Source organism: Numenius arquata, chromosome 3 (assembly GCF_964106895.1).
Source record: "Numenius arquata chromosome 3, bNumArq3.hap1.1, whole genome shotgun sequence".
NCBI lineage: Eukaryota > Metazoa > Chordata > Aves > Charadriiformes > Scolopacidae > Numenius > Numenius arquata.
The window spans coordinates 75,724,609-75,786,390 of NC_133578.1; the positions used below are offsets into that span (position 1 = coordinate 75,724,609).

A 61,782-nucleotide genomic window follows, 5' to 3' on the forward strand; every position below is an offset into this window, starting at 1 on the left:
AGGGAGACAGGATTTCCCTGCAGTGCTAACCTTTGCAGGCAGAGCTTGTCCTCCTGACAGTCACAGCACTCATGACCTTTGGGAGAAAGATGCTCCTTTAGACTGTCCTCCCCTTGCAGAGCCAACTGTCTCAGAACTGCACACATGGGGTGGGCAGCTCTCTGCAGAACCTCCCCACTCCTTCCAGTGACCTTCATCCACATGCTCAGCATCATTTTTTCCCACGGTCTATGGCAAACCAGGACCAAAAACAAGTTGATTTTTCCAGACTCATCAACACCTCAGCAAGCACCAGGGGTGAGAAACAGCTCAATGACTCCTTTGTCATTTGAAAAAAAGAACACATATTTGTGAAAGAGGTAGTGACCCTTACATCTGTTGGGCCAGGCACAGGCGATGTGTGTGATGGCTTTTTTATCTGTTCGTTCATTGAACCCTAAAACTGGGGATGAGATGGAAAGTAATAGCATGCTTGTTTTATATAGATATAGATAGATAGATTAGATAGATAGATAGATAGATAGATAGATAGATAGATAGATATAGAGAGAGACAGACAGACAGATAGATAGATGGGTAGGGCAAAATTACACCTTCACCCTCACTCTCTCTGGGTCTTGGATGGATAACCTGGGTGCAATCTATCACGACTTTCCCAATGTCGCAGTTCCACTGCCCCAGGTGACGGCTCCAGATAGAGTGGTTTAGAAGAGAAATCCCACCAGTCTTACTTCCTTCAACCCTATGAACATCACCATCTTCACTGCTCTCCATACCTGTTCTTCAGGCGCAGACAGACAGTCCTGCTCCCTCCCTCCTCCATGAAAGCAGCCTGGCAGAGAGCACATTCATCACTCCACCTTTAATTAATACCTGCTGCCTGAAAAGTACAGTGCTGGCTACCAGCTCTGAAGAGCCTGCAGTCCTGCCAACAGGTTTATAGCTTACAGCTATGATTTACGGGGGGACACGCACTCCCAGTTGCAGCCTTAAAAGCCACATGGAGGTTGAAGAAAGGCAACAGCACTGTCAACACAAATCACCTGGCACACTCTATGGGCCAAATTCTCTACAGAGAGCCTGAACATTGTTACTGCTCTATATCGTTTTGACAGCAGCCATTCCCTTAAGTAAAAATCCCAAAGGATCCTGGTGAAGCAAGTAACACCCTGGACTTCAGGAGGAGGTGGGAGAAATCTGACCAATTCTTCCCGTTTGAGACTGGGCTCTAGTTCTGCCAGTCTCACCCAAAAAGAATCCTTTCTTGAAGTCACGCATTTTGAAGCTGTGGGAATCAAACATCTCCTGCCTCAGAGCTTGTCTGTTGCTCCAGCCATTCCCTAGCACTTTAGGAGAATGCAGCAGTAGCAACATCAACAAAACCACAGAATTAAATTGAAGAAAAAGCAAAAGTTGATAAACAAGGAGGGAAAAAGCTTTCTTCCCAGAGGAGAAGGAGGAGTGAAGAAGCATGAGTTGACTCAGAGGAAACCTGTGTAATACAGGCTTTTTCAGCTGCGACCCTTGGGAACTCCACAGTCACATTTTATAGAGGAAGGAGCACCTTGAACAGGAATGTCCACAGCTGAACTGCAGCCTTGTCATGAGAAAAAGTTCCTTATGAGCCTCACGGGACAGGAGACTGAAGTTTGTCTTTGGGCAATGTACTGCTCAGAAGGATTGTCAGGATCACAAGGAAGATGCTCAAGGCATAGCTGGTGCCCCAAGCTCTGTTCAACCTTGCTGGATCCTGTGGGAGATTTGGGTGGCTCTCTGGATCTGACAGGGTTTAGGAGGGAACAGTTGATTTCTTTTGTCATTGCACTACATCTCAGAGGTTAGATTTAAACAGTTTTAAGGAATCTCATGATGAGCAGTGATCCATCTTTAGAAATCTCCCTCTCCTCACTGCTTTCCAGACATAAAAGGTGTCCATATGAACAGAGCAATATGAACTTTATAACAAAGTAGACATGGCTCAAGAAAGATAGGGGTCACAAGTTAAAAATGCCACATGCTTTGCCTGCAGTAACAATTAAATCCATGGACATAACCAAGAGGAGCCATGGCTGAGAACACCAAGAAGCTGAAACATGGGTCGTGGGTGAGGAACAGGAATAGAAGGGTTTCCTAAGAAAAGCTAAACTCTCAAACATTCCCTACTTACCATCCCTCTATGAGGCCACCTTAATGAGCTCTGTTTCTTGAGTAGGACGGAAAGAGGTCGAGGGAAAATTTCTAACACAGCGTGCAACTTAAGGAGAAAAATCACAGAGCAGGTGTCGTAATTGCACTTGGTTATTTAGCTATAGATGACTCCACACCAGCTCTTAGGAATAATGCTCTGGGCTGGTTTCTCAGGGCCCCACTGTGCTCAGCACAGAGGTCTTCAGCTCTCTTCAGAGCCAGAAAGATCTGGGGATGTGAGGGCTGACACTGTTCTTTGTCAATACATGGGCAGTGTGAGAACAAAACCAGGATAAAAGAGAATTATTCTTACAATGGAGCATCTGTTCCGCTTTGTTCTGCACAAACATAAGGTGGAGGAGAAAAAAGACCCCCAAACACTGGGTATTCGTGAATTTATGAATGCTTTCAAACAACTTAATTCAGGAGATCATTCATATAAAGAAGAAGCATCTTTCACTTAAATGTGACCAGCCAGGAGAGATACAGTAAAATTTACAGAGTTGCCTACTGGTTCTGAGTGTCTTCATAAGCAATTGCCCTATTTGAGGTGCCTCACAGAGGCTACTTTCTCAGCAGATGTGAGCTGAAGGGCCTTCAGGTACTACAAGTCACTGGCCTCTCTGAAAAAGATGAAGACTTTAGCAGTCATAAAAGCTGGATTCACAGAGCTAGGAAACAGCGGTAGGGAGAACGTTACTATCATAAATAAGCAACTGCACTTCACCAGTACAAAGTTAATAATGATGTACCCATTAAATACCATTTGGCTCATGATATTAGGCAGCTCCTTTCATCTCCTACGCTGAGGTGTTTTCAGAAGGAAGAAAACTCCTGCCCACCACAGCTGAGGCAAAGACTTTGGATGACTGCTCATATCTCAGACAATTAAAAAGGATTTCCCACATTTCCCTGTGCCTCTTGGGAGCAATTTTCTGCTTGGAAAGGGTATGGCAGTACACAGGTCTCCATGGCAAGAGTACAGTGGAAGAGGTCAATGAATGACACTAAGCAGGAGATCACAGTAGGGACAAGACAGTGGTCATTGCAGCCCAAAGCACCACAACACGTTCACCATCTAAATATCAAAAGTGATGAGCAACACTTCTTTTCCCCCTTTTTGACAAGAACATTCCTCAATTTCCCTCAACTCGCTTCCTGCCTTTTGCACTGGGGAAATGTCTTGGAGGTGGAGACTGAGCTAGGACTCACCTGAATGGAGTCTGGAGAGGACACGTTCCCAAGGGAAACCAAAGAGGTCTCCCACTCCTTTGCAGGCATCTGCACTTAGACACAATAAACCTGACGTAGCTATATGGAAGAAGGATCAAAGAAATTAAAAAAAATATAAAAGGGATAAAACATATTGCCAAGAGACAATAAATAAGACAATATAGAAAGCCAGAAGACGAGATATATATAACCCGACTAAAGGAAGTTTAAGCAGTCATAGTCATTAAAAAAAAGGGGGATGGGATCTGTGAAACTAAGTTCTATTCTCAATACCTTACTTAAAATAACACTGTGACTTTACCTCATTTCCCTTTCTTCTACACAGAAAATGGAAAGCAAAGGCTTCACAAGCCTTTATGATAAATTGCATGTAGTTAGAGCAGGCAAGGTATTTACAAGTTGTGGTTAATAGAAATGTTTATCAAAGACACTGTAATTACCAGACAGTTTAGGTGCCTGAAAACAGAGTTGTTAAAGAGAGGAAAAAAAAAAAAAAAAACCAGACGAGGAACTAAAAAAGAAATTCACGGGGACATATGTAAAAGCAACTGACTTTCAATCCAAACTGGTGTCTCAGATCTCTTTACACGGAGCAACAAGCCTATCATTACAGGGTAGCATGATGAAGGAAAACAAAAAATAGCTGTATTAGTGGGAATAAATAACAGCAATAAAAGGGCAGTGAGGTTGGAGAATGTCCCTGTCCGTTGTGTGAGGACCTGTTTATTGAGAAAGACACTTGAGTCGCATCCTCAGCCAAGCCAAATGGGAATTCCAATTCCTAGATAATTAAAAAGCCACCTTTGAGATGCCATCTCAGAGCAGTGCTGGGGGCTGCTTTATCAGAGACGGCAGCTGCAGGTGAGATGTACCACAGTGTGCGTCCCTGTGAGCAATAATTGCAGAAAGAGTCAACCATGGCCTTGAAAACCTTCAGGGATTGGGCAGCCACAGCTTCTCTGGGCAACCTGGGTCAGGGTCTCACCACCCTCACAGCAAAGAATTGCTTCCTAATATCTAGTCTAAATCTCCCTTTTTTTCGGTTTAAAATTGTTCCCCCTCATCCTATGGCTCCTCTCCCTGACCAAGAGTCCCTCCCCAGCTTTTCTGGAGCCTCTTTAGGGACTGGAAGGGGCTCGAAGGTCTCCCTGGAGCCTTCTCTTCTCCAGGCTGAACCCCCCCAACTCTCTCAGCCTGTCCTCACAGCAGAGGGGTTCTAGCCTTCACAGCATCTCCGTGGCCTCCTCTGGCCCTGCTCCAACAGGTCCATGTCCTTCTGATGTTGGTGGCTCCAGAGCTGGAGGCAACACTGGGAATAGGTCTCCCCAGAGTGGAGCAGAGGGGCAGATTGCTCCCCCTCACCCTGCTGGCCACGCTGCTGGGGATGCAGCCCAGGATTTGGGGCGCTTTCTGGGCTGCCAGCTCATGTTGACGGCTCACGTTGAGCTTCCTGATATGCTCGATCATTCAGCCAATGGATCCCTACAAGACAAATTAACAAGTCATGTATTTACATCATGTTTACACGGATTTCTCTTTAAAACTGTGGTCCACTTGTGCAGATTCACTCGATTCATAGACGATCTGACTCTTTTATTCCATTCCTCATGGGTGTCTTTCAAAGGTTGATTTTTTTTTAAAAAAAAAAAAAGCTGTCTTATTTAGTGGATGTTGAGCAAATCATTTGGTCTTGCCCTTCTTTGTTTGCAAATGGGCCCAATATTTACCTCACCTGGATCACACTGGTGTGAAGGGGTTAATAACTGCAAAGTGTTTTAATAACCCTTAGGCACAAATGCAACACCACCTTCTCCCCAGATAAGTCACAAAGTGAAACTGGCCAAACAGCCTAGATACTGCTACTGAAGCCAGGTTCAACATGGAAGCAGGAGTCATCTCAATTAGTGGATTTAATTGATGCTTTCATCGCCAAAAAAAATCAGTTCTCTATAAAAGCAATCTCTCTGTGGCAAATATTGGGTATTTCTGTGTTTGTAAATTAAACAGAGATTAGGGGATGTATCCTGTTCTGGAACGTGGGAAAGGTTTTAGTCCAGGCCAACTAACACCTTGCTGGTTTGAGAAAAAACAAATGGAGAATTACAAGTAACTGATTTTTATAGTTTCTTACACAAAACATTAATTGCAAACAAATCAAAACAGGGCTACACAATGCTATATGGAATAATACTATAAATAGTCCAAACTCACAAGTAGCACAATTTTATAAACATAACAAGAAGAATAATCTGTTCCTGCTGAACTCTTGTGGGTTTTACAATGTTAAGAAACACTAACAGGGGTCAGATGTTTCGGGTTAAACCACGTTAAAGCTGCTGGTGTTGAAACAGAAGGACGTGTGAATCTGTGTGTCCCCACACATGGGAATTGCAGCATCTCCAGGGCACAGCCTGGCTCTTTTATTCTGCAGCGTAACATCCCTAACATAAAATTGTATTATTACAAATATGGTAACTGCATATGCTTAATTTATAACCTTATTTTCAGGCAAACCCTATCAAAAATTTAATCTAATTTGTATTGGTTTTCTAAACCAGGCTGATTTCGTACTTTGGCTGATGCTGGCTGTTTAGATGGAAAATTCATTCTTTCTGCCCCTCTCACCTGCGCTCATTTCTTTGATCCTTCTTCCCTTGATGTCTCTTTTTTGATTATCTTAGGCTAAAAATCTTAACTTCGATAACTCTGCAAAACTTTCTCTGTCCTACTACATCCCTGCCAGCATCATTTGCCAGTAACTCCCTATTTATTCATTCTCTTTAAAATTTTTACTCAAAACTCACGCAGGAATGAGTTGAATAAATGCAGCTAAATGTCTACCATTGTCCCCAAAAAATTCTGTACAGTTAGAAGTTGTATGGGCCAGGGACTATTTCCAATAGCTTTGATGCAGTCCTCCTTCTTAGGAGGGTAAGAGAATTTGTAACATTTGCACAGCCATTTTTTCACCATTAGTCTCAGTGGCATAAATAATAATTAAAAAACAAGCCCAAAATTAAATAAACAAAAAAATAAACCCTTACAAAGACATTTAATTTACTGAGAGATATAGGCATTGCTTTTCAAAGCACATGTTTGCCACTTTGTCTTTGGAACTTTTAAAAAGGTTGCCATGGCTTCAGAAATGTGTGGCCAGAAGAAAACAGCAGAAAACATTGTCTCAGTTCCTGCAGGATTTATGTTGATCCCGCTGGCACTGCACTCAGAGCAATACCTCACCTTTGGCAAAGATCTCTCTTTTAAAAGGGCTTCCAACCTTGAGCTGAAGACCCGTGCAAGAAGATGTACCTTTTGGAGCAGATCCAGAGAGAAGCAAACCAGTCAGCAGTGGTCCAGAAAATGTGGCCAGGGAGGAAAAAGAAAAAACGCTGAGGTTATTTCGTCTTGGAAAGAGCAGATGTGAGGCTTAAGATAAGAAAAGGTTTTACAGAAGACACCTTAGCATCAAAGAACACAAAAGGCTGAGAAATGGGTGGGAGAAATCCATAAAGACAAGGGTTTTTATCAAAAAGCAGAACAGTTTGAATGCCACCTCCTGCTCATGCAGCCACAAAGCCACAGGTAGCCAAAATTAGGAGGATATTGTGGGAGAAAACAGTCCTTTCTGGCTTTTTCTCTTACAATCTTTTCCTGTGCAAGCACTGAGGGTCAATGTCAGAGGCGGCACATGAGCCAGATGGTTGCTTTTGTCCAACCAGGAATGGCCATTCTCCCCTTCCTAAGCAGCAGGTGCCCCACAACTTCCTCTGGTAGTTCTCTCCAATGCCTAATCAGTCCTACTGCTAAAAATAGCCGTTGCTTATTCATGCTCAAATCATTCAGTAATTAACAGAAAATTAATTCAAACCAGGCTGCTATGCCCCTGAGAGCATACAGCCTTGCTTTGTGCAGTGAAGAAGAATTAGCCAAGGTCCATCCAATGTGAACCATCAAAATAGGAGAAACGGACTGTCCCTGAACTCCTGACTCTTTTTCCTTCCATGCAGGGTTTGAGGACCACAAGGGAGGACCAGCATCTGTTACCTTTCCTATTACCTCTTTATCTATTCCCTGGACAGCAATTATCTTGTAGCATCCTTGATATTTTCTTGAAATCCTTGACATTATTTTATGTGGGTTTATCCTTCTCTTTTTTTTTTTCTCTTTTCTTTTTTTTTTTTTTTTATTTTTTTTTGGTTCATCTCTGGATCCTGTTCTTATAGTTCCGTAAGTCTTATCCTCATCCATGGAAATATGGCTTATGCAATTACATTGCTCATCCAACCTTCTATCTGTCCACCTGTCTGCCCATGCATCTGCCTGCCTATCAACCTGCTCAGATTCGAACAAATTCAGTGAGGAGAAAGGTCTCAAAGCTCTAGACATACTCTGTTTTGTAAAAATTGGTCAGAGAAGAAACACCAAAATGAGTGCTCCCACCAAAGGAATCTCAGCTCCTGAACCACTCTTGGAAGCAGCAGCCAGTTAGAAAATCCATACCCTGTACATCATGCTTTTTGCACAGCCAAAGAGGAAGGAGTCATGGGATATAGCCAAAAGGCAGGTAATGACACATAAACAGGGAACTGGGAGCATAGAGGACAGAGGGCACGTGTGTGTGGGAAACTAAGTGTATTGGGTCTGGTTGGGATGGAGTTAGTTTTCCCCATAGCAGTTATAGTGCTGCTGTGTATTGGTAGCTAGAAAGGTGTTGATAGCACACCCATATGTTGGTTTCTGCTCCCACAACATCAAGGCTGTCTCTCCAACATTCCCCCCTCACCAGCAGGCTGAGGGTGGGCAAGATCTTGTGAGGGTACATAGCCAGGACATCTGTCCCAAACTGACCAAAGGGATATTCCATACCATATGACGTCTGCTCAGCAATAAAAGACAAAAGAAAGGGGGGGGGGGTGTTGGGGGAGCATTCATTATTAAGACATTTGTCTTAACAAACTTCACAGGAAGTAGGGCATCTAGTGGTTGCTCTGCAACACTTCCGAAAGCTCTACTTCCCAGGAAGTGGCTGGCCATCACCTGCTGATGGGAAGTAGAGAATAAATCTCTTATTTTCCTTTACTTCCATGCACAGCATTTTCTTTTGCTTTATTAAACTACCTTTACCTTGACCTACAAGTTTTTTCCATCTTATTTTCTCCCCACACTCTCCTGCTGGGGGTGGGAGTGATAGAGCCAAGGTCAACCCACCACACTAAGCTTACCTACTTTTGCTGCTCATCAGAAAAGTGCACCCCCTTGGCTGTGCCCAGGCTGCAAAGTCTATAAATCCACGTCCTCCGGTTGGGTCCTGTTGGATCTCTGTTTTAATCCCAGGTGTATTCCTGTCTCTATCTTTTACCAGCAGAGTTTTTTGCTGAAGAGACTGAGAAGGCAGTTGTTAAGTCGTGTGTTCAGTGCAGGGCTGTGGTATCGATTACAAGATATCTATGCTTGGGGTCTGTGGCACCTCTGAAAAGGTTACAGCAAAGCAGGATGTGTGATTTGTAAAGGTCAAGTAGAGGAAGGGATCTCTGACTCCTGCCTGGGGATGTGTGAAGGATGATTTCATTCCAGTGACAAAACCAAAAATGTAACTGCTGGGAACAGCTTTGAGTCGCACCATATGAAAACCTTTTTTTTTCTTCCTTTTATGTGTGCATTTATTGTTGAGCATCTGACAAAACCTGACTGTCTGCAAGGTAGTGGCCTATTTAAGGCTGAGTATCCAAGATGCCACTGTAGTCAGTAGCGATTTAGTCAACAAATAGAGCTGGGAGGGACAATTTGTCTGACTAAATTCAAATATCAGCTTTAGGATAAGTTGGACAACACCTCAAACTCTCCACATCTCCACTGAGCACAGAGAGTGACTTGGGTGGTATGGCCAGATACAACACCCCAATTGCATGAGATGAGCTCATCTTTAGTGACTGACATGGGAAGAAACTCAGAGAATCACTGAATTAGAATGTGATACAAGCAGTTAAAAACTGGTAATCTGAGGCTGCACCAAAAGAAAACTTTGAGGATACAGCAAGGAAATCATCACTTTATTTTTTTATTATTTTTTTCCTAATCTCTATTGATTACTTTATCTACTTAGATATTTTCAGGATAGGAGGGCAATGCTTGGAGTTAAAAACAATTTCATTCCCCTGGTGCTGCTTGCCAAAGAGCCTCCTAGCAAGTATTTAAAATAGGAAATAAAGCCAGAATAAAGCCCCCTCTTTAGATCCATTCATATAACCTGCATTTAACAAACCCCCTCTCTTTTCATAATGACTCTGAGAAACTGTGGGTTGAGTTTTCAAATAAATTTTCCAGCTAAACAGTTAAAACAGCAGGAGATGACAGATATTAATCAGAATTCCCATTATCTCTCCTGGTTTGTACCACTCATCTTCTGCTGTCCTAAGCATTGGAGCATTTGATAAAGCAGCCAGGAAAAAAACTTTTTTAATGAAATGGTTTTTGTAAGAATTTGCCAATTCATCAAAATCAAATTGCTTCATGACATTTCTCTGGCCCAATTAGTTTATAATTAGTTAACACAAAGTGGAACAGTTCTAAGAAGAGGGACAAAGACAAGTACAATATGAATTCCAGTATCTGTGGGTAGAGCATCTACTCAAGCAAAAGGAAACATGACTTAATAGGACTGATCCTGTATCTTCCACATCCTAATTGCATGTCCTAACCAGCTGAGATTGGCTATTCTGGATTGATTTTGTGCTCTCTACCTGGGTTTGATTGCAAAATCCATCCTGGACTTAAAATAGGTTTATTATTTCTGCAGAACATTTCTTTGTCAACAAAATAGTATTTTCCAACCCAGAATACATTTTGTCAACAAATTCACAACCAAGTCACAAAACAGCCCTGACAAATATATTCCCTCAAGAAAGTACTTTCCCCATATGTAAGACCATGAACTGAGGTCCTGTGCCAAAGTTTTCTTTCCTAAACTGTGTTGAAATGGGGTAAACAGTACCATCCAAGAGGGCTGGTCTCAAAATGAGGGCAAGAAGGACAAAGGAGGGACCGTAAGTGGCCATGCATTGAATGCACCCACTGCCACATGGGGAGCGATTGTCCCTGCTGGGTCTATATGGGGTTTGGCACGTCCAGCCAGCAGGTCTAACCTTTTCAACCTGTAGAAGCTGTACTGGAAATCTCGGGTTTTTCCCCATTGATATTCTGTGCTTTCCTATAGAGGCCAGAGCAATTAAATCATTTTTCTAATGGAAGAAATGGACACAGACTAGGAAAAGCTAGAGTGCTTGAGGGTCCTGGTCTGAGCCCTGATGTGGCCCTGATGCGTGATCTCAGCAAAGATATGTTTTCTGCCTGTGTTTCAAACCACCTTTTGCTACATCTGTCCACAGGAAGCTGAAATATCTGCTATGCAAGGGGCTAAGAATGTGTTTTGTGATGACAAAGCAAGCACAGAACTGCTTTGTGACCATAGCACAGGCTACTGTCCCCACACTTCACCCCAACTCCAAAGCGTAGGCATAGGAAAATGAACTGCTTTTTTTTCCTGCAAACAACTCAGAGATGTGCTAGGCATCGCCAGCAGAAGCTGGCAGGAATCCCACACTCCAAGTCTTTTACAACCAAAAGAGCTTAGCAATTAGCAAAATAACAAAAAAATGTCAAATGCATTTTTGATGCTCTGAAGTTGCTGAGATTTTAAACAAACAGTCTGGACTGCTCCCACACACCGAAAGGTCTGTGCACCAGCAGCGTAGCAACAGCACCACCGTATGGGCATCTCCAACCTCTACAGCCTTCAGAATCTCGTCCATCTCCAATTTGCTCCGCAGATTAACACCATGGTGGGATTAATTTGCAGCAATGCATTGATTTCATGGTTGTCAGCAACAGCATGTGTGATGTGAACTTTTTCTCCAAGGCTGGTCAGGTTAGCTTCCGAAATCTGAAATCCCAAATGGGAATAGCTGGATGTTTGGGTCTGTGCCTGGACCCTTGTAGAAATACTCAAGGTCAAAGAGGCTTCTTGCTTATTCAACTTTTATAATGCTCGTTGGTTGTATTTGTTTGCACCCACAGATCTCAAAACACTCCCTTTGAGATGCAGGAGTCATGAGCCCTATTTGCCATAAGAGGAAGAAGAGGCACAAAGAAGCGAAGGCACATGCCAAAGCTCCCTCAGCAGCCCAGTGAGAGACCTCAAGACTTTTCTGTCTTTACTCAATTTTCTGCTCTTAATGACAGCTCTGGTCTCCGTTGCTGAACTCTGAAAGATGTGGCAGGCAGCCTAGCCTTGCCTCCATGTGCTCTGAAGCTTACTTGAACAGCAAACCTAGAAGTAAATCCTTGTAATGTGAGCTAGACCATGACATGAAACAGTGTTAAGCATCTACAGACGTAGCAGCTGGAGCCTATCTCTGCTAGCAGTCAAGGGCAGCCCTGGAGCAGCAGGGATCATGTTTCCTGCTGCTGGGCTAGCATCGTGCCTGTCCATCTCAAGACATGTGCATGGGAGAGTGGAAAACAGCTGAGAGGTTGATAAGAAATACTTTAGGCTGAGATAGGGGACATGCTGCTGCCTTTTGTCACAAGGAGAGCAAAGCACACCTGGAATCACATATATAGTTAGAAAAGGGTACACAGGACTGGCTACTCCGGCTCCTCCTGATTGCTAGCTATCCATCCATCTCTGTGGACATCTGTATATCTACTAGTTTTTAAATCTTTCTCTCCCCTTATCTATCCATCTATCTTCCTGTCTATCCAATCACACACCTCATTTAGGATCCACGATTCCCTCCTTACAGATAAGTTTGTAACGCAATTTGCCTTACTGCCACCTAGTGACTCAGTCCCATTTATTTCCCCCATCCATTCTGACTTGGGACAGTTCACTGCTCCTGAGGCTGTTTGCATTCCCAGGAACACAGCTGGGCAGCCATTAGAAATTCCCACTTCAGTGGCTAAAATTGGCTGCTAAAGTTGGCCACTAAAATCCCTTTTCTTACGTCCCACATCCCCACAGCTGGAGCAGATTCACAGACATCACCGGCTCGTTCATTGCACATGTACAAAACACCTTCCAAGAGTGGAAAAGTCAATAAAATCCCCTCTGCAGCCCATTGCAACCTCCACACACGTATTTCAGAACATCCTGAAAAGGACCTTCAAGCCACACTTACGTTGAGCAAGAAAGTCAGTGATCTCTCCTCAGGGCCTTAGACAGCAACTCCTTTTGTTCTTGCACTTAATTGTGGCTTCAATTAAGGCATCCAAGAAGATGTTACACCCCTGAGCTCAGAGGCTGGAGACTCTGCAGGATCCCCTGATAATCCAGCTCTTTCAAGGGCTAAAATTCATTCAGGAGCTTGGATGAGTGTGTGGAACTTCATCTTAGTTTCCTCTTTGCTGGGTTCTGTTGTGTTTGGGTTATTTTTCTCTTCTGCTTACAAAAGTCATCCCCATGAAAAGAAAAAAAAAAAGCAGTCTGCAATTGAAGTCTTAATATATTATCTCTGTCATCTTGCAGACTTGGCTACAGCCTCTTCAGACCACCTAGCCAAATGGTTGACACAGCCCAGGAAATGAAAGCAACTTCCTTTTGCCATCGGAGACACTCGGTATCTCTGTCTAGATTTCCCAGGCATCGTTTTGCCCCTATTGCCCTTCTTCCTCAAATTTCCAGCTCATGCCTTCCACGGTTACCCAGCCTCTCAGTGTGATCCATGACACCATGCTCTGTACCGTGATCCACCACGCCTTTCCCAGCCTGACACCGGGCAGGTGAATGGGAATACAGAAGATAATCAAGCCCTCTGTCCCTCCCTCCTCAACAGAAACGTTCAGACTTGTATCTGTCAGGAATCTGCTCTGACAACATAAAATAGTCCAAAAAAATACCCAAGTGGTTTGTAGACATTCTTGTCTTCCCAGGGGAAATAGATGGTCTTGTTCATGCAATTAGATGAACTTGGTGTTTTATAACATCAGGAAAATAAAAAATACCATGCACACACGCTCATATGGACAACTGTGTGTTAATGTATGTGTAACAATTATAACGAACCACGTTTGCCATCTTCAGGAGTCGAGCAGGAACTGCACGCAAGTGTTCAAAAAAACAGTGAGAAGCAACAACTGATGCAAGGGTATAGGAATTACTGGGTTCTCACACAGTCTCAGGCTGCAGCCAAGCTGGACTGGGGCATGGACAGACTCTCAGCTGTGTGCATCTCTTTTACAGCACCACGAGTCCTGGTCTTCACTGGCAGCCCTGTCACTGTTAGAATAAAGAATAAAAAGAAATAATAGTACTAGGAGAGTTTGACTGGCAGCAAGTCAGGCTGCTGAGGATGAAAAGAGCACTCACTCTTGCTTATCAATGAGTTGCTTGAAGGAAGAAATATTTAATTCAGGGCCTGGGTGGATTTGACAGGGGGATAAAGTTGTGCCTTCCCCTTGGCCCTGTTCTTCCCTAATACAAGGAAACAAACCCTACAAGGACAATCTTAAGGGATTAAAAAGAAAAAAATAGTCTTCAATACCTCTGAATAAGAAAAACCAGAGTCTGAGAACTCATTGCTACTTTATTTATCCAGCTATTCCATAAAAGTTATCTATAAATGAGATGTTCTGCAAATACATGACGAAGCGGAAGTCAATACGCACTGAAAGAAGAAAGAGCCCAAGGGGAAGCACTTAAGATGCCCACAGAGGAAATAGGATTTGCAAAATCATCCTCTGCACCAGATTCTCCGCTGGTGTAAATCAGGGCAGCGTAATTAGCTTCAGCAGTCAGTCCAGCTGACTGTCTACCACTCATCCCACAGCCACTGGTCAAGAGTGATGATCCACCAACACACAAGCACACCTTCCTTTCAATTTGAAAAAGGGCCTGGTGTCCTAAGAGCTAAACTGCATGAGAGCAAGTCCCTGAATCATAGAATCATAGAATGGTTAGAGTTGGAAGGGACCTTAAAGATCATTGAGTTCCAACCCCGCTGCCATGAGCAGAGACACCTCCACTAGAGCAGGTTGCTCAAAGCCGCATCCAACCTAGCCTTAAACACTTCCAGGGATGGGGCAGCCACAGGTTCTCTGGGCAACCTGTTCCAGTGTCTCACCACCCTCACAGTAAAGAATTTCTTCCTAATATGTAGTTAGCTTTTTGAGCTGCCAGTGCACGCTGCTGGCTCATGTTGAGCTTCTCATCCACAAGCACTCCCAAGTCCTTCTCATTAGGGCTGCTTTCCAGCCATACTCTGCCCAACCTGTATTTGTGCCTGGGATTGGCATGTCCCAGGTGCTGGACCCTGCACTTGGCCTGGTTGAACTTCATGAGGTTTGCACGGGCCTACCTTTTAACTCTGGCCAGGTCCCTCTGGATGGCATCCCTTCCCTCCAGCATGTCGACCGCACCACACAGCTTGGTGTCATCGGCAAACTTGCTGAAAGTTATTACTGCAAAGTCCTAAGTTCCTGAGATTTAAGAAAAACCCTAAATAAAGCAAGAAAACAAGGCAAATTGAATTTAGCAGAAAGGCCTGGTTTCTTTTATGCCAGTGTGTACTGAGAAGTGGTCAAAGGAAGTGAGGGATGGGAGAGGTCTCCAATCAACCCACCAAAGCAAACATTCGCACTTCAGGTTGGAATGTGGCAGAACTCACCCTCATCAATAATGAGAAGTGGTGTTTCTTTTACAAGCCTGAACTGTTTACAGTACCCACTGATGGGAGTTTAAGTGTAAAACCTTACCCAACCTATACTAGGGAGAGGGACTGGCAGACAAAGAGAAGCATGCCACAGCGCAGACGTGGCAGATAAAAATAACACCAAAGAAAGCCATCACAAAGCCCTTTTGGTTTCAACACACACACACAAAAAATAAATTTGAATTAGCCATTGTCTTTTCCTAGGCTGCAGACAAGACATAGGAATAAGGGCAAATAAGCACCTAGACACCTGGAAGAGGCCAATGCACAGTATTTTGACCACACACCTCACTACCACATGTCACGAGTGTCACAGACACACTCACACATACAGATGACTTGCTGGAGGTGTTTACTAAAAGAACTTTATGTCCTTGATTTAAACACAATAGCTCCACTCAAGATAGCAATGGGGGTGGAGAGCCTTGTTCACAGGATGCAACCGCAGCCTCACTGCCTCTGGGGAAGTGCATAAGGCCGGCCTTGTTCTGAAGAATTTGGGGTTTTTTCCACCCATGTGAACACTTTGCCCAAGGGTAGGAGGGAAGGTGTGGGCGTAGTGGTGGAGAGAAGCTGCTGGTAACTCTGAAAGTCGCGGTCAGATTGGAGAGGCACCTAATGCAAATATCACCACCACAAACCAACCCCTCCCTTGGTCCAGCCTCGCTCAGGTGCCTTCAGAGGGTGACCTTCTGGGCATGCCTGATTGCTTCCTCCCAGGGTATATAAACTGCACTACGAGGAAACAACCCATATTCAGCACAAGAGAGGCTATCCCAAAATGAAGGCTCTCCTTGTCCTCCTGCTAGGAGCAGTCCTGTGCTTGGACTCAGGTAAGACAGGACGGAGAATCTGTCCCACATCCCCTCCAGCAGATTTTCAGCTAAGAGAAAATACTTGTGATGGGTTTTGGCAGTGAGGGAAGAAATGCTGATGCAGTTGTCATAGGAAGATAGTGGTTTTTTGACAGGGTGTCCTGGGTTCTGCATGGAAAAAAATGCATACTCCCACTCTGCTGATGGTGTGACCCTGGTGCTGGGTGGTGCAGCTTCCAGGAAAGATAAATCCTATACAAAAATGAATTTAATTAAAATCAAAACTATTGAAGACAGACCATATAGTTATGTGTGGGTTTGTTTTTTTTAAGTGGGGTAGGAGGGTTATTTTTCTTCTTCCCAGGCTATCAAAATTGCAACATTTCTGCAAAAGTAAGTTTTATCCCAACTTGTTTTCTGACTCTTCATTTCAAAAGTGACTTCTGATTGTCAGAATTTTAATAGAAGAGAAAAAAAGATAATGCCATGGTGTGTTATTTTCTAAACTGGATGGGTGGGATTTGGACACAGTCACTTTTTTTCTTTGGCTTAAATGGCAAAAAAATGGTTTTAAACCAGCTTTTCCCTATTGCCAGAGAATAGAAGAAGCAGATCTGAGCAGAAACGTTGCTCAATCAGCAGAGGATGTCTAAGGAATAGGCTGAGCAGGGTCTCATACAGTCCTAGCCAGACCCTCTCATCTGCCAGCTTCCATCAGGGTGCTCTGAAATTTGACTTTCATTGCATTAAAAGTCAGAGAAATGTGAGAGCAGAGTGCAGTGCTACAAACAAACTGGGGTTTGGCTCCTTGCCTTTATGACTGCATCAGTCATTTATACCGGAATGGCTTGGCCAGAGGGAGACCGAGTGCTTCAAATCTCTTCTTGCTTGTTCTCTGAATAACACTAGTTTCTATTCCGTGTTCTAAAAGAGTATGTTAAGCATTAAGGTATTGACTTGAGGGAGTCACGATCCAAGCCTGTGGTCATGGGGTTAAAGTACTTATATATACATCAACTCTCACACTTACAAGCTCCAGTGATGCCCTGGGGCACAGGTAGGTAATTGGAAGAGGTAATTGCACCATGCTCTCACTCCTCTGGGGACTATTTTTCACCAGGGCTAGTCACTTGTAAGCTGCAAATACTTATTCTGCCTTTGCTTGATGCTCACAACAGCACAGCAGATGTTAACAACGCTGACTTGCATCCCCCATAGAGTGGTATGTCCTCGAGGGGGTGGGAACACGTGGTGACCTGTTTTTCAGAGGGAGACAAAAGCCGTGTTTGCACTTTGCTTTCTAAAAGGGGGTGATGGAGAGTATGTGTCACAAGTTGGTCAAACTGAGACAACAGGCTGGAAGTGACCTTGCAAACTGCCTGCTCCATCCCTTCCTCACCCCCTCTTACCTCTGGGCTTTCCTTCTTTCGTCCAACCCTGGAAATGCTTCAGCTAGGGCTCACATCTGGTCAAACACTCATGTCTACAGAGGCAGGCAAATAATATCAACCTGTCCTTCTGAGGACTTAACCCCTTCATCCCAGCTCAGGAGGTGGGAATGTCACAAAAATGTCACAAAAAGAAGCATTTGGGAAGCACTTCCCATTGACTGATGAGACCAGTCAATGGGACCAGCTGCTCCCTCACTGCACTGACTACACCTGAAACAACTTCAGCAACTGCAAAACTTGATTCTCACCTCAAATGACTGTACTGTTCTCCAGCAAAAATGGGAAAAATATTGTTTTTCCAATAACAGGGGTGCTGTCTTCCTTTGAGGACCCACAGGAACAGTTCTGTTTCCCAGTGCAAGCACTAAGTTGTGTTCCCTAGAAGGCTTCAAACAGATCTGTCTTATAATCCCTCTTGATCTCTTGCAGGTTCCTCTTTGCGATGTTACAGCTGCATGACACAGCTCAGCAACTCCAACTGCAAGAAGGAAGTGGCCTGCAAGGATAAGGAAATGTGCAAGACAGATGTGATCAGTAAGGCAAAGAGGGGGTGGGAAATGTCTTAGTCGTGATGTCGGAACCAAGCACGGTCCCAGCCTCAGGTGTCCGAGCCAGCCCCACCTACTCTAGTTACACCAGCTGGTCTGGACCAGCAAAGCTCAGTGTGCAGTAGGGAGAGAAAAGCCATCTGGGGAGAAAAGGTGATAAAAAAGCTTTCAGATGACTTTCATGTTAAGTAGAAATGACACAAGGATAATGTTTACCCCTTGGTGATAACTGGTCCCTTGGTAGTGGTGCTGGCCATCACCAAGTCTTCTCCCCGCACTGGCCAAGAAAGTGTGATTAGAAAGTCATGTTGTACCCCATAAATTCCTCAGTATTTGACAATAGATCATTCTAAAAACTGAGCATTATGGCCAATACAAGGAACAAATCTCAGGAGGGTGCCACTGCACTTGAGATTGGTAAATATTTGCAATGCCTCTCACTCGTACAAAATTGGGTTTATTTCACTTTCATAACACCAAATATTATTTGCTTGCAAGGACAATAGTTAAGTTTATGGTTTTGAAAAGTTTGGAACATGAATTAAAATGTGAAGGGCTGAGTCTGGTGAAACCTAGTCATAAAGTCAGGAGCATTCAGTGACAGAGCTGACTTTAGGTGAAGACAGTGAAAAGAATAGAACTTCACCTAAGCCCTTCTACAGCCAGCTCTGAATGCAGCCATCTGTGTGTCTCTGGGTAAACTCCTTTAACAGATTATGATTTAATTCTCCCATTCTAGATCTGGTAAAAAAAAATGTTCGCCCTGTCCAGATCTGTGGCGACAGCTCAGTTGCTCTTAGACCTGGGACACAAACCCCATCAGTGGCATGTTCAAACTCATCTTTGTGAGGCAGTTAATGCAACACCTCCACCAGGCATTGTCCTTGTTGGAAATGTGCAAATCCATGGCCATGCATTCACATGCAGGAGAGCCAACACATTGTATAACCCACTAAATTTATACACTAAATTTGCATATGTCAAAAACTTGATGCCCAGAATAGATTGTGCAAGATCAGGAGATCTCATGCAGGCTCATCCCCCTGTAGTCAGTACTGGTGAGGACCCATCTCAAATAATGTGTTGAGTTTTGGGCCCCTCACTACAAGAAAGACATTGAGATTCTGGAGCGAGTCCAGAGAAGAGCAACAAAGCTGGTGAGGGGTCTGGAGAACAAGCCTTATGAGGAGCGGCTGAGGGAGCTGAGGGTGTTCAGCCTGGAGAAAAGAAGGCTGAGGGGAGACCTTCTCGCTCTCTACAACTCCCTGAAAGGAGGTTTTAGGGAGTTGGGGGTCAGTCTCTTCTCCCAAGTAACAGGCAATAGGACATGGGGAAACAGCCTCAAGTTGCACCAAGGGGGGGTTTAGGACGGATATTAGGTAAAATCTCTTCACGGAAAGGGTTATCAAGCATTGGAACAAGCTGCTCAGGAAAGTGGTTGAGTCACCATCCCTGCAGGTGTTTAAATGGTGTGTAGATGTGGCGCTGAGGGACATGGTTTAGTGGTGGCATTGGCAGTGTTAGGTCAACGCTTGGGCTTGATGATCTTAAAGGTCCCTTCCAACCTAGACGATTCTGATTCTATAATCTACTTGTAACCAGCAGTTACTGAGTATTGATCAGCCATAGAAAAATAGGCTGTGCCTCTCAGAAACAAATCAAACAATAAGTCTATCATCTGTGAAATGGGAACTGCCATGTTTACCTAACTTCCCTGGGTGTTGAAAGGCTCCGTGCAACAAAAAGGGATGGGAACAAAGATTACCCCATATGCTTGCTCCTCATCCACTAGTATCTTAGGCATCCCAGCAGAGGTGTTAATGGCTCCTTTCATTATTAATTACATTATTAGAATTTCTGTAGTTAGTGCTGTTTTAGAAATCCCTAAGAATTATGCTGTGGAATACACTGCCTTAAGCAAACAGTTGGGGATTGAAATCCTTTGCCCCCTCCGGTGACAAACTGATGTGTCAAAGAAATAAACTGCTACAGTAAAACCTGTAGCTGTTTGGAAACACTTTTTTTTTTTTTTAGTTTTTCTAAGGAGTGACCTCAGATAAGAATAGCATCTCGTTATTCATTTCCATAAGGCTTGGCTTGGCCTGCATTGAGTCCTTGTAGTAACAGTCCTGCTTTCCTTCCAGGGGTCGCAGGGCTCTTCAACATCATCAATAAGGGTTGTGATGCATCATGCGAACCAGTCTATCAGGACTTCAGCGTGGGCAACAGGAATATCTCCTGCTGCAACACCGACCTCTGCAATGTCAACGCAGCAGGCAGCCTGAGGTCCAGCTACGGGATAGCAGCAGGGATCGCAGCCAGCCTGCTCTGGCCCTTCCTGAACAACAGACTGTGAGGAGCAAAGAGGACTCCTGTGACCCCAGAAATTCTTGGAGCACCCCTCTTACAGGAATTGTAACCAGGAGCAATGCAGAGTGTTGGACACACAGCATCCTTGGAGCTGATGGCAGACCTTTGCCGTATGATAGCTTCTTCACTACTGTTACTGTGTTTCCATAGTGCTACCAGATAAGAAAATATGTGTGCATGCTACCTGAATAACACCCAAAATATACTGATTTCTGAATCAAGCGTGAGTTTGTTACCTGTTTATCACTTAGTCATGTGTTCCTGAACCCAGCAGTAACCGCAGTGGGTGTGTTACATGTCTGGCCAGTGTTCAGTCTTGGTCATTGCTGTGTATATGATGATATGTGCCAAGAGGTGCCATGGCAGAGCAGAATAGAGGTGGCATCTGTACCTCCAAAGCTTGAGGGGCTCTGGCTTATGACAAACTCTGGAGGGCACATACCCCAAGAAAACCCATGAAGTGCAATCACACCTCCAGGGGAACTTGTTGTGACCTGGAAACCCTGGGACCTCGCACTTTGTTAAAGCAGTGCTCACGTTCATGTGGGCAGGACTGCACATTCAAGTACCTGGAGCACCATGGTGGGCAGTAAACATTGGAGTGAAGTGGAAAGGGTGTCCCCATGGTGTCCTGGTGAAATGATCCAATTCTGCAATTACCAGTCTCCATCCTGGCCATAGCAACATCTCTTGAAGGTTCCTATCTCCCGTAGGTAGGTTCTCAAGCTTTCTTCTTCAAGTTCCTCTTTTATCCATTCCCCATGGCACAGCCTGGGACACAGGTCCTGTCATAATGTCAAAAAGGTGTTTATATTAAAGGTTCTGTGGGGTTGCCTAGCAGAGGAGGGACAGTGGAGAAAGTAAACATCAGAGCTTGCATTTTTCCCTCTGGGTACCCTGATTATGGAGGTGAGCACACAGCTGTGGACACACACCCACTTCCACCCCCATTTTGAGGAGGGCAGATGAGCAGGGTGAGACTGGTGTTTCCTGAAGAATTGCTGAGGTCATGAGGATACCCACAGAGCCCTTTATTCCCTTCCTTATAATAGGAATTTCCCTTGTTCATCCACTAATCTTTCCCCATTCCTGGGACTCCCTGTTGAAGCCAGAGTGACGTTCTCCACTCATCACATGTAGAAGATGAAGATCTGATGAAGGAGCAGCTTAGTGCAACTTCTGGCACTGATACAATCATGTTTTGCCCTTTACTGGTGTAATGAATGCAGCAACCATGCAAGCTTCAAATATGTGGAAAACCATTTTAAGCCCTCTCTGTTATTGATACCGATGAGTTGTCTGTGTGCAAGGCAGACTCCATAATTTTAACACCTCTTTTATACACTTATAGCCCCTCTATATAGTTATAGATTCTAAATTATAGTTTGCCTTCTCCAGATATTTTATTTTATGGATATAAATTTGAGTTCCCACTTTGCATTGGGAGATCCTGTATAACGTTTGGAACCAGCAGCAGAGAAAGGACCATACAAAAGCTGCCTGAAAGAAACTCTCAAATAAGACCTCCAAACAACACATATGTGAAGAGATCTGAAAACCAAAGTAGGAAACATTCTGGAGAAGGCTACTGTGTCACATGTACCTCCTCCCAATACACAACAAAGGAAGACAAGGCTGGTATCCGCAGGGTGTACAGATGGGCCTGGGAGTGCCCTGGGTGGGAGTAACAAGACAGGCTGGACCTATGAAGTCGAGGAGCTGTGAAGCCAGGACAGCAGTGGGTGGAAGACTAAAAGGGGAGGGAGACTGGCCAAGAGCCCCATTTTCCTCTCTCATACTCTAAGAACTTGGAGCTCTAAAGGATGTGCAGGGCTGAAATAACATAAAAGCATTCACCTAGTGGAGATGTCATCTGGGGGACCTATAGCCATGTGACAAGAGCCAGCATCAAATTTTGGATGAAGCCAGATGTCAGAAGATAATGACACTGTCTGCTGTTGTGAAAGAGAAAAGTACATAAATCCTTGGGACAGAAGGCATTAACAAGCTGTTAATTGTAGGAAGCAGGGAAGGGGTTTCCCAAAGGAAAATCCAGAATGAATCACCTTCCTCATATGAATCAAGTCTTGTTATTGGTGGAGGAAGGATATGGGACAGGTGAGATAATTTATTCTGGCTTTTGCAAACCTCCTGAGTCTTAGTGACTGAAAAGGGGGCTCATCTAGCTGTACATGTCCCAGCCAGGCTGTTTTCTGCATGGTTGCCCAGCTCCATGAGCTCCCCAGTCCAGGAGCTCATCTTCTTGCACTGTAAGAAGGTCTCTGACACACTATTGCACTGTTCCCACTTTCTGAAACAATTCCCAGGCTGCCAGGCATATCCACATCCAGTGGCCTTTCTCCATGAGCAATTTGGCTACAATGGCCCTTTCTGGAGACTAGGAGTTCAGCTGTATGGACATGGCCAAAGTCAAGTCCCCAGGGTCATTGGGTGAGACACAGCCTCTTCCAGCTTCTGGAGAGGTCAAACATATTCAACCCCAAAAATGAGAGATATGTCCAAAGTCCAGCAGGAATGGAGGCTGTTTGCCCATGTTATAGTGCATCAGTCCCATGTGGCAATGACATCTACTTGCTGGAGCACAGCATTTAGGAGTTTCTTGCTGGAGCCAAGAGGGGACTTTCTCATGCTCTGGTGGTTGAGACCCGATGTCTAGACCCTTACAGGCTGAAGGAGCAATTCCTCCTCCCAGTTTCTTCTCTGTACATAGAATCATAGAATCATAAAATGATTCAGGTTGGAAGGGACCTTAAAGATCATCTAGTTCCACCCACCCTGCCATGGGCAGGGACACCTCCCACTAGACCAGGTTGCTCAAAGCCCCATCCAGCCTGGTTTTGAATACTCTGGAAGGATATTCTGGAAGGAGTTCACAGTTGATCGCTGAGTGATTCTACTCTGGATTTATTTGGAGATATATCCTCTTTGTGGATATATCTGGAGTTTTTGCATGTAGTGCTGGAGGGTGGGAGGGATTAGACAGTTTAGAGAAGGTGTAACTGGGAGAGTCCATGACTGGGATGGACACAGTAAAGAGCAGGGTAGGAAGCCCCTGTGGACACAATGAGGTGCTAGCCAGTGGAACTCTCTGCTGCTTGGTGGGTGCCTGGCATGGCACTTGCAACAGCACTTCACATTTAGGTTACAGACAGACAGCCTCAAAAACAACCCTTTAAATTCTGGGAAGGGTTAGGAGGTGGCAAACTGGGGCGGAAAAATGACTCAGCCGCAGGTCAGAACCTGGGCTGGGCTAGGGCAGGACTAGGAAGAGGACTGTTTTCCCAGGTGCTGCGACGGCATTTTGACAGAAAGGCTGGCTTCCCCTCCTGCCTTGTAAACCCCTAAGAAACAAAAACAGGACTCAGTCCCTCCTGCTCTATTCTGCACCCTTCATCAGCAGCGTCCTCAGTTGGTTCAGAAGATCTGGCATCACGCAACTACTCAAGCTCTGGCTGAAGTTTGGTTTACTCTCTGGGTGGTAAGAAAAAGGGCTGAGAGCTGTTTCCTGGGTGAGGCACAAGCACAACATTTATTTGAACAACAAGGCTGCTTCTTTTTTTGCCCAAGCAAGTTGTTTCTTGACATTGCTGGCTGAGCAGCTTTATCACTTCTTCTCCTATCTTTTCCACGCTTATCGAAAGGCCTAGAATTGAGGACAGTCTCTTTAAACAACTCAATCCGTCATGACGACTGAGATGCAAGAGATTTCTATTCCTCCAGGATCAAACTACTGTTCATTTATTTGAATAATATATAGCTGGACAATAAAATGGATGGTGTCTTGTTTTCAAGGGCAGCAGCTGCACTTTTCCAAAGGCTGCAGTTGCATTATGGACTGAATGTAAACATACGATTCTGCAGTGAGGCTACCTTTTACGGATGGGAAAAGTAGAATCATAGAATCATAGAACTGTTGAAGTTGGAAGGCATCTTTCAGATCATCTAGTCCAACCATCAACCTAACACTGACAAAAACCATCACTAAACCATATCTCTAAGCACCACGTCTACCTGTCTCTTAAATACCACCAGGGACGGTGACTCCACCACTTCCTTGGGCAGCCTCTTCCAATGTCTGATAACCCTTTCAGTGTAAAAATTTAGAGTGACCACTTTGGCATGATTTTTATGGCAGGAAATGTTACAGACATGTTCAGAGTAAAAGAAAAGTGTTCTAATAGTATTGTTATGATGCTGTATTTGCTACTGGTAGTATTTGCTAGTATTTATTACCTCTGCAGATAGAGATTAGGGCGTACATTATGGCCCAGTAGAAGTTACATCCAGTGCCTGTACCTGGTCTGAAAAATGTCACCAAGGTCCCGTGAATTCAACCCAATTTGCAGCAGCTGGTTAATAACATTTGATCACGCTGGAGAAAGTCTCTGGGGCAGAGAGGCCAGATGAGCTGGTGTTTATGGACCAGCAGTTCCTTGCTGTGCCCCACATTTCCTTCATGGCCTGGGGCAAGTCACACAGCGTCTCCATACCTCTGCCTTGTACAGATGTTATCAGGTCCAGTATATCAAAGATGCTCAGATAGCAACTTTAATGGGGTCAGGGGAGAGACTTACGCTAAAAATAAGCTCAAATAGAGTCAGCTAGCATAACAGAGCTAGGGAATGATTACCCACTACCAATCCACCCCGCACAGCCACATTCCTGCTCTGAATTATCCACACACTGTTGTGCAATGAGGCTTTTAGTGATCCAGATAAGACTGGGAGACAAAGCCTGCAGTTTTCTCTGTTCTGCCAGTTATTAAGCCACTGGACAGTCACTAAAAGCAATCAAAAGACCTGCCCTTTGATTGCAGAACATCCCTAAAGTAACTGTACCCACCACTCACCCCAGGCAAGGCTGACTGGACAAGGTTGATGAAGCCAAGTTGACCCCATGCCATCTTGACTGATCCCACTCCCATTCCGCCACTTGATAGCTGTGTGTGACAGAGAGAACCCTCAATAGCCCCTTTCTGCCCTTCCCTTGAGTGCTGTTAATGCCTTTCTAAGCTAAATCACAGGGCTCCTTGCAAACCAGATGCTGCACCCACAACTAGTCGGTTGATGCTTTCGATCCACAGCTCCTAGTGCAACCCTGAACTCCTCCCTATATGGCTTCTCTGATTCCTCAGCCACAAGCCCATATTATGGGGGGCATCACCTTATAAAGCTCATTAAAATAGCTCTTCCTATGTGCCTCTACCAGGAGTTGTATACACCAGCTGTGTTCACCACCCACACTGAAACAGCCTCTACACCCTTCATGGGCACATGTTCACCTCTGCCAGTGCTTCCCCACTTGAAACACATAGACACACTGTGCCCCATCCCTGAACCCTTTCACAGCTCTGCTGGTGGCCCTCCATGGCTAGGGTAGTTTGACTGCCTCCATACACCTCCCCTGCAACAGAGTTGACAGTTATGGGGCTGAGTCAGGAAAGGAAAATGTTTTGCTCCTTCATCTCTTGTTATTTTCAGTAAAGATTCAGTCTGGCATTGAGGGAACTTGTGGAATGAGAACTTCACCCATGGCAGGTGAGTGAAAGTGGAGTGACGGGCAGGGAAGGGACTTGTTTTCATCAGGGGTCACTACATATTGAGTTATTTCCAGGGACCCACCTGTCTTCCTGGGTGGCTGTGTGGTGCCACACACATGGGTGCCTTCTGTCCAAACTAGTTGTGTCTTCTGCTCTGGACTGGCATTCAGCTGCATCCTTTAAACTTGCCATCTGCAATGTAGCAAGGGGAAAACGTTTTATCTCACAGAAAAATTCAAGAGAAAATGATATAATCTCTGTCTATAACACGCAAAGTTTCTGTTGTGAAGAGAAAGGTGTTCATCCTGCTTAAAATACCGATGTTCGGGCAGAGACAAGTGTTTTTGACACCTATTCAACTGTAGTAATTAAAAAGAGAGGAAGGTGTGGCTAAGGTTTCAAATAGTCAGTTGAGATGTGATAATTGGAATACAGCTGACCTATTCTGTTCCTCTACACGTGAAATGAGCTTTAGAAAAATAAAGGAAGGTTGGACTTGACATAAGAATTTGACTATTCAAAGTTTAAGTGGGAATAATTAAAAGAAAACAGTTAAGAAAACAACCTTGTCTGCTCTTTGTCTTGCTTGCTGTAGAGGCAGAGAATGGCAATCTCTTGCCAAGACTGCAGTGCTCACGTGCAGTCGCTGCTTCTGTACTGGTCCCAGTTGTCTTGTGATAAAATGGCAGAGTATTTCACAACAGTTCTTACACCCATGTACTATCAAAGACAGCTGTTTCCCTGCCCTTCTTAATCCCATGCAACTAGTTTCTCTCCTCTGTTGTTTTTGCAGCTCTTCTAGCAGGTGCTCCTCAAATGCAGCAGCTCTACCCTGCTTTTCCTCATCCTTCCCCCAGGAGGACAGAGAAAAAAAAGCATTTACCTTTGCCATGGAAACTTACTGGTGTGATGTCTTCCAGTGTCCATGGGAAACAAGGAGTCTGAAGCCAGTTACGAGCATGTCCATGTCAGAAGTGCTATAAGAGCTGCCCCCCAACCTTGAATCTGCTCAAGAAGTGACGATCTGAATAGCTGGCATTTGACACAAAGACGATGAGAGAGAACAATCCTGGCATGAAGAAATACCCAGCAAACAAAAGGTATTCATCTCAGAGAATAGGGGCTCTCACAAGATGAATGGAGAATTGTCCCAAATTCCCCACTCTGGAAGTTTGAGGATAACCCTTACTCATCCTGCTGATGTAGAAAGAGCTGCTTTCCCAAAGTCAGGGAAGTTGTGAATGTACAAGCCAAGAACCCTACAGAAGCCCAAAGCAGCAGAGAAACCTCGTTTCCATCCTTGGCACCCATGAATACAGAGTCTACGAGCACTGCACCTGGAGGGAAGGGTGAACATGTGTGGGCACGAGAGGTAGAGCATTTGTTTTGCTGGCTGCCACCAGGGATTGGCATTAAAGGCAGCAAAGAACAGAAACACTTTTCTGAGTCTCACTGTCATTCCCTCCCTGTATTCAAAATGGCCTGTGAGGACAAAACAAAAATGCTCTTTATCCCTCTTATCTACTCCTCCTTCCTGGTTCACCCAAGGCCTATGTTCATCACAAGCACAAGGACGGGGCAACCAAACCAACAGCCTTCATTCATCCAGACTATGCCCTGCTCCAACCTCTCTTTCATCTCTTCTCTTCTCTTCTCTTCTCTTCTCTTCTCTTCTCTTCTCTTCTCTTCTCTTCTCTTCTCTTCTCTTCTCTTCTCTTCTCTTCTCTTCTCTTCTCTCTCATCCACATTCCAGCTACACCATTTCAACAACAGCTTCCATGGCTTGGATTTGTGTATGGAGGGCAGTCTCATCTGTCGCTTCCCTTAACATCTATGAGAGCTGAGGTCACCACGTGGCCTTTTGCACAGACAGGATGGCTCTCCGCTTCCAAAGTTCTTTGAGATACTCAGATGGGCAGAAAGGGCACATGTAAGTATGTATAAGTGTGACAGTCAAAAGAAAAGAGGATAAGAATCAAAAAAGTTGTTTATTCACATAGAAACATATTTACTTAGCACTGAGACTTTACTGGAGTGCACACAAGCAACTTCTGATGGAAGGTTAATCACAGGGCAAAACAGCTACCCCAGGAAAACTTGCTTACCTACTATAAAAACTTCAGCAGTCTTATTTCTGCATAGAGCTTAATAAGAAGATGTTAAATCTATGCTAAGAAAAAAGCATAAGTTCTTGCAGGGCTTTTATCAGTGACATCTGTACTCACAAAGGTCAAGAAATCACTGATGTTTGGATTGCCAAAGGAAATTCAAATGGAGTCATTACCTAGGCCTACACCAAAAGATGTTGTCCCCTTGCAATGATCTTTTTACATTATTGTATGAGTTCTGAGGCCCATTTAGAGATAAATCAAGCCCAGAATCATGAAACCATTATACTACATGCTAAGATCCTGCTTAACAAGCACTGGAGGTGGGATATACCCACCCACCATACCCCTCAGAAATGCAGGGTGGGTAAGGGATAAGAAAAGTATTTTCTTCAAAATCACGCAATTCAAAATACAACTTACTACTTTTCTAACCTTCCAGAGATGTGGCAAGTTCCAGGCCCAGAGGTTACAGCTATGTTAGCAAAGGAAGCCAGGCCAGCGGACTCCATTCTGGGAGGACAAATAGTCTGACCCAACAGCTGGAGTAAATCTCTATTGCTACAGCACCAATCTGCATAAAGTAACTGGTTTGTCATTAATTAATAACAGCTTCTAGGTGCTGAGTATTCTTATGAAGAAAACCCCTCTTCTAAATGGACCCAGAAGTTCTCAAACTGAACCATTCCTTCCAAGCCTAGATCCATCCAAACTTTTAGCAAAGTGCCTTCAGCCAGCCCCTACCTCAACCCCAGTGAAGGTCTACAAAATGGTCATTACTGTTGCAAGGTCCTCAGATCTAGAATTGCACATTTGTATTCTCCTTGCTCAGCAGGCTTAGTTAATATCCAGGCTGGACCGTCTTGCTTACCTTTAAAGGTAGACTTCCAAAGTTGTATGACTCTTGTGATGAGAGAGTCTGGGGGCAACCACAGATGGCACTTTATGCCCTTGTTTTCCAATGACCATGTTCTGGAGAAATATCTCATCCCCAGAAACCTTTCTGTAGAAAGTGGAAAATATGTAAAGAACAGAATTAGAGGACCTGGTGTGTGGGAAGGATGTTTATTCCCTAGATGTGGAACAGTCCAGCTGCCTATTTTCCTGCACATATTCCACCGTGTTTTCTGTAAAGAAACACAAAATGCAAAGGGTGGAGCAGAAATACACAGAAAGAAAATCTACTTCAAGGTATACTTCAAGGTAAATTCTCTGCCATCACCACCCTGGTGATTCACCACAAAATAAAAAAACAGTGGACACCTTTGCATCACAGAAGTTACACCGAAACATTTGCTTTCATGCTTCTGGCTTCGGGATTAAAATGTTGACATAAACAAGCCCAAAGTCCTCACGCTGAAGTGGGGCATAGGGCTGCCTCTTTCCTGTTGAATGTGTGATAAGAAGCAGACAACATCCTGAAGACAATCAAGGATGTAGGAGGCAAAGTGGCTATGCGTACACTCTCAGAAGAGGGTTGATGAAGGAGGTCTGTGCTGGTCTACCTCACATAATGCGGCCATCTGTCCAAGAAGAGCCTAAGACGAGAAGGGCTTCATCTACTCCCTCACTATCTTTAACAGGATACTGAGGCAAACACAGAATTCAGGAACAGCACAGCTATCCCAGAACAGACCCTACACATCACAACCAAGTGAATGTTTCACTTATGTCATCCTTATTATCATAGTCACATATCTTCAAAAGTATCCAGAGTTGACATTAAACTTATCAGTGTTTTCAGCAGAAATGAAGGGCAAATGACTCTCATCTTGCTCACAAGTAGAATAACTTTCCAAACTACCTAGCTCTCCTCCAGTCCAGCAGAGATGCTGCCTGGTCACTTCTTCCTTCATCACCCACTTTTACTAGCCCATATACCCCAAACCCTTTGAGTTACCCCAACACAGATTGCCAGGGCACTGGCACAGACAAAATGGAAAAGCTTGTTTTATCTGTGCCCAGAGCTGAGCATTGTTCCTGTCCATGAGCTCTTATTTCTAGCTAGAGGGGCTATTTGCACACCTGGAATCCCAGCTGATGCACCCAAAGGTGCATCCCAAATGACACATCCTTTTATGAGGGGGCAGTACCATACGGCTCTCTTCTGTTCCTTACCAAACACATCATCTTGGCAATGCATTGATCAATAGATCATACCCTGATCAATGTCCATCTTAAAATCAAGCTGTTCATTCTTTCCCCCATCTGTTAGTAGAAAAGTAATTCACTGCTTGGGCACACATTTCTAATTTCCAACCTTGATTTTTTAGCATTGCTAGATCCCACCCACATCTCCAGTGACACCACCTTTCTTATCTCAGACAGGTCTTCCCTCCTAAGTTTCCTGCTGTTGAGCATGTCCTTATTTAGGAATCTTTTCTCCTTCTGCTAAGAAATCCCAGCTCTTTTTGCCTGATATGTTGTCCATTCCTGTCTTCATATTAGCCTTTATACGGACTGCAGCTCCCTTGGGCACGGGTGGTGATAAATGCATCCATGTTGCAAGTGTGGTTTTGTTGGTGCCTTGCACAATGACCTGAGACCTGTATGGTCCTCACTGACACAGTCCCTAATCACGACATCTTTCTTCACACTTCATTGGATGTCTGACGTATAATGCAGCCTGTGATCAAACAATACTCTCATGTCTTTCATCTCTCCAGTCATTTATAGGTGACCTCTTAGTTTACCATATAACTTATTACAGTATATGATCTTATTAGTATATGATTTGTATCCAAGCCACCTGGTTGTTTACGATACCTGACCCTTCTCTGCATTGCTCATGCATCCCAAATTTGTATCATCAGTAAATTTCATTAACATGACCCCATTTAGCATCTGTCAAGGTCTTTACTCCAAGACCAGTTCCTGAGGAACTGCGCTACTGACATCCCCCAGGCTCATATCCCCCTCCTAACACATTAAAAACTGTTTAACCCTTCCACTTCCAAACCTTTAAAAAGTTCTCAGTCAGTTTATATTGACCTAATTTCCATTGTGCCATCTTAATAAATATTCCTGTGTTATATTCTTTTGATACTTTGCTGAAGTCTTGAAAATCAGACTTTACTAATGTGAAATCAAGGAAGATCATCATCTTGGTTTTTAAGCCTTTTTATATTTTTTGTTTTTGTCTCCTTCAAAAATTATCCTTAATCCTCGTATGCTATTGAGGTCAGACAAATGACTGAAGGACTTTTACACCTCCCCTCTTTAATTTAGGTGAGAAATTATGACCACATGATACCACCTTGAACTTGATCAATTTATGAACAATATGTGGGAGTGGACCTAGACCTGTTGTTCTCTGTGTTCTCTAAGAGTTCTGTCATGGAAAACATCCTGTCCTACTTTGCCCTAACTTGAATGCATTAAACATTTTTATTCCACCTCAGATGTGGTTAATTCTATTTCTGGACATCTGTCTCCATGCTGTCTTTACCCCCAAAGTCAAAAGCACTTTTGATACTGAATAAGTAAGTGGTTTAATTTAATATTCAGTTTTCACCTATCACATCTTCACTACTTTCATCTCCCAATATAAGGGCTGGAGAATTTAAACATTTAATGTCCTTTCTGAGATCCAAGCCCTTTTAACTATTGCAAATTTTTACTTTATGTATTTCTTAACCTCTGCCATGTAATTTTGTCTGCCTCTCAGTTTTCCCTTCCATTCTTTTAGGCTTCCCTCTCATTCCTAGTATAATTTTTGTAACCATTATCCACCCATTTCAGGCCACAGTTATTCTCCTGTAGATGTTTTTTCTCCACTTTTCCTCTTTGTTATGGAAACAAATTCCAGACAGATTTCTAAATTTTTTTATTTTAGGCCACCACAGGCTTGCATCCACATCCTTGAACTCACAGTTCACTCACCATAGATCAACATTTATGTTTGGTATCTGTTTAGCTGAATCAATCCAACAGTCAACTGGATCAGGAGAGAATATCTTTCCTAGTGTGTTAGACTCCTAAGCCCAACCGTCAGACTATGCCATCTCAAAAAATGTCTCTGCAAGGAGAGGAATCATAGAATCATAGAATGCTTAGAGTTGGAAGGGACCTTAAAGATCATCGAGTTCCAACCCCCCTGCCATGGGCAGGGACACCTCCACTAGAGCAGGTTGCTCAAAGCCCCATCCAGCCTGGCCTTAAACACTTCCAGGGATGGGGCAGCCACAACTTCCCTGGGCAACCTGTTCCAGTGCTTCACTACCCTCACAGTAAAGAATTTCCTCCTAATATCTCATCTAAATCTCCCCTCTTCCAATTTAAAACCATTACGCCTTGTCCTGTCACTACAATTCCCTCTCTGGCTCTCCTGTAGGCTCCCTTCAGATATTGGAAGGCTGCTATGAGGTCTCCCCGGAGCCTTCTCTTCTCCAGGCTGAACAACACCAGCTCTCTCAGTCTCTCTTCACAGGGGAGGTGCTCCATCCCTCTGATTGTTTTCATAGCCCTCCGCTGGACCCGTTCCAAGAGGTCCATGTCCTTCCTGTGTTGAGGACTCCAAAGCTGGACACAGTATTCCAGGTGGGGTCTCACGAGCGCAGAGGAGAGGGGTAGAATCACCTCCCGTGACCTGCTGGCCCAAATTCTCTTGATGCAGCCCAGGATGCAGTTGGCTTTCTGGGCTGCCAGTGCGCACTGCCGGCTCATGTTGAGCTTCTCATCCACCAACACGCCCAAGTCCTTCTCCTCAGGGCTGCTTTCCAGCCATTCTCCGCCCAACCTGTATTTGTGCCTGGAGTTGCCACCTCCCAGGTGCAGGACCCTGCACTTGGCCTGGTTGAACTTCATGCGATTTGCATGAGCCCATCTCTCAAGCCTGTCCAGGTTCCTCTGGATGGCATCCCTTCCCTCCAGTGTGTCGACTGCGCCACCGAGCTTGATGTCGTCGGCAAACTTGCTGAGGGTGCACTCTATCCCACTGTCCATGTCTCCGACAAAGATGTTGAACAGCACTGGTCCCAGTACTGACCCCTGAGGAACTCCACTCATCACTGTCCACCAGTTGGACATTGAACCATTGACCACAACCCGTTGAGTGCGGCCATTCAGCCAGTTCCTTATCCACCGAGTGGTCCATCCATCGAATCCATGATTTTCCAATTTTGAGACCAGGATGTCATGCGGGACAGTGTTGAACGCTTTGCATAAGTCCAGGTAGATGACGTCTGTTGCTCTGCCCTAGTCCACCAAGTCTGTGGCAGTATTGTAAAAGGCCACCAAATTTGTCAGGCACGATTTGCCATTGGTGAAGCCATGCTGTCTGTCTCCAAGCACCTCCTTATTTTCCATGTGCCTTAGCAGAGATTCCAGAGATGTGGGGGAGCAAGGGAAGAGAGAATTGTTCTGTGTTGTAGGCAGCTAAATGGAGCTAAAGCCAGATTAGATGAAAATTAATCTGAACAGTTAAACTCTGGACAGGCAGGTGAGCTCTGGAAACATGTAGTATTCCCAGAGGAAACATACCTAGAGAAGGCAAATGGAGAGAATTTTGGCTGTGGTCATCTTAGTTGGACACATGGATGAATGAGCAAGGAGCCTGGTCCTACTGGGAAGGATTGGCACAGTTTTGTATGGGGATGGCATTTCTTTCTCCAGTTTGAGCAAGAATGTCCCCTCAATTGAGGCACTGACCCAAAAGCAGGGTTGGCAAAAAGGAGATGAATGACAAAGACCCATTTGGGAAATAATGTCCTTTTCAGCTGTCATTTGCAGGCATCTACCAAAGCTAGGAGCTCTTCATGAAGCACGAGGGGAGGGTGGAGAATATTAATTACTGAGAGACTGGACACCATGCATCAGAGCCATTCTCATTCTACATCTCCAGCAGCATCCTTAACCTTACTCATGACAAAGTGGGCAGATTTTTAATGGTTGATGATCCTTTATTATTAAAATCCTAACAGATTTATTATGCTGGAAGTTTACCACATGGCAGGGTGTGAACTGTGGGTAGCCCATGAGTAGTTTTTGATTGCTCGCTGTCCTCCTTGGCAAAGAAGTCTTGTTGAAATCCCATCTGACTTATTCTGTAACCACATTCAGTCATGCATGTTATTCATGCAGTAGTTATTCATGCTTTTGTCTTTAGCAACTCTTCTTTCTTCCAAACTAGCCATGGAAGTAACTTCCTCAGAAAAACATCCAACAAATATCCAACAGGATTATTGACAATCATCCATTCAGTCCAACCAAGCAACATCCTGATATTAGGTGAAAGGAAGATACATACTGAGAACACGGGCAGGAAGTCCCTAACACAATGTCACGTGAAAGAAAATGTGTTTCCTAACAGGAAAATCTCTCTAGTGGTTGGGAAAGCAAAACACCATTTCCACACCTGTACCCTGAGCATACACAGAAGCTTCCCCACTGAAGCCCAGAGAAAGCTTCTGTCAGTCATTCCCCTGGTACAACTCCACCCCAACAGAAACTCTGAGAATGTAGGTAGAAAGATGCCAGTGGAATTTTTCCATCACCACAACATGAGCTGTTATTACTGCTTTACTTGCAAAATAATCTCACAGTCCTGCAAACTAGAGTCCTCATCTGTGTGCTAATGATATTCATACCCAACCACCTTCTCGGGGGTTGATCTGCTCTCAACATCTGAAGATGATCTGAGGGCACCAGCCTCCAAAAAACCTTCAATTCAACAGAAGTGGCTCAGCTACTGCAGTGTCCTGCCCACGTCCTGACTCTAATCTCAAAGACATCTGGAATGAGCTGCTCTTCTGAGACCTTATTCTCCATGTCCTTTCAAAACCCATTCCTAGGGACTCATAGATGGATATGTTTTCCTCTGGCCACTCAGCTCCTTATCAGAGATGGTTATGTTTTGTGGAGACATTTGATCTTGTACCTTCCAAGCCAACAAACACTGGAGTGAGATGCACCTGACAAAATACACACATTTCATAGAATGGTTCGGGTTGGAAAGGATCTTTAGATCATCGAGTTCCAACACCCTTGCCATGGGCAGGGACACCTCCCACTAGAGCAGGTTGCTCAAAGCCCCATCCAGCCTGGTCTTGAACACCTCCAAGGATGGGGCAGCCACAGCTTCTTTGGGGAACCTGTTCCAGTGTCTCATCATCCTCACAGGAAAGAATTTCTTCCTAATATCTCATCTAAATCTCCCCTCTTTCAGTTTAAAACCATTACCCCTTGTCCTATTGCTCCACTCCCTGATAAAGAGACCATCCCCATCTCTCCTGTAGCTCCTTTAGGCACTGGAAGGCTGCTATGAGAAGCCTCCCATAGTAAATAGTTTGAAAGGTGCCCTTCAAAGCCAATGAAGAGAAACATGTAATTCACAGTGTCATTCATTTTTTGATGAGGCTTTTGTCTAAAGCAGTTCTGATGAATTGTGCATGTGTCTGCCTGACTGCAAAATGAAAGACGTATGGTGATTCACCCGGGAGGCATCTATGTTATAGAAGAAAGGCCACACTTAAGTCAGATGGCTCCACCTCAGGATTTTGTCCTGCTTCAATCTGTTTGTGACTGTGCAAATTTGCAAAAGTTATTGTCTTCCGCATTTTCTGTTAATTAGTGCTCCTTCAACTTTTGGCCCTGGCCACACAGATCCCAATGATGGGGACTGGCTTCTTTGGTATGCTATTCCTTTTATTGTGCTGGATACCCACGACACCCATGAGTAGTCCCAACCCCCTTCAGCTTTGGTTCTAAATCCTTCAACTTTCAGAAGGAAAAGCACATGGTCACAAGACCCTCTCACAGGCTAGAGCATGCACATTTGTGTCATAATGCAAAGGCTTTCACATACAGTTTGCAGCATCTATCGCCAGGACAGAAAGGGGAATCACAACATAGCAATGAATGGAAGAGACTTTCATCTGAGGACTATATCTACACTGGTCTTTAAAAGGGGCCAGGATCCATTCTCTGATCCTGATGACAACCGGCACAGTTCATTTTCACATAGCCGAATTTTCTTATTCGCCAAAAACTTAATGGCCTCATGGGAAACATCCTTGGCCCATGCTATGCTTCAGAGTGTGCTGGGCACTGCCTGGGACAGATCCAGTGAGTTCAGGCCATAACAGGGCCAGGGAGCATACAAACTGCTGCACATCTTATGCACTCCTCAAGTCCATGGTAGGATGGGTACAGGCTAAAGGATCCCCAAAATTCCTGACTTGTAGATATCCATCCTTCTGGGATGCAGCCCAGAAACACGTCAGACACTTTGCATGCCCTCTGCAAACGCCTGGGAGAGCTACATTCCCAGGGCTGACCAAGCACAGCTGGTGAGGTGATGCCTGAAGGGATTGTCCTGCGGCTAGAAGAAGAGGAACCTGCAGATGTAGAGTCCACGTCCCTGAACTCCGCTTTTTTCTCCGAGTGCTGAACAGAGCTCATTTCTTTTTCTGAAAACACAGCAGGGGTGGAAGTTTTCCTCCTATCTGCAGAAGTGCACCTGCTTTTTAGCCTGGAGGTTAGTATGCTTAAGCCAGAACTTGGCAGATGTGAATGAAATTTCCTTCTCTGCTTGGAGGGGTTCAAGTTCCCATCTCACATGTTCAGATAGGGTGTGCAAACCACTGAAATGAAGCACAGATATGGCAGGAAAGGGGTAAGAGCTCTTTACAGATTAACTGAGTCAGCGCTGGGACTTCAGATTTCTCTCTGATACTCCCTTATGTGGAGACACGTGTTTTGTATCAAACAACCCGTGGAAGACCTAAAGAGCTCCCAGCGGAAGGGTCTCACCGAGTCATGTGCACACTTTCACCCTTCTCTAGCCCGATGAAACCTGCATTCCTTTCTGCCCAGTGGCAGAGTTTCATCAGAAGGGTGGAGAGCAACTCCACCCCAACAAGCCTATAGTCTTGTCATTAGCACACACCCGTGAAAGGTGGGAGCTTCGATTAGCTGAACACGTCACCAAGCATCACTGCAGCCATGGTCACAAACAGCATAGCTTCCCACTGCTGAGTCACAGATAAAGATGGTAGAGCCCACAGACACAATCATCCAAATGGTCCCCAGCAAAAATCTACCCTACCTGAATCACAGGAACCGAATTCAGGTTGACTCAATATGCTCATCAGTAATCTCTCGGTTCTCCTATACTCCAGCCATCACCATGATATCTGGAAACCTAATGGCAGACTCCATGCTGAGAAGCAGCTCCCAAGAAAGGCATTGACATCAGGTAGACTGATGCCACAGCTACAATGCCATGGCCACAGCATCAAACACAGTTGTTTGATGCTCATCTCATGACAGAAGGATACGTTCTGCTTATACCTGGGACTGGAGTGGCTGTTGGTACAGGACAGCACCTAGTTCTGGGTTGGGCAATGCAGGAGAGAAGGTGGTAAAGTGGAGAAGGATCACTGGAAGGGTTAAAGGTCTGGATGACAGACCTTCCAAGGAAGCAGTCAAAGAACCCACCAAAGTCTATCAAAGGGATATCTTAGACAATCTGCATCTCCATGGAAGAGAAGGAAGTTGCAAGAGCAATTAAGTTCAGTAGAGGGGTGTAATGAGAACCACTGGCTGTAGAAACTGTATAAATCAGAGTAGAAATATTTTACACAGTTTACGCAGGGTTTACTTTACATGTGGCTGATAACTGACCACTGGAACAGCTTATCAGACTTCAGTGTAGACTCTCTGTCACAGGACATTTCTACAAACTTTGGTTTCTTTTTCATTCAAAAAAAAATTAACTGTAAAGGAAGTCAGATCAGATAGTTATAAAGCACATCACCTTCTTGCCTGTGAACACTGAATTTCTGTTGTCTGCCTTTCCTTGCATATGTGATAAGCAGAGAGAGATTATATCTACCTAGATTACTTTGTAAGTAAGGCCCGTCTCACAGGGGCAGGCTGATAGTGGGTTTGGATTGATACCACTGAAAATTCAGAGGTTTCTGGCACAGAAGCCTTTCTCCCTCCACACCACACCTCATTTATATTCTCAGATCTTCGGACCTGAAATGACATTTCAACTGGAGTCCCTTATGGCTCCTGTCAGTCAGTGTTCAAAACCTTGCTCAGGGTTTATTCTACCACTGACACAGACAGATGGGAATTTAGGTCCTCTTGAGTACTACGAGCTGTCTAAGGCTGTCCTATCTGCTACATCAAACCACATCTTTCACATATTTATCAAGCTCCACCTTAAAGCAGGGGGAATTTCTACCCTACCTTTTCTTTTAGAAGGATCCTAATTTTTCTTGGAGTTTAAGACCCTACCTCTGGTTTCCAGTGTAATTTAACTCATGCTAGTCTTAATTCAGTTCTAGTTCAGTGTGACATTTTAGCTTAAGGAGGTTTTTTGCTTTTCTGTAGCTCTGTTTTCAAAATTTTCAATGTATTTCTGAGGGAAAAAAAATTATATCTCCACTCAACCTCTCTTCTGCCAAACTAAAAGGGGCCGGTATTTTCCAGAGTCATCTTTTGGGGTGGATCGTGTTCTCCCAGTCTTCCCCACATTAGTTTCCATCAGTCTTTTTGTTTGGGTTTTTTCCATCAGGACCCCATTTTTTCTTGACAGGGGCAATGAAATTCCAGGTGAGAAGCCACCAGGGCTTCATGTCAGGGTGCTAGCACTTCCATAATAACCCTGCTAATAGCCTCCCTTACACACCAACACACATCTTGACATCCTCTGTGTTTGTTTGTGCTTGGTTTTGTTTTTGTTTTCAGGGCTCCATCTCACCGGAGGCTCCTAGTTATCTTTAGATCAACTGATACCTGTAGGTCTTCCCTTTCCTCCACAATTTTACTGGCACACTCCCAACTTCTCCCTCCCTGAAGTCTGACACTCCCGCACACTCAGCCAGTCTGCAGGAGCTTTAACAACCCCAGTGCTGGTGCTTTCCCAGTGCTCTGCCTTAATGACCAGATCTCAACCCTTTTCAGGCCATTAGTTAAGTGGTTTTGCACTGGCCAGAGCCAAACAACCCTACCGTGCTGCATGCATTCCATGTCCAGACACCACAGTGATGGAAAGCCCCCACCAAGCTGGATAGACTAATTTATTTTCCTATTTATATCACTATTCCTTCAACCACACTGATTTATTCCAAGGATTTCTCAGTACACGATGCCTTTCAAGTGCGGGCAGACCATTATAACACCCTTGTGTGGACATTTCCATTTCAGCAAGCTCCACACAATCTGCCAAGCGGTGTTTTAGTGTTGTGAATGCTGGAGTACCAACCCTGATGTGCTTACCTACCTAAGCACAACCACCATCAATGTTTAAAGCACTGGATCTTTTTCAGTTTCATGTTAATTAAGATACTGCTCAAATGTGCCTTGAACTGCCCAGATACAAGAAAGGAGCGGGATATAACCAGGTCTGGTGGCTTTCACAGAGCAGAGTTTTTCCTCTATACCCAGAGAGGTATTTTTGTGCTGTTTATTTTTACGTGCCTGGTCTCTGGTAGCACAGAAAGATAAAATAAAGATTATTTTCACTCTCACAGCCAAGCGAGCATTAGGGTGCGTGTCTTTCCCTCCCTTTCTCACAGTGCAGCACTGATCTTGCTTCCTCAGCTTGGTCGGCTTTGTGTCATCCCTGACTGTGGAAATTTTCATTACCAATGCTTCTCGAGTTAATGCAAACCCTTTAGGGAGCACCACTTTCCCCAAAAGTCCCAGTCTTAAACTGAGAAAAAGGATAGGTTCCTGGGAATGGAAGCAATGCCCACATGCATTGAGACTGTGACAAGCAAACCCCTGGACGTTAGATTATTTTGTGCACTCACCTTTTCTCCATCCCTGAAGTCTCCGAGTGCTTCGCAGTGATTCACAAACTTTTCTTCTTTGGCTTATTCAGCTCTTTTATGGGAAATTGCATAATGCTGGGTTTTTCCACCCTGGATCACATCAAAACCAACAAAAAACTCTATCAATTTTTCCTGTGAAATATAAAATACCATTGGCTCAGTCAAAAGGGGGAGCAAAGCATTCCTCCCTAACTGCAAGCTTTTTAAGCAGTTTCTACAAATACCATATAAGATTTTTAAAATTATTATGTTTGAAAGGGTTGCCTTGAAATGCATGAAGTGAAGTTTTCTATCAGAAAGGTACTGCAGTGGGAAAATTGATCCATTTCTCCATGTTGGATTTTTTTCCCATCTTCAGAATAAAATTTGAAAAACAGTTGACACTTTTGTAAAAGAAGACACAGCACCTTGCTCTGCCAACATGACCCAGGATCTGAAACAAAATGACATACCCAAATCCCAGATTTGGAGGCACCATCTCCCATGCTGACCTCCACAGGCCTTTCAGGGATCCCATGCAGCTCAGCATCAGGGCTCAGTTACTAACCCAGCCCCTGGGAGCCAGAAATCGGGCTTGCTTTTGCAATGGATTTGGGAAAAGAGATGTGCTTTGGGCAAATCCAGCTCTGCCAGCTTCCCACCTGGCAGCCTGGAGAACAGTAGACATGAAAATGTGGCACAGGCTTCGGTGAGGCTGAGCCAACACGCGTGGAAGCCCAGCCTGCTCCTGCTTGCATCGGGACTGCTGTTGCCCAATGCAACACGCCTGACACAACCCAGCTCTTGGCTCACGGAGCCAGACATGAAGAAACAAACATACCTTGTCGGATTCCCCATCCAAGCACCAGCGTGGGGCCATCCCTTGCAGTGGAAGCTGTGTTTTTCCTTTTCCATGGGACCAGCCCCAGGACATAAACCTGAAGAAGAGATGACGTATGGCAGGAGTCTGCTCATTGCGGTGATGTAACCTCCTTGGGGAACTTGTTCCTCTACAAATCCCAATCCAGACTGGAGCTGAGCTCTCCCCTGACACCCCAAGGGAATCCGCCCACAGGATCAACAGGAGGTGGAGGGTGGGAAAACGTATAAAGCTCCCTGGGAGCAGCTCTCCTTTACTGTCCTGGCTTCACGGATCTGCTCTCAGCATGAAGACACTTCTGGTTGGGCTCCTGCTTGGCCTGGCATTCGTGGATTTGGGTAAGACCTCTGCATTCCTGACACTGCAGGGACCCCCTGGGAAATGTCAGGGAGGGGAAGGAAGGGGAAAGGCACCAATGCAGAAAGACCTGGTATTCCTCGGGTAGGGGAGATGATGCCTTTATTTATTTAAGAAGGTCAATGGAGAGAGTGAATGGGAAAAAGGGATATGCATTCCTCGTGGGGAAAAGACGTAGTGCCTGACGGAGAGCAACGGACATGGTTCGGATGCATAGGTGGTCACCTGTCACCCAACTGGGATGGAGGGGACCGACACACTGCTCTATAAGACTAAGGTGTGAATGATAGAATGCCACATGGCACCAGGCAGTACAAGCTCTGAAGCTGCCAACTTGTCACCTCAGGGATGGGATGGGATGGGGGATGTTTATCCTTAGCTCCTGCCATCCCTAAAACCTCACAGTTGGCTGTTGGAAGCTCTGAAAACCAGAGGGTGAGGCTTCAGTATAGATACGGGTGAGGGTTTGAGAAATAACTGCAAGAATTTTTGAAAGGTTCATTAAATCACCAGCTCCAGCATTTTCACTAATTTCTTGAGATTAGGGTATACAGGGAGATAGGAAATTCTCCTGGGTCTGTTTGGGTTTGGTCTCTGATGAGTCTGGGTTTTGGGCAAGCTGATAGCAGAGTCTGGTCATCGCAGTGTTCTTACTCCATCTATTTGTAATCCACTGCAAATACATCCTTGGCCTGGAACAGAGTCATCCTTGGGGTGACACCAACCCAGTGGGTTTTAACCGACAACCCATGGGCCCCAGACATCTTCAGGCTGCTTTCATGGGACTCTGAAAGATCTCAGATAAAAGGCAGCCTCGGCAGTGGTCAAACACCTCCATCTAGAGTCACAGCTACAGGGAGATCATTCAAAGGGTTGCAAGCGGAAGAAGGCTGAAAGGCATACACCTTGCAATTCTTTATGCATGGAAGTGTTTTGGGTCTCTTCAGGCTGCATTGCTTTTTCTAATTCCCCTAGCCTCTTTATTCCTTCCACCTGTCCCTAAAGCAAACCCAACTTCTGGCTGAAGAACACGGTCAAACCCACCACAGGGCTGAACCAGGACAGGTGCGGTTTCTTCTGTACAGCTACTGCAATTTTTTACATTTCACTACCTGATGGGGATTTTTTATTTATTTTAAGATATTTCACAGGTGGTGTACTATGTGTTTCTTTTTCTCCTTCTGGGTCTAGTCCTGTCCTGTATTTAATGAGGTTGCTGAGGAACCGACAGAGCAGGTTTCCACTCACAGGTCTCGGGGTACTTTCTAGAAACAGAGAGGCATCACCACTTTGCTTTATAGCTGAGATGGAGGCAGAAATGGCTTTTCTGGGATGATCCAGTGGGAGGCAGCTGTTCTAGGCACAGCTCTTGCAGCTGAGGAATACATCTCTGGCCATTATTCTTCCAGAGGTTTGATATCAAGGGGCAGAAAGTGTTGGACAGTGATGAATGGTGAATTATTGACCTCACATCAGGACACAGCACTGTCCTCTATGTTCAGTTCTTCTCTTCTGTGCTGGTCCTTATGCTTTTGGGCTTTCCTCTTGCACTGCAACCTTCTGATAAAACCAATGTCCTCTGAGTGCCGCACCCAGCGTCAGTGAAAGATAAGGGGGCTGAGGGTTTTCTTCCTTAAACTTCCTCTTAACTGGAAGTACCCCCACTCTCCGAGCCCATGGCACTGCCCTGCCCACTCATGGAAATGGTGAGGTTTGGAAACCAGCTCAACCCAAAGGTTGCAGATCAGTTTCTCAGACGCTTTAAGCTAGCACAGCTCCATCCATCCATTAACCCTTCCTACACACTCACGAATATCCATATCCTTGTCAGGTTGACAATGTAGTGTTTTCTCTCTCAGTGGGCACTATGTGTTAAAATATAAAACAAGCTCTCATGGGTCATTTGGAAGGGACCTACAAAGGTCCTGAGCTCAGGTAAACAGGGACAGCTCCACCACACAAAGGCTATGGCCACCAGAACACCACCACTGCTTATATTAAAAAGCCCTTCCTAACTCTGCAAAGAGAACAAAGAAAGCTTTTGCATCATGTAGGCTTTATTGCACAGCTGAATTTTCCAAAGGAGGATTTAAGAGAAGTAGATGCCCTGAAAATTCATTCCAGAGTCAGACGTTCAAACAACTACCTTCAAAAATGTTTGTCCTTATCACAAAGTCCCAGCAGTTTCTCTCTCACAGCAGATGCTGCAGAACTGTACAAGAAAACATCGTCTCTCTGCAATTTTACCAATAGATGGCAGTGGACACTTTTGGGTGGTTCTTCAGCTGCTGTGTGTGTGCAGAAGGCATGTAGAATAGAAAATATCAAGCCAGGCTGGTTTCTGTCATCAAGTCACACCAGCACAACTCCGAAAAATATGCACACTCGGTAGCTGCTGGCTGTGGATGGACAGGTCTTGTACCGAGACTTTCGAGCAACTGCTGTGATCAACGCTTGCATGTGTGAAAGTGTCCCCGTTTCAGCAGGAAGCTGGCAAGAGCTCTGTAGCATCATCTCTTTCAAAAAGCAGCAGTAGCCCCTGATGAAAGTGGTTTTTAGGCCACATTCAGCCCTTAGGATCTTTGGTGCAGCTCTAAAATTTAAATTCTGCTCTCAGTTACCGAGTTCTGCACAAATCCCTCTAAACAAGCATGAAGAAGCTGTCATTGTGGGTGGAGGGATGGGGGAACTGCCAGTCTTTCAGTGCTGGTGAATGCTGCTCTCAACAGAAGGAGCTATTTTGCTCTCTGTTACAGCATCTCTTACAGAGGATGCAAAGAGCCTATCAAAGCTGCTCAAGCAGTAGGTCCCTCTAGATCCCTGCTCTTTTTGGGCTGCTGAGCCCCCCAAGGAAATGACTGTGCTCAACTCCTGCAACACCATCTTTACCCTTTGGTGTTGGAGTTTGGTTTTTCCCCCCTGATATACCCAAGTTTTGCCACTGCCTCCAGGTGTGCTTTGTTTCTGAGGCCACTGTGTCTTGGTCAAGGGGGGATGAAGCGCTGACCACCCTATCATCCCCACCACAGAGCAGAGAAGCTGCAGATTTGCTGTCTGCCTTTGCTGCTGCAACCACCTCAGACCCATTCTGTTGTTCTCTGCAGCCCAGTCCTTACGATGTTACACGTGCAAGGAACCAATGGACATTGCTGAGTGCAGAACACCCACCCTGTGCCCCCCAAAAGCCACCGTGTGCACAACAACGCTGCATTCCTTAGACACAGGTAAGTTTATTTGCTCATTGTGAGTGCTTGTGAGGAGAGATGTACCTTTTGTGGGCCAAATTACCTCATGAACTTAGAATCATAGAATGGTTTGGGCTGGAAGGGACTTTTAAAGGCCATCTAGTCCAAACCCCCTTCCATGAACAGGGACGTCTTCAACTAGATCAGGTTGCTCAGAGCCCTGTCCAACCTGACCTGGAATGTTTCCAGGGATGAGGCATCCACCACCTCTCTGGGCAACCTGGGCCAACATCTCACCACCCTCATGGGAAAGAATTTCTTCCTAATATCTAATCTAAATCTTCCCTCTTTCAATTTAAAACCATTACCCCTCGTCCTATCACTACATTCCCTGATAAAGAGTTCCTCCCCTTCTCTCCTGTAGGCCCTCTTTAGGGACTGAAAGGCCATTATAAGGTCTCCCCAGAGCCTTCTCTTCTCCAGGCTGAACAACCCCAACTCTCTCAGCCTGTCTTCACAGCAGAGGGGCTCCAGCCCTCAGATCATATCAGTGGCCTCCTCTGGACCCACTCCAACAGGTCCATGTCTCTCCTGGGCTGAGGGCTCCAGGGTGGAGCAGAGGGGCAAAATTACTTCCTTCAACCTGCTGACCACAATTCCCTCTCCTCTCCCCATCCAAGCTTGGATTATCCTTTAACTTCACTTTAAGAATCCTGGTGGAATTACCCAATTTAAGAGTGCGAAGGAGATAAATCCATCAGATTCAGAACCCCAGAGTGAAGCATACAAGACTCATCCTGCTTACTCAATCTGTTTTGCCTTTCCCGTCCCTATGCCCTTACAGATCCTGAAATGACAGATACGTGTGAACATATCGCAGAAACCCAGGAGCTCTCTCCTTGTTTGTAGGTGCTTTCACCTAGCACCGTCTCATCAGCACCCATGTCAGCATTACACCAGTGCTTCTTGGCATTGCAGGAGCAACTCACCTGAACAAAATACACAGGGAATTGTGTCCCTTGTCCAAGCTAGAATAAATTTAGAAGGAGCAGCAGGGAGAACCATCAGACCTACAAAGAGCAGTCTAGATTATAGGCATCCATGAATTATAGATGCTCAACACCTTATTTACCTTCATTTACTTATAAACATCTGTTTATAAACACCGTTGCACAAAGTCAGTGTTTCTTGATGCCAGATGTCTGCACCTTCCTTCACCATTCCTTTGTCTGTCTTCTTCTCCCCTTCTCCAATCTGCTTGTTTCAGGTTACCCCTTTTTCGGCAACATCACCGTGACCAGAAGCTGTGAGGAGGAATGCATCTCCTATAATGGGATTGGGGCATCCAAACCCAAGTCATGCTGCTACACTGACCTCTGCACCGACAACACCAGGACCATCAGTGGGGTGGGAAGGAGCTCTTCAACACTGGGTCTGATGGCCATGGCCGTTGGCACGCTCCTCCGGTATGCTCTGTAACACTGCAAGTGCCCATGCTCCACTCAAAACATCCCAACTCCTCTCTCTGCCAAGCTGCTTCGTACCTCTTAGATGTCTTGGGAATCACCTTCTTCGTTGATGTGTGGCTTCACTCATCTTCAGTGCTGTGAATTCAAGTGGATTCAAGCCAAGAGTTTGGACACCTGGACCTAAACACCTCAAATTTCCAGTTTCCAGCCACTAAGCAGATGTTCCTCACCTTCAGCTGCTTCTGGCCCCAGGACCCACATCTCCCTGTACACCTTTCCTCTGTGGGGAGCAGTAGTGGAAGAAGTGCCACAGCTCTGCACAGCAGGGGGTCCTGAGCAATGCCATCAAGGATGGTGCTGTAGGGTCACCCTCAACAAGAGCAGGGGCTGTATTCAGCAGGGGCTGGATGTGGACAGTGTTTTTTTTCCCCAGGTCTCCTCAAGCTCCACACAACCTGTGTCAATGAGCCTCTACTATATTCCTGTGCACAATCCCAAAAAATTTCTGCAACCCTCCATCAGAGACTTGGTTTGTTGGCACTTTTGGTGCCATCTCCTGAGTTAGAGCAGCAGATAGATGTTGGTCCCCTCTCACTACCTGCCCAGCAGAACGTAGTTTGCAACTGAAGAGAGCTGGTACTTAGTGCTGACTAGAACAAGCTATGGAATGAGCTCAGAAGGGCTCAGCTTTCATGGGTGGACACGGGATGTATTTCTGGAAAGCTCAAAACAGGACCAAGGACCAAAACTAAGGACTAAGAGGCTGGGGTTGGTTGGACCTGTAAAAGCAAATTTGGGAATTAGGCTACCCAAAATCCTCAGCAGCCCTTTGCCTGAGCTCAGGTTGTGATCAGAGGTCCTGGATTTTCCTTCCCAGATGTTTTACAGACCATTTCAAGAAATTTCTTCTGTAACACTGCCCTCCCCCATGCCTTCACAACAGGGACTGCAGGAAAGGAAAAATAATGATTATCCTAGACCCTCAACCCTGGGAAAAGCCAATGGCTTCACCCACACCAGTTAACAGTGTTACTGGGTCCCATCTGGGGATTTTCTGGAGCAGCTGGAAGATTGATTTTGATGCCCTGTCTGCTGTAGAACCAGATGGAGTGTAAGCAGATACAAAGGAGCCAGGAGTGCCCAGCTCTTAGGCCTCTCCAGTGGGGAAGAGCTGGGGAACTTGTCATTTACTCTATTCCTATTGCCAGGGCTCGTCCGGAGGAGCAGGAGGCAACCTGCAAGAGCATGGATAGAGTGGAGCATGGGTACATCCTGTGCACTATCCTTGTGCCTTCATGCCATCCCTGACAACCTCCTCTGTGGGAAATTCCATTTTTGCTCTGTTTCCACCAGAAACCAGTCAGGAAATTAAAGCAATAAGCAGGGGGACTCTTTTTTTTTTTCATTGCACAGAGGTAATTGTTTCTCAAGGTCTGTCTCAGTGTCATCTGCAAGAAAACTTTTACAAGGTATTGCATTCCTTGGCGGAGGACTCAGTGCAAGCCTCGTGCTCAGGAGGTTGATGAACCCCTTTTTTTCTGGAGGTAAAATGCTCCGTGCTTCACTAAAACAGCCACAACTTCCATGACACACCCTTGATTTGCTGAGGTCTACGGAGGGGAAAAATGCCATTGAGAGGATAATGATTGGGAGTTACAAAAATACTGCTATTACACCCACCCCTGCAGACACAGAGCACCAGCTTCTGCTTCCTCCTCATCTGTTCTGTGTTTTCCTGCTCTGAAAACATGTCTGATGTGTCAGGCCAGAAGCAAACCACCATTGCTGCCCTCCTTAGGTCAGATCCCCTTTTGCACCCTAGTTTCAAGCTCTTGGAGTAAGTCGCTGTCCCCAGCGGCCTTTCCAGGCTGGCTGCAGCATCCTGTGCTGTGTTAAGGTGGGCTGAGCTTTCCTCCATCTATTGCACATGCAGATGGGGCAGGGTCTGGACAGAGGGGCTGGGCGGCTGAGGGTTCCCTTCTGGGCAAGAATCTAGGGAATAAAGTCGGATCTTCCAGTTTTCAGCCTGCAGTTTCTTTCTTTTGCACTCAACCTTCTCCCAGGGAGGGACCGTGGGGCAGCACAGGCTGCAGAGAGGGCATGTCTCTGGTTGGTTTTGTAGTTCCTAAACTACAGAAGACGACAAGCAAGAGAGCGTAAAAACACTAAAACCTAGGTTTAGGTCTATTCCTGCTGGAAGAAGAGGGAGAGAAAGGTGGCAGAAGGGTAAAGTAGCATCCAGTGGTTACAGGAGGCTGATCTGGGGCATGCTTTATCTGGCCAAGAAGTTGCCTTTTCCACCACCTTCCAGCCCTTCTGAAAGTGTGGGGCAACGCTACAGATACGCAGCCCTGATCTTCATCACTTGCTTTCAGTTGCAAATCTACAAATGCTTTTATCCATCTAGAAATTAAAAAGTAAAGCACGACAGAGATTAAACTTTCAGGGAAGTGTTTGCAGACCCACACTGGTGGGGATATTCCACCTAGTATACCCTGTTAAGTCCCACCTCCAGCCAATCATCAAGAAGATATGTCTGCCTTGCGTGGACTTTCCTCCTGGGCTCCACAAGTCTTTAAGGTGGAGCTGACATTTCAAAGTATAGTTTTTCCTCTGGAAACACGGTGTACAACCAGCCTTGGCTTGGGCTGGATCAGGATCCAGGCTCGTTCATGCTGCTTTGACTTGGGCAAGATTCCCGCAAAGACATCACTGATGCTGTGGGAGATCAAAGCTACAAAAACAGCATGATTAATACTTAGAAGGACTGGGGTTTCCAGCAGGGATCATTTGCAGTTCCTTTCCACAGCAGGAGACTGGTCACATCATGTGTAGCCACGAGTGGTGGTAGTTATCCTGGTATGCCCTGATTACAGGCTGTCCCAGGATGCAAGGTGGGAAACATCAGGAGCTGTTTTTTCTGCTTGATTTCTTTGAATTCTATGTATTTTGCCTTCTTTGGGAGGGAAAGAGGAAAGAAAAAAAAAAAAAAAAAAAGCAGTCCTCTTGAAAGGTATATTAATCCAGGTGGGCATAAAAGAAAAAGAGAGGGGACTAGGGCAGAAATGGAGCAAAACTCCAAGAAAAGGAGGGGATATTTTTGTAGTCCAGACATTTAATGTAAAATAGAGCTCTGATGTAATCAAATACAGAAAGAACTTGTAGTTCTTGCTAAAAATACCTATCTAGGATATAAATATACATTAGCATGTAGCTGCGAGGCTTATGGAGATATCTGCCATAGTCTTATATTTACAGATAGGGATTTAAATGTTTAATACTGCACATTCAAAAGGAAGTCACTTCATCTGCAGTAGTTATTAATTATAGAATACGCTTGGCAGGACTGAAGTGCAGCAGGAGTGGTATCATTTTCACTATCACTCCCAAATTATTTCTCATCTAAAACCTATTATGTGCACTCTTTTTTCTCTTCTTAAAATAGATCTATCTTTCTGTATTAAGCAGTGGGTGACTTGGAACGGCTGCTTCTGACACTCCAGCACACCCTCTCTCAGACGTCTTTGTTGCTCTCCTGCATGACTCTCGCATCCCTAATTCCGGGGAACGTAAATCCCAAGGTCTTTATTCAGTACAGCCCCAGGCCTGAGAACGAGGCAGATTTCCTAAAAACTTTAGGGTTTCTGAAGAGGGTATATTGAGGGGGCAGGGAGGCAAGCACAGCATCATGGTGGGTATCTCAATTTAGTAAAGTCATTTCGGGTCACTTGAACATGAGAGGGATGCTCAGAGTACTGTAAAAGGATGGGGCAGATGGTCTGTGTGTGCATGAACAGCCTTCCCAACATGCCTTCATCCCCATGCCGTGGGACTCCAGTCTACAGTTTGCCATGAGGTTTTAAAAAACACAAACTCAATCAATTAATCGTTCTGTGCCCTATCTGAAGCTGGTCTGGATACCGATGCCCTTTCCCCAGTCAGCCCCTATTAAACAGACGGGAATTGTCACACGTTGGGAGCTCCAGGTACAGTCCTGCAACATGTCTTTAAAGCTGGCTGAGATTTAAGCTTATGAATACATTTAGTAAATGTGGGGAAGGACATTGTGCCTTGGGATGAACTGATTTTGCACTGTTCCCTCATGGGAACATTGCTGAAATCCATGCTGATGCACAATTTTAGAGGCAACCAAAAGCTGAAGCATATGAAATCCATGGGTCAGAGTCCCAAAAATCTAACCCAGTCATCTGAATAAAACCACTCCATGTTCCATTTGGCCAGCAGGTTGCTGAATACAAAGCACGAATATATTTTTCATTTCTTCAGGCCATTCCTCCCCATTGGAAGGGCAATTTGATGTGCCCTTGGTCAAATCAGTGATGGCACATTGGAATTGTCCAACTTTTGTTTAAATGCATGGTCTTGCCCTGGACTCACCACTGTTTGGAGCAGTAGAGCTCACTCCTGCCTTGTTGTCAGCTGTGGTTGGAACTGGCATGAACATCCCTTCAGCTCCTTGCAAAAGAAATTGTTTTTGCCCAATAATGGGCAAATGGGAATGAGATACAAAAAGTCTCCCTGGAATAGGAGATGGAGTGATGTCAAGGTGCTCATGTTGGTGCAGTTGCTTCTGCAGTACCTTTGGACTTGCGAGGAGCAGGGTAAGGAGCACCCTGACTCTTGGGAGAAGTTTGGCACCTTCATTGAGCCCTGGTGCTATGCCCACACCTTTGTTGCTTGGCTGGTTCCCCAAAACACAGGCTATGGCACAATGTTTTTCCACTTGCCTATGTGAAATCCCGGGGGCGGGTGGCACTTCGCCAGCCAAAACTCTCCCGCGGGCAGGAGCAGGATTTCAGAGGGTGGCTGTGAGGCAGCAGTGATGGTAGATGCTTGCAGAGGGAGGGATGTGCCACCACTCCCAGCAAGGAACATCGACCCACAGCACGGGGTGGTGGCTTTGGGTTCCCGGTGCCACCAGGACACCCTCGCCATGTGCTGTGAGTGGCAGAACAGCAAAGGCTCATTAACAATGTCCTTTGATGTCATTCTTCCTCATGGATTCTCTGAAGCCTTAAAAAAATCTGAGCTGTCTTCAGTCCCAGTGAAGGCTTCAGTAGAGTCTCTTCCATCTGAGTATTTGTTTTCCTGAAACTCATAGGGACTTCACAAACTCCTGCCGTGGAACCAATTCAAACCAGCAGCTGTATGCTGTCACCTGCGCACACACAAACCCATGAGCAGATGAGCCATGTCCTTGGAAGCTGGGCTGAAAGCAAGCCAGAATTTGTTTTTAATCTCTCCTGGCTGCTACCCATCTCCTGGCTCTGGGGAGAGAAGACACAGGGGAAGGAAGAGGTGTTTTTAGTGTAAAAACAGCTGTCGCTGTGTTGGGAGATGACATCCAAATCTGAAAAAGAAACAAACACCCAGGAGATAGTGACAGATTCTGTCACACTTAAAGCAGAGGAGTAAAGCCATCCTGGTGAGGAAAGGAGAATTAATAGCAAGACATCTGACTTCTACCCAAAGAAAAGAAGGGATTTTAAACAAAGTGCTATAGGCCAGCAGCCGTGGCCAGCTTGGGAAAGGGGTTGAGTTTATCTTTGCCTTTGGGGAAGACAACTAGGAAGTCGGGTTTTTTACCTGCTGTTGTCCTCAAATCATGGTAGGGTGTTCTGCAAGCCCTGTAAAAATGTCACGGGCCGGGCGGGGTTCCTCATGCATGGGAAGCCAAACTAGGATGAGTGGCCAAGGGAGCTGGGGTTGTTCAGCCTGGAGAAAAGGAGACTGAGGGGAGACCTTATCGCTCTCTACAGCTACCTGAAAGGAGAGTGTAGCGAGGTGAGGGTTGGTCTCTTCTCCCGAGTAACAAGCAGTGGGACAAGAGGAAATGGCCTCAAGTTGTCCCAGGGGAGGTTTAGGATGGATATTAGGAAAAATTTCTTCACAGAGAGGATTGTCAAGCATTGGAACAGGCTGCCCAGGGAAGTGCTTGAGTCACCATCCTGGAGGTATTTAAAAGATGTGTAGACATGGTGCTGAGGGACATGGTTTAGTGGTGGACTTGGCATCATCAGGTTAACAGTTGGACTTGATGAGCTTAAAGGTCTTTTTCAACCTAAACGATTCTATGATTCTAGGTGCCTCAAGGGGTTTTTACTTCTAACCTCAAGGACCACACGTGAATGGTCTCCTAAGCTTTTAAGACACATCTCCTATCCTTACTTTTTATCATTTCTTTAAAGAAAAAAGTTTGTCTAAAGTATATGCATGTTTACGGCTCTGCTGGCAGGAGGTCAGATACCACATTTAATAATAAAATATTATATATTTTATTAATATATATATATTTAGTAATAAAATATTTCTCTTGCTTCTCCCTGCTCTGAAACAGTATTTCTATGGACAGTTGGTGCCGTCTTAGATGTTTTATTAGGCTAAACAAGCTGGCTTGTTCTGATCTGCTCTTGTAAGGTCATCTTTCCATGCACAATAATGTTCATTATTTGTGACTGTGTTGTCTTCAAGCCATGGTTATCTTGGGTGATCCAGGCTATGTGCAAGATCTTATGAGGTAGAAGGCCATCACAAAAAGAATCTTGAGAGAATTTGTTGCTTCATTGGTCTCCTGGGGCACAGCTGGGTTGGATAAAGGAGCTGAGAGGTGTTTTATTCAGACACTCTCTGAGCTACAATATTACCCCTTTATGAAGGCAGCTCATGAATCCTTATCTGATGGAAAAGCACAAATGAGAGCCTCACTGGAGTCCTCTTGTTGTGCCAGTTCTCCTGAATGGGGCAGGGAAAGCAAGTGGTTTCTATCAAATGAAAAACGTGGATGAGCAAAGATTTCTGCCACCTGATCAGAGCACACGTGCACAGAGGTTCTCCCTTCCATTAGCAGTGTGAGGACACATGCACAGGGCTGAGCTTCACCTTTTAGAGTTCCTCATCAAAATCCTCTCAAACTCCTTAGAAAAAGGTTGGCAGACACACAATTTTATTTTTTTTTTTCACATGTAGTAAATTGCAAATGCTGACAGGCTGCTGCTTCAACACACCACGAGGTCTGTGGGAAAGAAATACCAAGTGTGTGCAGTCAAGCACTAACTTTCTGACCAGGGGACAACCATTTGGTCACACAAGTGTGTCTAAACCCTATAGAAAATGCTGTGTCACAAGATAAATAGCAGCAACGTGTAAATGGCTGTTTGTACATTGAATTTTCTTTTTTTTTTTTTTTTCTGGAAATATCTCGGGGGTTGTAGAGTTAGGGGGAATGGAATGAAATGGAATATAGAATAGAATAGAATAGAATAGAATAGAATAGAATAGAATAGAATAGAATAGAATAGAATAGAACAGAACAGTCCAATCCAGTCCAGTCCAGTTGGAAGGGACTGACCAATTCAGGGCTGACCAAAAGTTAAAGCATATTATTAAAGGCATTGTCCAAATGCTTCTTAAACACTGACAGGCTTGGGGCACCACCAACCTCTCTGGGAAGCCTGGTCCAAAGTTTGACCACCGTCTCTGTAAGGAAATGTTTCCCAATGTCCAGTCTCAGCTGAAGTGTTCAGCTCCTCTTATTTATTTTACCCAGTTTTTTTATTCAGGCTCTCCTTTTTCTCCATTTGCCCTGGACCCATGGATGTTTCCATGAAGCCCACCAACCTGTAGAGCTCAACCATCCTCCACCCCACCGGCAGGGAGCTAGGTCCCACACCCCGCGGTGCTCAGGGAAAGGCAAAGATGTTCTTTTCAAGCTGAGAAGTCACAGAGACCTGAGCCGGGGTGGTGAGATCTGTCCTGCAGGGGGCACAGATGTCCCCCAGCCTCCAAATCATGGTGCCAGCAGTGTTTGGGCTGGGAGCTGTGGGCCTGGTTGTGTTTTGGAAAGGCCAGGGTGGTGGTAGCACATGCCTGTGGGACTCTACGTGTGGGTGGATGGACGTGCCTGTGTTATTGTTTCTCCCTAGTTGCTCAATAATCTCACTTGTTTACTTTGGCATGGTCTTGACAGCTCTGGAGGCCAAGGGAGAGTTAATGGCTTTTGTGGTATCCTGTAATCATGCAAACCTTGAAATAACATGTGACAACATTATTTTATTAAGGAGGAGTAGGTGCATCTAAGACTAATGAGGCTTTTAGGAGATGCCTTGTTTATAGTCAGGCACCAGCTAGGTGTCAAGCACTATCTACACTCCCCCAGAAGTCTGCAGCTGATTGTCTCCAAGATCTTCACTCTTTGGTTTTGGGAAGAAGGAGTGACATAGTCATAGTCACACAGCCTTAGGTCTACTTGGGTAGAAAGAGCCCTGGGAAATGTCTCTGCTGTGACCTGGGTGCACCCAGTCCCAAGGGACTGACCATGCCACAGGGATGGGTGGCAGCAGGTCACTGCATGGGCTGCACTAACCTTCTCTGCAGCTCAAGTAGGTCCAGCACAGAGTCAGATCATCTTTTTCCTCATCACAGGAGGAGATATAGGGCCAAACTTTTCCAGTTCTGCATTTCACAGCACCTTTCTCTCCTTGAAACTCAGTGTCTGCCCAAGTCCTGGGCCAAATCCTGCCACCAGTATAGGTCTGGAAGGATGCAGCAGAGCCAGTCACCACCGAAGTAAACAGCTTTTAAAGCAAACCAAGTCCATGGCATACCTGAGCTCTCAAAATGCAGCACTGTTATTTCTAATGTTTTTTTTTTAATTCCTCACGAGGTTTTATTCCACTCTATTTTTGGTACTGAGATGTAGGTTCACATTATAAATAGCTGCATATTCTAATTTAGCCTGATAACTAGGACAAGGATGCGTTGGGCACCCAGACCTTGATTTGGGGGGATGAAGACTGCAACATTTCCAACCAAGCTTCAGGCTTTCTGTGAGATCTTTCTCCCAGGAAAACTAGTACCTTTGCATCTGGAAATTGTCCTGCGCTCCCTGGATATAAATCAAACAGGAGCACTAGTGAGGATTCGTTGCCAAGCTAACAAATCAGAGAAACAAGGCTTTGAAGCTCTGTAACAGCTTTCCCTCTGAGGAGCTCAGCGCCTGAATTTAGACACAAGGACTTCAGCATCAAAGCTGGGTGATAAATATTCTTCCCATTTTATAGTCAGAGAAGGCATGTCGTAAGCCTGCGCATCCTTCTATGTGACACTGAACCAAAGCCCTTTACAAAAATAAGAAACAAAGGCTCTGTGTGGTTTGTGAACACTTTTAAATGACTAATTACTCCAAAGAAAATCAGAAGCAGGTTGTAAACCTGTCCCAACAACCAGAAACAGTTCTGTTTGCAAGAAATATTGTTCATCCATGAATAAGGGAGACCTGATGGTTCAGGGCAACTGTGAAAGATGTCTCAGTTCCCATCCCACCCTCATCCTATTGTAGCTTGGGGAAAATCTCTCAACCTATGTAATTTACTGTGAGCTTTGGATCAGGACTTCAGTTTACATGCTTCTGAGGTGTTTGTGCAAAGCAATACTTACGGCTCACGCTTCTGCCTTGGGGCTGGGGAAGGGGAGGATTCATGCTCACGGGAGGGCTCATGCAGGGTCTGCTCGTGTGCAGAATAACAGCACATGAGCCGTAAGTTTGTGAAGAGATTAGTTGGATTGGACCCCCAACCAGCACAGGGGGTTGCACTACAGCCCCCAGAACTCCCTTCCAACCTCCTCAGCTGTATTATAATTCCAGATCTGGATCCATGCTGGGGGGCAACTCCTTGTTTTCTGATTTATCCTCGAAACACCTTTCACTATACGCCAGATGTTGTTGCTTATAGCTGAGTATCTTTTCAACTGTCAGCAATAGTCTTGATTCTCCCTCTTCAGAGGACTACAGAGCAGTGGCTGTGCCATACCCAAGTCCTTCACACCTTGTTTGCAAAGGGGAAGGTGAAGTTGCCACAGGGAGCAGGGATTTCCAAGTGCATAACCTAACCATCGACTAATGACACAGCCTTGCCCTGAAGGACATGAGTCATATTTACATAGTCATTAAGTGAAAGATAATCTTCTTGTTCTATAACCATGGGTATTCTACTCTGATTGAAATAAGTCATCCAGATTTGTTTTAAAAATAAGTTTTCAAAACAGTTTCCTGGATTTTACAAGTGTACATAACTGCTTGCCTGACTATGCACACACACAACTCTCTTCGTAAACTGTGACGCTCACTCTGGGTACAACTATCCAGGGTTTTTTTTCCCAGGAGGGTAACGTGGTGCTGCACTACTGAAGGTGAGTCTCTCCTGGCTTGATCCAAATGGTGCATGGAGAAACACAGCAAATGAGAACAGCCGTGAATAATAAACAAGTGGTAAATGAGATGAGGTCCTGCTGTGCAGCTCTGTGGACAGCAGGGAATTAGAGTGATGCTCTTCCAGAGGGGACAGACTGTGGTTCACGCTGTCAGCAGCAGCAAAGTGCAGTTTATGCAGGAACATAAAAGGAAACCTCCATGATTCCTCCTATGGATATTAATGAATGGCTCTGCAATCTCAGCAGGAGGTTATAAATGCCTTGGCCTCCTGAATTGTTTCCTCTAAGGATGAATTAGCAAACACAATAGATTAGTACTACTCCATGAGGATTGAAAGCATAACACAGGTCCATGCTTCTCCTGCCTTTCAGAGGCAGCCGTGCCAGGTCTCCAACCTGAAGCATTCCGGCAGGGCTGTTTGCTGCCTCCTGTTTTCCTTGCCTGTGCTATATCATGCAGTCACAAAGATGGATTTTACCTGGAGGGCTTCCAAGCAGAGCGTTCACCTGCCCAGCCAATGCACTCCCCTTGCCGTGCCACTGGGGAAAGGGAGAAAACTCAATATATTCAGAGAAATATGTTGTAGGCAACTTAGTTCTGTGGACAGTGATGTTGTGTTCATCGAGAGTCCTGGCTGATATCTGCTGCTCCTTGGGGAAACCTGTCTTAGACGGCTCCAAAGCCCAGGGGAAGGGCTCTTGGTCTGGTGTCTGAAGCAACAAGCTACAGCCTGATTGATCTACAAAAATTCATTGCCAAGCTGAGCTAGGAGAACGCAGATCACTTTGGGAGGCATTCACGTTAACAAAAAATTAGGTAACAACTCATTCCAGCCCCGTAAGTGTCAGGAAGGGGGGGTATGGATGTCTACTGCAAAGCCAGTCTCTCAAAAGTCCTGCCTGATTTCCTCAGACAGCTTTTGGACACGTCAAGTTACCCATCTCTCTCTGAAGTTCTCCTTGCCTTGTGTCTGTAACATGAGCCACTGCCATCTCCCAGCATTTCAAAACACTTACTGGGATATTTTACATAGGATTTCTTTTTTTCATTAGGTGCAGACACCAGGTCAGTGGGAACAGAGCTATATATTAATTTTTCATGCCATACGACCCTCTCCTTGCAAGAGAGGTTCAGATTTATGTTTAACCAGATAGTTTTCAGAGCTCTGTTTTGGTCTGGAGGTGCAACTACAAAGCACAGTGCCTCACCCACACAGATTTTATGCTTTTCAGACCAATCTCATCCAGGAGCTGTGATCCCTGCCCATAATAGCTGAAATGTGGGAAACATGCTGACAAACTGGTCAGAGATCAAAGGGGTGAAGCATCCATGGCCAATGAAGGGAGGGGAAGATTAGCCTCTTCCACATGTGGCTTGTCAAAGCGATGATGCAGACGCAGAAGTCAAAGTCGTGGAGCACCAGCACTGAAAAGTGGCTGTAATCGGCTCTGTCTGATGCTTTTTAGCTGGTGGGAATCTCAAAAAATCTCCTTGGTTCAAGTGCATCGTAAAAGGGAGGGCTGAAGCATGCAGCTGTATGAAGAATTCTCACCACATACCTCTAATGAAATTGCAGGACAGTCGGGGCGTTGGGACTTTCTGATTTTCTCTTGGGTGTCACCTTTTGTGCCCAGCCCAATTTGCCACATGCCTGCCTCTGTGGCTTTGGCATAGTTGGAGAAATCCCCACCAAGGACCTCTGTACAATCACACTTTACTTCCTTTCCCAGTTTATGCTCCTTGTTCTGGCTTGTGATGCCTGAACATGTTTGGTACAAACACGAAAAACCACTGAAGATAGGGCCCATGTCACCAAACCTTGGACATTCTTTATGCTGAAGGCTCCACCAGAGCCATTCATTCAAGCTTCTTGAGCAGCCACCACTAAGAAATGGCCAGGGATTTGGAGCCTCTCCAGTCCTTCTTCAGATTACCCACAACATCAGTCATTTTCAAAATCACTGCTCCCCAGAATAATATGTTGCTTGACTGTCAGTTTCTTGGATGCCAGGAAGATGCCTTCAGCGTCAGGATCTAGACTGACCGTCTCCTGTGGAGATATTGATGTGCACCACAGCCGTATAAGCAGCCCTTGAAATAAGGCCTACTTAAGCATTTGTACACCTAATCAACTCTCCTCCATACCCAGTTGGGAACCTCCACGTTTTTGTTAACGCTCAAAATCTTGTTACAGGCGGAAAGGAAACACATCTTAAATGTAAAGCCAAGAATTTATTATTTCTATGTGTGAAATCTTAACAGTTTAATAAAAGAATCGTGATTAGTGAAGACCAAATTATTACAGACATAAAAAGAAAAAGGAAATAATTACTATTATTAAAGCTTCACTAACAATACAGTTACAATTGTTATACACAGACTTAGTAGTTTCTACCCATTTTTGTGGTGTTACGCTCACTCTTCCACTAATGTTGCTGCCTCCCACCTTACAGGGAGGTACAGTGAGTCATCTGCATTCTGAGTCCTCCACTGGGAGGGGTATGATGGTGAAAATGGATTCTTCTCCCTCAACTGAGGATCTACTGGGAGTCATTTTGATCACATTTGCTAAAACACTTTCATACCTTGTTCTTTTTTCCTTGGTCAGAAGGTCTACCTCACAGACGATTTTACTATATGTGGTGCTTGTTCTCTTTGCTATTCCTAAAGATGATTTTGTCCACCTCTGCATTTCTTTGACTGTTGGTGAGTTGTTTATAGCCGAGGGGTCTCTAATGCCAAGCTGGTGCCTCACCTTGTATCAGCCCATGCCAGCACTCCTCTGTGACACATCACAGAATCACAGAATGGTAAAGGGTTGGAAGAGACCTCTAGAGGTCATCCAGTCCAACCCCCTGCCAGAGCAGGTTCACCCAGAGCAGGTTGCACAGGCATCCAGGTGGGTTTTGAACGTCTCCAGAGACGGAGACTCCACCACCTCTCTGAGCCCCCTGTTCCAGGGCTCTGCCATCCTCATAGTAAAGAATTTCCTCCTCATTTTTAGATCGAACTTCCTTTGTTCAAGTTTGTGCCCATTACCTCTTGTCCTGTCACTGGGTACCACTGGAAAAAGGCCGCATCGTGCACCTCCATTTCTTGAGGCCTCTGCTGCCATATGGGGTCTATAGTCCTTTACACTGGAGTCATAAATAGCTCGTTCTACATGCACCAACTCCTTGTTAAGGCTACCTGTGTAAACTTACAGTTGCACCATACAAAGACAAGCAAAATTAAAGGAAATTAGGCATAGACATCTGGCCAATTAGGAAAACTGCTGTTACAGCTGAGCAAAGTAAGAGCAAAGCTGAAGGCAGGTCAGGAAAAATTCAGACAAAGCAAGCCCAACAAGCCTCAGCCCTGAGGACTTGCAAATTCAATAAAAAGAGGGTGGCCTATTGCGAGCAATACCAGTATTGTATTTACTGGGTTAGAGAGCTATATTGTCATCCCTTGCAATGGGTAGCCAATGGTTTTTCTTCTGTGCACCTTTCCGGTGACATGACTTTAGCTCCACCAGCCGTATATGCTCTTCTCACCTTCACAAGGTGGCTTGGTTTCAAGCATTTTCACTGTCTCTACCCACGACTTATACTATCAGGGTCCATGGTATTTTTAGTGTTGCTCTCTAAGATGACGATATAACACAATAATCTGGCTGTTGATGTATTTGTTTTTAAAAGCACTCTGACGTGATAATTTTGTGATGTTCTGGGCCATGGCTGCACTGCTTATCAACCAACACAGGGTGAGGACAGGGTAGTCTGAGCCCAGTAACTCACATCTGAGAAACAGCAGTGCTGTGCGGTGAAAATCAGTGAAAGTTGTATTTCTTTCTGAGTTTTGTGAGCACATAATTAATGCTGGTTTTACAGACAGAAGTGCCGACATAAATACGCTTCTGGAGAGTGAATAGGAAATGTCTAATATTTTTTCTACCCCTAACAAGTAAGTGAGCAGCCAGGTATTTTAACCATGTCCTAATAAACCCTTCCTTTACAACAATGCAAAATAAATGGGCATCCCTTCAGCTTTGTTTGGAGAAAGAAGATAAAAGATGGTTTGTCACAAGTGCCCATGGATGGAGCTAAGGAAATGCTTACCCTCATACCTGGAATTCAGCTTTGCTTTCAGGGAAAATTCCATTTCTTCAGATTGTAGAAGAAAGTTACTGTCTATGGTAAAGTGTCCTGGGCTTCTGGATGTGACAGACACCTTTCTGTGATGCAATGAAAAGCAGAGGGGTGGCTGTGACAGAACCCAGTGGCCACGAGGTGTCCTGTCACCATTGCATTTTACTAGTGCATGATAAATCACTGTGTTAGGTCTTAGCAATAGCACAGCAAGAACATGAAGTGCCCACTTCACATCTTGGCACTCGTGCATGTCCTGGGACTGGTGAGAATATTTGACACCTTTCTTTACCCATAGGGTTCATTCGGGATCTTTAATGGTGTTCTCTCTATTGCACTCGGTACCCGGAGTACAGATGGGTTTGTGTACTCATGGGTTCATAACTGATACCAGTTTTGGGGCCCTCACCAGAGGAGGGACATTGAGGTGCTGGAGTGTGTCCAGAAAGGGCAAGGGAGCTCGTGAAGGGTCTAGAGCACAAGTCTTATGAGGAGTGGCTGAGGGAACTGGGTTTTTTTTAGCCTGGAGAAAAGGAGACTGAAGGGAGACCTTATTGCTCTCTACAGCTACCTGAAAGGAGGTTGTAGCAAGATGGGGTTGGTCTCTTCTCCCAAGGAACAGGTGGTAGGACAAGAGGAAATGGCCTCAAGTTGTGTCACAGGAGGTTTAGATTGAACATCAGGAAAAATTTGCCAGACTTTGAAGAATGCCTGGAAATAATGGTGGTTGTACCCTGGTGATCTTAGTTGGTGTATCATAGGATTACAGGAAACTTGGGTTGGAAGAGGGACCTCAGGTGGTTTCTAATCCAAAGTCCTGATCAAAGGTCTGAACTGTGAAGTCAGCCCAGGTTCCTCAGGACTTCATCCAGCTGAGTCATGTTCCAAGGATGGAAATTGTGCCACCTCTCTTGGAAACCTGCTCTAATGTAGATGCTACATAGAAGAATGAAATTGCATTTTTATTCTTTGTTCCAAGTATCACAAACAGAGTGATAATTGGAGAAGGACATTTTTGCTGAATCTTGTAAAGGGGATTATAGGAAAATGAAGAACCAGACCAGGAAGGATAACACCAAAATGTAGAAGCCCTTAACACCACACAAGGAATTGCAGATGATGCTCTGGAGGACTGAAGCAAGGGGAAAGTCATTCCACTGAATTCCAAATTCAGGCCAGAATCGTTAACACAAATCACCCAGTCTTCCAAAGACAGTCACATACCAGTGGAGTTGGTAGAAGAAATGTTGATAGAAGGCCACTGCCAGTGGGGGATAATGGGAAACGTCTTACACATCAACTGGAAGACTGACCACAAAACTTAACTCGTCTCCCTGTGAAAACAGTACTGGAAAGTGGAACTGGAGTTTGGAAATAAAATTAAATAGTAAAAAATTAAAATAAAATAATAAAATTAAAATAAAATAAAATAATAAATTTATCAGAGGACAGATGCATTATAAATAACTTCAGTGATCACTGCAGTTTTAACACAACATTCTTTTTATTCTTCTTAAAAGGGTACAGAAGAGATTTTAGCCTCCTTGGATTAGATCACTGGCATGGGAAATCTAGTCTCCTGCCTCATATTTTGGACATAGAAGTGTCTCCTTAATTTCTTGTGTACAAAGAAGGAGAAGATGGCCAATTCAGCTATTCTGCTGGCTAACACCTGGAGGGAAAAATGCTCTAAGGAGGTATGGAAAGCTGTTAGTGCAAGGTTTTTTGCTTTAATTATATTTCATAAGCAGAATTTTTTAGTTCGAACCCAACCAACCTGACCAGCAC

General features: G+C 45.0%; 2 protein-coding genes across 2 annotated transcripts; both read left to right on the forward strand.

Moving 5' to 3' along the window:
- The first annotated feature begins 15,906 nt into the window (after positions 1-15,906).
- PSCA (prostate stem cell antigen) lies at positions 15,907-20,295 on the forward strand. The gene is made up of 3 exons (XM_074145815.1): positions 15,907-15,958; positions 17,821-17,925; positions 20,084-20,295. The coding sequence occupies exons 1-3, from the start codon at positions 15,907-15,909 to the stop codon at positions 20,293-20,295; spliced, it is 369 nt and encodes a 122-aa protein (XP_074001916.1).
- A 20,613-nt stretch (positions 20,296-40,908) lies between these two features.
- Positions 40,909-45,643, forward strand: LOC141463441 (secreted Ly-6/uPAR-related protein 1-like). Its single transcript, XM_074145823.1, has 3 exons — positions 40,909-40,960; positions 44,084-44,203; positions 45,432-45,643. The coding sequence occupies exons 1-3, from the start codon at positions 40,909-40,911 to the stop codon at positions 45,641-45,643; spliced, it is 384 nt and encodes a 127-aa protein (XP_074001924.1).
- The last annotated feature ends 16,139 nt before the right edge of the window (positions 45,644-61,782 follow it).

Excerpts from the sequence above, each read along its gene's own strand:
- PSCA (XM_074145815.1), top strand. The coding sequence starts at position 15,907 with ATGAAGGCTCTCCTTGTCCTCCTGCTAGGAGCAGTCCTGTGCTTGGAC. Across the intron at positions 15,959-17,820 it reads AGTCCTGTGCTTGGACTCAG|GTTCCTCTTTGCGATGTTAC; the intron begins GTAAGACAGGAC and ends GATCTCTTGCAG. Across the intron at positions 17,926-20,083 it reads GTGCAAGACAGATGTGATCA|GGGTCGCAGGGCTCTTCAAC; the intron begins GTAAGGCAAAGA and ends CTTTCCTTCCAG.
- LOC141463441 (XM_074145823.1), top strand. The coding sequence starts at position 40,909 with ATGAAGACACTTCTGGTTGGGCTCCTGCTTGGCCTGGCATTCGTGGAT. Across the intron at positions 40,961-44,083 it reads CCTGGCATTCGTGGATTTGG|CCCAGTCCTTACGATGTTAC; the intron begins GTAAGACCTCTG and ends TGTTCTCTGCAG. Across the intron at positions 44,204-45,431 it reads GCTGCATTCCTTAGACACAG|GTTACCCCTTTTTCGGCAAC; the intron begins GTAAGTTTATTT and ends TGCTTGTTTCAG.